The following is a 51,591-nucleotide window of genomic DNA, read 5'->3' on the forward strand; positions in this document are numbered from 1 at the left end:
GGCAGCACTAATAGGCACTTGTTCTCGGCACTTACTGGCACTGATGAGGCTGCACTGATGGGCACTGATTAGCAGCACTGAGAGGTGGCACTTATTGGCAGCACTGATGGGTACTGATAGGTGGCACTGATAGGCAGCACTGATTGGCAGCACTGCTGGGCACTAATAGGCATCACTGATGGCTACTGATAGGCGGCATTGGTGGGCACTGATTGGTGGCACTGGTAGGAAGCACTGATAGGCACTGTTAGATGTCACTGACGGGCACTGATGAGGCAGCACTGGTGGGCACTGATAGGTGGCACTGATGGGCACTGATGGGGCAGCACTGCTGGGCACTGATAGGTACTATTAGGTGACACTGATGGGCACTGATGAGGCGGCACTGGTGGGCACTGATAGGTGGCACTGGTGGGCACTGATTAGGTGGCACTACTGGGCACCACTTATGGACACTAACAGGGGAGAGGGGGAGTTTCACATTCAGCAGTCAGTGAGTCAGTTCAGCAGTCAGCCGCTCAGTGTGTGTGCAGTGGCGTACCTAGAGCATTTGGCACCCGGGGCGGATCCTATATCTGACACCCCCGAACTTTAAAATGTAAAAACACACACAAAAATTTGTAATGTTTTCAAGAATATTTATTGCACAAAATTCACAGCCCCCCATCACAGTGCCCCTTGCAGTCTGCCCCCGTCACTCTAATCACAGTTCCCCCTTTTGCATTCTCTGCCTCCCCTGCACAGTCCTAACTTCAGCATAAATAGATAGCTAATAATATTAGCAATGTGTTTAAGTTTGAGTAAGAGATTGGAGACTTGCTAAAGGAGATATTCAGAGACTGCAAACATGATAGAGGAGATGGTCCGAGACTGCAGACATGATACAGGAGATGCTCAGAGAGTGCAGACATGATACAGGAGATGGTCAGAGACTGCAGACATGATGCAAGAGATGGTCAGAGACTGCAGACATGATACAGTAGATGGTCAGAGACTGAGGACATGATACAGGAGATGGTCAGAGACTGCAGACATGATACAGGAGATGGTCAGAGACTGCAAACATGATACAGGAGATGGTCAGAGACTGCAGACATGATACAGTAGATGGTCAGAGACTGAGGACATGATACAGGAGATGGTCAGAGACTGCAGACATGATACAGGAGATGGCCAGAGACTGAAGATGTGATACAGGAGATGGTCAGAGACTGCAGACATGATACAGTAGATGGTCAGAGACTGCAGACATGATACAGGAGATGGCCAGAGATTGCAGACATGATACAGGAGATGGTCAGAGACTGCAGATGTGATACAGGAGATGGTCAGAGACTGCAGACAAGATACAGTAGATGGTCAGAGACTGGAGACATGATACAGGAGATGGTCAGAGACTGCAGACATAATACAGGAGATGGTCAGAGACTGCAGACATAATACAGGAGACGGTCAGAGACTGCAGACATAATACAGGAGACGGTCAGAGACTGCAGACATGGTACAGGAGATGGTCAGAGACTGCAGACATGATACAAGAGATGGTCAGAGACTGCAGACATGATACAAGAGATGGTCAGAGACTGCAGGCATGATACAGGAGATGGTCAGAGACTGCAGACATGATACAGGAGATGGTCAGAGACTGCAGACGTGATACAGGAGATGGTCAGAGACTGCAGACATGATACAGTAGATGGTCAGAGACTGCAGACATGATACAGTAGATGGTCACAGACTGAGGACATGATACAGTAGATGGACAGAGACTGCAGACATGATACAGTAGATGGTCAGAGACTGAGGACATGATACAGGAGATGGTTAGAGACTGCAGACATGATACAGGAGATGGTCAGAGATTGCAGACGTGATACAGGAGATGGTCAGAGACTGCAAACATGATACAAGAGATGGTCAGAGACTGCAGACGTGATACAGTAGATGGTCAAAGACTGCAGACGTGATACAGGAGATGGTCAAAGACTGCAGACATGATACAGGAGATGGTCAGAGACTGCAGACATAATACAGGATATGGTCAGAGACTGCAGACATGATACAGGAGATGGTCAGAGACTACAGACATAGTACAGGAGATGCTCAGAGACTGAGGACATGATAGAAGAGCACTAGGTGGAGCAGAGAGCACTGGAGGAGGTGAAGGGCACGGTTGGGGGGGACTGGAGAGAATTAAGAGGGGGTTTGGAAAGCATTGTAGCGGGGTTGGAAGGCGCAAGGGGTGGAGAGCACTGGGGGGGCGAGCAGGGAAAACCAGGGGGGTGGAGAGCACTGGGGGGGGGGGGGGGACAGGGAGCACTTGGGGGGCAGGCAGGGAAAACCAGGGGGATGGAGAGCACTGGGGGGGACAGGGAGCATAGGGGTGAGGGAGATGAAAAGCACTGTGGGGAGCTGAAGAGCATCGGGGGGGCTAAAGAACAGGGGGGTCTAGTGCACTGGGGGGGGCTAAGAGCACTGAGGGGGGATTAGGAGCACTGGAGGGGGGGTTAAGAGCACTGGGGGGCCAGCAAAAGAAGTTGTATAGGAGGGGGATGGGGCAGCTGCATATAGAGGAATTGATCTTTCCCTATTCTTCCTGCAGGAGGGAGAGGAGGACAATCAGTTATTCAGCAGCTGCAGGAAGAATAGGGAAAGATGAATTCCTCTATATGCAGCTTCCCCATCCCCATCCCCCTCCTATCCAGCACCCACACTTGGACAATGGGCACTCACCTTCTTCCCACCGAGGCTCCGCCCCCTTCTTCCCACCGAGGCTCCGCCCCCTTTCTTCCCATCACGGCTCTGCCCCCTTCATCCCTTCGCGTCTCCGCCCCCCGCTTGCAGCACGGATTGAAGGAGCTGCCACTGCAGCTGCCTTCACACTGCGATACAGGATCTCTCAGAGCACGCTGGCTGACACCCCCCAGTGCGCCCCCCCCCATTGGTACCCCACTGTGTGTGTGACACTGTCATGTAGCTGCTTGCAGCGGGATCGAGCAGCTGTCAAACACCAGCCAATGATTGGGCTGCTTAAGAAAGGGGCGGAGCCACATAAATGAAGCGGCCGCCCAGACCCCATCCCATTGGTTGGTGTTTGATAGCTGTTCGGTCCCGCCCACCCCTGACATCACACCTGAGTTTTGACAGCTGGTCTTTCCCCCTGCAAGCAGTAACATTACCTGACAGTGTCACACACACTGAGCGGCTCTGGCAAGCCTCACTGTCTGCTGGAGCCAACAGCACAACCACCTCTCCACCGAGTATCTCACTAACCTCAGTACCAAAGATGGAGATCTCGGGAGACAGCCAGCCCTACACTAACAGACACAGGGTAATTAGGGTGTGCCCAGGCACACCCGGCACACCCCGTGCGCACGCCTATGACTGTACCTACATTTAAGTCCTATTATAGGCTTACCTGTAGATACAAGATAAAAAATGGAGTTTACTACTGCCAGATCAGTTGGAAAATGGGTAAATAGAAGAAGTTGATACATGGATGCAGAGGGAACTGACAGTTAAGGGGAGAAGAAGCAAAGTTGCATAGGTCAGGAAGCAGTCTGGGGGAGAGGAGTGAGAAGCCCAGCTACATAAAGCACACAACTGCACTGGAACAAGATAAAAGGCAGCTATGGAACCAGTGTAACAGTGAATTCTTCACCCCATGGGAATGCAGCTGATTAACTGTAACTGTGTGAGGGAGACAAAGCAATGGGGGAGAGATGAAAAAAAATATACAGGCTGGGACAAGGAGTATAGGAAAAACTGCAGGGAGACAAACAACGTTACAGAGATAACAAACTCAGGAGCAGAGCTAACATTAGAGCCAGTGCTGGTAGGGGGGGGGCACATAGGGAGGGGGATTAGTGAGGGACAACTCTCTTTCTTAGCAGATAAAAGCTGGCAGCAGGAAGAGGGGGAGAGATCAGCTTTCACCTGCTGGAGGAAGATTTCTGTAAATGTCGTTCATCACAAATCCCCCTCCCTGTTTGGGCCCCCCTGTGTGCTCGGGCCCCCTACAAGAGGACTGGTTGTCCCCCCCTATGAGCGGCCCTGTGTCTATGGACACACACAGCCTGTCTTGGGAGCGAGCCTGCATGTCTGTGCACACAGCAAGCAACTGGCTATGAGAGCAGAATAGGAGGAGCCAAGATTGCCGGCAGGGGACCCCAGAAGTGGAGGCTCAGGGCCACTCTGTGTAATAGCATTGCACAGAGCTGGTGAGAATAACATGTGCTATATTGTTTAAAAAATGATGGTCTTTAGAAACGCTTTAAAGTAGAATTTCTGGCAAAATAGGACTACTCTTAAAAAAGCTCCCTCCTGTGACACAAAGATCCAAATACTTACCTATTTTCAGGCCACTCCAATCCGGTCATGTGACCACCAACTCTCAGCCAGTGGCAGGGAAGAGGAGGGATTGCTGACAACAGATGGGCCATAGGAGCCTATGGGTTACATCCCCTTTCCCAGGTACTCTGCCCTCTCCTCTGCAGCTGCCACCGGCTGACACAAGGGAGATCACAGGCTGGAGGGAGAAGAGCTCTGAAGACCTCCCAGGACCGACAGACAGGTGCAGCTAGCCAGGGACAGCTGCATCTGCCTGCAAACAGATCCTCTGGAAGGAGCAGTTCAGTGACCTGTCCTCACCCAGCTAAGAGAATGGGACCTGGCCACTGCTGGCATGGAAGGTACTCTGTCTGTGTCACACACACCTTCCCACAGACAGGGCTAGGGGTTCCTCTCATTTCCCACCTCCCTCTCCTCCTAATCTGACCTTCTAGTAATGCAGAGATCATGGCTTTGAGGTGAGCAACCAGTTTGTATGGTGGTGGAACACGGAGCGCTTCTATTATTTGGCGCACAGTATCACAGCAGTGATTTCATATACTGATTGGACTTTAATTTACATTGTTTGTGAACTATCAGATTTGTTGCATATTATAATTGTATTAGATGTGTATAGCACTTTTTTAATATTTTGGTGTTTGTATTCAGTACAAGAGACTTTTTTTTGTTGCGCTGTTTTTTTTATATATGGTATTAATAGGTGTTGTGACTAGATTTAATTAGTATCAGCTGGCAGCATTATTATTTTTATTTCATATATTTGAGAACAGGATTTGTGTGCATATTGTGGTTGTGCTAATTGATTTTAGTACTCTAGTACAGTGACAGTGCATATTTTTAGCACTGATCACTGTATTGGTGTCACTGGTTCCCAAAAAGTGTCAATAGTGTCCAACTGTCCGCTGCAATATCGCAGTCCCGCTATAAGTCACTGATCACAGCCATTACTAGTATAAAAAAATAAATAAATAAAAATTCCAGTATATATATGCACCATAGTTTGTAGACGCTATAACTTTTGTGCAAACCAATCAATATACACTTATTAGGATTTTTTTTTTATCAAAAATATTTTCTATTTTTTTATTGGATATGTTTTATAGCAGAAAGTAAAAAATATTTATTTTTTTCAAAATTGTCGGTTTTTTTTTTTTTTTATGGTTTTAACAAATAAAAAAAACTTTGGTGATCAAATACCACCAAAATACAGCTCAATTTGTGAGGAAAAAATGTGATAAATTTTATTTGGGTACAGTGTCGCACGACCGCGCAATTGTCAGTTAAAGTAACGCAGTGCCGAGGGTTAATTAGTTCTGGTTACGTGTGATCCCTCAGGGTGGATCCATATGGGAATCCCTTACTAAATTCTTTAGGTTTAATAATTTGTCTGCTTCAGCTTTAACTGTGTGCGATGCTATGAAGGCCTCTCTGAGGGGCATATTGCTTAAAGAAATTAGTGTTTATAAAAGGTCTATAGCAGGTTGGGAGAGTTTTCTGTCCTCTGAAGTTCATAGAACTGAGGCACAATATATTTCATCTCCTTTCCCACAGAATCTAGCATCCTGGAAGGACGCCCAATTGGTTTATAGACACACATCACTAGAGAAAGCAGAGAATAGGCAATTTTTTACAAACTGCCAGTACTTCGCTGATGGCGAAAACACAGGCCACTTGCTAGCGGTGATTGCAGGTTCCCAAAATCCCCCGCACTATGTCTCATCCATTGTCTCCGCCTCTGGTGCTTCTATTGATGACCTCCAGGGTATTCTGAATGTATTCCAGTATTTCCATGGTGATCTCTATAGTAGTAAAGCACACTATGCCCCATCGCATTGATCTGAATTCTTAGACTCCAGAAATTTGCCCTGTCTCACCCAAGAGGAAAGGAAGATACTGAACATTGAACATCAAGACATTGGGAAACGTAGTAGTGCTGTGGCCCAATCCCCTAACGGTAAAACGCCAGGCCTGGATGGCCTACCAGTTGAAATTTATAAGGCTTATGGGGAAGTCTTGATCCCGGAGGTATTTAAATTTAAGCTTTAAAAGCAGCGTAAGAACTGCCTAAACTCCCTAGTCTATAAATATAGCTAGTATCGTTGTTCTGAAACCAGGGAAGGACAGGCTTTACCCTGATTCATACCGGCCAATTTCACTGCTGAATTCAGACATTAAAGTTCTGGCAAAGATGCTGGCGCTCAGGCTTAGCAAGGTCATGGGGAAATTGGTGCATCCTGATCAATCAGGATTTATACCCACCAGATCCACGGCCAATAATATTTGCAGGCTTTACCTCAACCCACAACTTCCTGAAAACATGGAGGATAGGACCATCCTCTCTTTGGAGGCTGCAAAAGCTTTTGATAGCGTGGAGTGGCCCTATTTATGGGAGGTGCTGAAATTATTTGGCCTGGGTAGCCACTTCATCGACTGGATTAAATTGTTATATGCTCCAAGGGCTGTTATGCATATGAACAGGTCCCTACTCAGGCTCATTTCCTCTATATAGAGGGACTCGCCAGGGGTGCCCTCTTTCCCCACCCCTCTTCGCACTGGCAATTGAGCCGCTGGCAGCGGCCATTTGTCAGTGTGTCTTTTTTCGGGATTTCGAAGGAGAGAGAGAGGGAAGATAAGATATCTCTATACACTAATGATGCGTTGTATCTGGGGGACACTACAGGCTCTCTATCATCCCTAATAGGAACATTTGGCTCCATCTCAGGTTTTGTCATAAATCTGTTCTCCTGCCGCTAGATGCCCAGCAATTGCTGCTCCCGCACTGTGTACAGCAGATTAAAGTAGTGGATTCATTTAAATACTTAGGGGTTTGGGTTCACCATAGAGTGGAAGATTATCTTCGTTATAACTTACAACCCCCTCCTTGATATGTTTCAAATTAAAGTTAAGGCTTGGACTAAATTACCTCTCTCAGTGGTGGGGAGAACAAACCTAATTAAAATGATTTGGGCTTCTCAGCTAATATACATTATGCACAACTCCCTGATATGGATTCCACGTATATGGTTTAAATGGATAGATTTATTTTTTGTAATCTCATCTGGAAAGGTGGCAACCCCAGAATTCTTATGTCCATATTGCAATTGCCCAAGGATAGCGGAGGTCTTGCTGCTCCTCATGCAAGACTATATTTCCTTGCTGCGCAACTTCAGCATTTTGCAGGGTGGGGAGTTCGAGATATGAGTCATGACTGACCCTAATCAAGCTATGCTGCTCTCCCAAGATGCTATATACCATCTCCTGGCTCAATTGGAGGTGGGCGGGTGGGCAGGCTCAGGGACCCCTCACAACATCCCACATTAACATTGTTAGAAAAAGTATGGAATGATATGAAACAAAGTATGGGGTATGAGGGTGTATCTCACTGTACTCCTATATGGGAAGGCAGACCTTTTGTGGAATTGGATAAACTTCATGGTCATTGGTATTATCAAGGGGTGCAATTCCTCTATCAACTGTTTATGTAGGATCAAGTACGATCTTTTCAGGATATACAACAGGAGTTTGCAATCTCCCCTCGCAGATTCCTTCAGGATCTTCAGCTACGCCTTGCCCTTGCAGCGCAGGCCAAATTGTCTAATTTGAATTTGATCCACATTCCCTTAACAGTGGCGTCACTATGGTGGGGCCAGAGGGGGCCATGCCCCCCCCCAAAATTACAGTGTGCCCCCCCAAATAAAAGGATCAGATGCTTTTAATTCTATCCCGCTCTCTGGCCACCGCCGGGCAGCCAGGTCACTGATAGCTGAAGTTTGGGATCTCTCTCAGGCTTAGCAGGTCACTTCTGTGTGTAGAGGGGAGGAGCCTCGGACCCAGGGAGCTAATCAGCTGCGGCTAGCGACCCTTAATGAACACTCTAGCTACTAGCACAGATAGGAAGGGTCTTATTTCCTCACTCTATAGTTCGATGCTAATGAAACTGCTGTCCAATCTTTGCATTCCAGGCAGGATAGGGTGGGAAAAGGATCTTGAGGAAATTGAGGAAGACACTTGGCAGGCAGTCCTAGAGCAAGTCTGATTGGTATCACTCTCACCATCACAACATCTATCTCAATTATTTTTGATACATAGGGCATACAGAACACCAATGAAGCTCCATCAGTGAAAAAGTAGGGAGAGTCCGGATTGCCCTAGATGCTGTACTTCCCCTGCGGATCTTTTACATATGTTTTGCCGTTGCCCTAAGCTAGTCCGTTACTGGCAACGCATTATTGATACTATCAACAAGTTCTTTCAAGTAAAACTGAACAATGATCCCCTTACCTGTGTGCCAGGATTTTTAGATGAAGAATACATACCTCAAATTAGAACCCCTTTAGCCAGAATGCTATTCTTAGCATGTACTGTAAATGTATTGCTTCCAAATGGTTAATTCTCCTTCCCCCAACGTTCGAGGACTGGCGTACACAGGTTAATTCAGCCCTTCTCAAAGAACAATATATTTTACAACAAAGAGGTACTCTCCACAAATTTGACAAGATGTGGGATCCATGGATATAGACCCCAGGGCTAGCTCTTGTTACCCTTAGTGTTATTACCGATTTTTCAGTGTTAATCCTATATAACTAAACCAAATTGTTTATGGTTCTTTGGTTCAACTTTCCTTTTGGCCATAATGCTAGGGTTTAAAGGTATTAATGGAATCAGGTGCTGCAGAAAAGCACAGTAGGATGGTCTGGATTGAGTTTTGCCTACTTTTGTTTTAAGCCACTTTAGTGGTTTTATTCCCCCCCCCCATTTTTTTTTCTCTTCCCTTTGAAATTACAAGCTATTCATGATCTGTGCAATCTTATCTTTAATGTGAAAATACAATATTGATAAGCTACTGGTATTTCGCTTGTGTGTGCTGTTCATGAAAGGTTAGTAGCGGAAGAGTATACCAACTACTCAATGTTCCTTTATTACCATTATCTCTTTTATTTACTGTATATTTTTATTTTGGTTTTATGTTTTTGTCAAAATTAACAAAATGCCAGTAAATAAACATTTGATTAAAAAAAAAAAAAAAGTAACGCAGTGCCATACTGCAAAAAAAGGCCTGGTCATGAAGAGGGTAAATCTTTAAGAGGTCAAGTAGTTAGAGCTCCAGAATGGCAAACCATGAATTGGAATGTGGGGAGCATAATCCTTGCACCCCAAATGCAGAATCTGGTTCCTGCAACCTCTAGCACTTAGTGCACATCTCTACAGTTGACTATTTTTTTTACAATAAATTCCAGAGAGGCAGAGACATTTGTGGTGTAGAGGGCCGAGGTGTGCCAGCAACCCCAGGATTTTTATTTTTTTAGTAAACACCACATTTAAAATAAAGTACAACTAATGAAGAGTATGTTAAAAGTATGCAGTGCTGCTGTTTACTATACATAATATTTATAATACCCACAAGTGCTCTTCGGGTACTGACTTATACTGGTAGCTCCAGCTCTTATATAGTGAAGTAATTGTGTTGTTTACTCTCCTCTTCATTCATTCACAATACACCTTGACATTCTGTAATGCCATGGGGAGACCCCATTATTCATCAATCAATTGCAGCATTGGAAGAAGAGAGTGCTATGTGTAATAATATCCTACATAAATTAAACCATCTTTTTATCACTTGATGTGGATGGGGGATTCACTCCCGCTGAGCTACTGTGCAGTGTTAATTTTGTCGACTAAAACGTTTTCGTCGACTAAAATACGACTAAAACAATTCAGATTACTAAAATACGACTAAAACTAAAATGGCATTTTAGTCTTAAGACTAAAATACGACTAAAACTAAAATGGCATTTTAGTCAAAAGACTATAACTAAAACTAAATTGAAATTTGCTGCCAAAATTAACACTGGTGCATGCTCAAAGCTTAATACCATAAATAATAACAGATTAGATTTTTCACTCCAGGACCAGCAGTAGTATATAATGAGTTTGGAAATTGTAGAGAAATGCTTAAATAATGCATTACAAATTACAATTAAACTCCACCCATTCGATAGATGACTAAAATGAGTTTTAGTCGACTAAAATGTAGGACGTTTTAGTCGACTAAAATGTACTGGAGTTTTAGTCGACTAAATACGACTAAAACTAAAACACTTGCGGAAGACTAAAATGGGACTAAAACTAAAATGCCATTTTAGTCCTAAGACTAAGACTAAATTGAAATTTGCTGCCAAAATTAACACTGCTACTGTGTTCGGATAGCGGGAAGACTTCTCCACTGTCAGAACATACTGATCAGTGCTGCAGGCTATAGCCTACGGCATTGATTGAGCAGCATTTATCCAACAGGTTGGTTGTACAAAATTTGATCGGTAAATTGACTTCTGTACAATCAGGGTGCCATACATGGTATGGGATTTATCCGGTCCCTGCTGAACGGGCTGAATTTCGATCCATGTATGGCTGACTTAAGCTCCTTCACACTGTACTCAAAGCTTACATAGGGCTGTGGACTCTCCTCTCCCCATAACACAAGACCAACTACCAGGGCTGCCACATATACTGAGTGATTTAGTGCTCTATACCCAAAATACCCAGTGTATTTACCTTTCTTGATTTTGGCTAATTGCTGCAGTAACAGACAATGTAAGATGAACACATGCTGCAGGAAAGGGGAGCATTAAAGCAAACCTTTTGCTTTACCCTCCTAATGATAACAGTATTTTTTTTTAAACATAAAAAACTTACAATACACTGTTCCAAATTATTACACACAGTAAGTTTCAAAACACTTTATAGGTTGTAAAGAACTGAAAATTGTCATTTGTTGTGTTTGCAGCATATTTACTGAAATCAAGAGCTATTTCAACCAAACTTATAACAACATTTTAACAGGTAACGTTACATTTTAACATAGGACCCCTTATTTGATAGCAGCTTCACAAGTCTTGTATCCATTGAACTTGTGAGTTTTTGGACAGTTTCTGCTTAAATGTGTTTGCAAAATGTCAGAATAGCATCCCAGAGCTGCTGTTTGGATGTAAACTGCCTCCCACCCTCATATATCTTTTGCTTGAGGATGCTCCAAAGGTTCTCGATAGGATTGAGGTCAGGGGAGGATGGAGGCCACACCATGACTTCCTCTCCTTTTATCCCCATAGCAGCCATTGATGCCTAGGTATTCTTTGCAGCATGAGATGGTGCATTGTCATGCATGAAGATGATTTTATTATGGAAAGCATAGTTCTTCCTTCGGTACCAGGGAAGAGAGTGGTCAGTCAGAAACTCCACATACTTTGCAGAGGTCATCTTTACACCTTCGGGGACCCTAAAGGGACCGACCAGCTCTCTTCCCATGATTCCGGCCCAAAACATGACTCCACCACTGCCTTGCTGATGTCGCAGCCTTGTTGGAACAGAATGACCGTCTACCAACCATCTACTACTCCATCCATCTGGACCGACCAGGGTTGCACGACACTCATCAGTGAACAGGACTGTTTGAAAATTAGTCTTCATGTATTTTTCTGCCCAATGCAGCCGTTTCTGCTTGTGAGCATTGGTTAGTGGTGGCCGAATAGAAGGTATATGCACAGTTGCAAGACTCTGGAGGACTTTACACCTTGATGTCCGTGGGACTCCAAAGGCACCAGCAGCTTCAAATATCTGTTTGCTACTATGTAATGGTATTTTAGCAGCTGCTCTCTTGATCCAATGCATGGATCTGGCAGAAATCTTCCTCAATGTGCCTTTATCTGCACAAACCAGTCTGTGCTCTGAATCAACCACAAATCACTTAATAGTGCGATGATCGCGCTTACATTTTCATGAAAGGTCTATTGTTTTCATACCTCGTCCAAGGCATTGAACTATTTCACTCTTTTTGGCAGCAGAGAGATCCTTTTTCTTCCCCATATTGCATGAAAATGGTGCTCTGCTTAACCACTTTAAGACCGGAAGGATTTGCCCCCTGCCCTGTTCCACCCTCTGCAATATGGCGCAGAATGCTGCGGAACCCAAGCCTCGCTATCCAGCAGGAAGGAGACATCCCCTTCTGTTCATAGCAGACAACACTGCACAGAAACAAATAGAGGGCGTTATCCTCCATCGAGCAACAGACAGAGATAGTTGGTATATATGTCTGCCCGTGGAGAACACATATGCCCGCCCATGGAGACACTGACAGCCACAGTTTGTCTATGAAAGTGCCCATGAAGAAACAGACATGGAAAATAGAACTAATATTCATATAAGGAATTATTTCATAACCATAAACAGGGTTTTCTATATTTTTCAACAACTGACATATTGGCTTTCAATACCCCAATGCATGACATTTACTACTTATGTTTAGCAGAATATAAGTTCCTCCTTCTCTCGCTTGGGTCCTGAAGAAGCCACGCTTAGAGCAAAACGCGTGGACCTAGGGAGGCTTCTTTCATTCCCTACAAATCTCCGGCTGGGGTTGCTTCATGACACCCTCTTTTTTGGGGTGTGCACCAGGATTGGCCCCCGTTTGAGGTTATATGTCTAATACTTGTCTTGTGCAATGCTGTCAAAGTGGTTTTATTGTAATATGTATTTTTTATGTCATGTGACATAGCTTTAATGTTTTCTAAATACATTTTTTGAAACCTTTAACAAGTGTAATATGGTCTCACTAGCAAGTAAAGTCCTCCTAATACAGGATGGGGTCCGGTTTTCTTTTTTCTTAAAAAGTGTAAAGTAAATCTAAAAACATTTTTTTTTCACTCTGGAAAGGAACTCCAGGGATCAGTACCTCGGTTATTACCTCTACTATTCATTGCTAAATCTGCTTTGTGGGATAAAGCCAGAATAGTGGCTTAGTGGTCAGTACTTCTGCTTTGCAGTACTAGGGTCATGTCAGGGTTAGGCTGGCCATACACTGCAACAAAAGAATTTTGCATGATTCCCCCATCAACACAGACATTGCTGACAAGGGAATCTCTCCTGCCGAGCAATTGTCTGCTCCCGGTGGGGGCAGCAGTTTCCGCCGGGAGAAGACAGTGATTATCACTAGTGGCTATATCAGCCGCATGCAATAATTGCAAGAGGATCCGGAAGGCAGGTTGTACCCAAGTTGATTGATCAACTTGATACATTCAGCCTGCCCATTAACGGCTCAGATTTGAACAGTGTATGGCTGGCCTACGGTATGAATCCCAACCAGGAAACTACCTGCATGAAGTTTGCGTCGGTTCCTCCAAAACTCCCAAGACATGCTGGTAGGTTAATTGGATCCTGTCTAAAATTGACCCTAGCGCATGTATATACACTATAATAACAAAAGTATTGGGACACCTGCCTTTACATGCACATGAACTTTAATGGCATCCCAGTCTTAGTCCATAGGGTTCAATATTGAGTTGGCCCACCCTTTGCAGCTTTAACAGCTTCAACTATACTGGGAAGGCTGTCCACAAGGTTTAGAAGTGTGTCTATTGGAATGTTTGACCATTCTTCCAGAAGAGCATTTGTGAGGTCAGGCACTGATGTGGACGAGAAGGCCTGGCTCGCAGTCTACGCTCTATTTCATCTCAAAGGTGTTCTATTGGATTGAGGTCAGGACTGTGCAGGCCAGTCAAATTCCTCCACTCCAAACTTGCTCATCCATGTCTTTATGGACCCTACTTTGTGCACAGGTCCAAATCATTTGGTGGAAGAGGGATAATGTTGTGGGGTTGTTTTTCAGGGGTTGAGCTTGGCCCCTTAGTTCCAGTGAATGGAACTCTTAAGGTGTCAGCATACCAAGACATTTTGGACAATGTCATGCTCCCAACTTTGTGTGAACAATTTGGGGATGGCCCTTCTTGTTCCAACATGACTGCACACCAGTGCACAAAGCAAAGTCCAAAAAGACATGGATGAGCGAGTTTGGGGTGGAGGAACTTGACTGGCCTGCACAGAGTCCTGATCTCAACCCGATAGAACACCTTTGGGATGAGTTTGAGCAGTGACTGCGAGCCAGGCCTTCTTGTCCACATCAGTGCCTGACCTCACAAATGCGCTTCTAGAAGAATGGTCACTCACAAATGCGCTTCTAGAAGAATGGTCAAACATTCCTATAGACACACTCCTAAACCTTGTGGACAGCCTTCCCAGAAGAGTTAAAGCTGTTATAGCTGCAAAGGGTGGGCCAACTCAATATTGAACCCTACAGACTTATGCCCCATACACACGTGCAGATTATCTGAAGACTTTTGTCTTCAGATTTACCTTTTCTATGTAGTGCAAGGGCCTGCTGGATTGCATACAAATTGAAAGTGTTTAGGTTTGACCTCATATTATATGGTTTTGGTAAGTCTGCAGACAAAAGTCTTCAGATAATCTGCACGTGTGTAGGGGGCATAAGACTGGGATGCCACTAAAGTTCATGTGTGTGTAAAGGCAAGCGCCCCAATAATTTTGGTAATATAGTGTATGTGAGTTAGGGGTCTTTATGTTTAAACTCCTTGAGGGAATCGACTGATGTGAGTTTGAAGTATATAAGGTACTGTGTAAATTGTTGGTGTTCTACACTGTATATACCTGTAACAAATAATAAATATAAGGGCACATTCTTTGTATCAAGATTTGTATTTAAACAAATTCATAAACAGCAGAAATCATGCAGAAAAAAAAAAGCTATCCTGTTAAGCCAAGGAACATTATTATGACATTAGGAAATAAAATGCGACGCAGGAGTGATTTGGGTTCCTTTGTGATCTGCTGGATTAGCTGCTGACTCATAGTTACAGATGGTCACTTCGTGGCGATGAGCCTGCAATATAAACAAAAGATATTTGTAATTCAAACATGTTTTATCTATCCAATATATTATGATAGTCAATCCACAAAGCTAATGTACCAGGATTAGGAATCTTATTTAAAAAAAAAAAGTAGCTGTTCTTTTCATCCAGTCTAATGAGAATGAATATTACAGTCATGCTACCCCTGTACAGGTTTACTGGGAGCCTTGTGCCTGGCAGATTGGAGAACGGTTATTTACCTAATTCTTTTTTTAAAAAATGGCACTGTATAAAACAGCCACCAGGTGGCCATTGAGCCTGCAATTCGCTGTGTACACAGAAACCGTGCACCAAGCCAATCTGACTATTGACCTATTATAGTGATCACATTATTTTTACATGGCTGATCGCCCCCCTTCCTCCAACAGAGTAAGTTGTGAATGTGGAATGAACGATTCTGCAGCAGAAGCTGCAGATCCATTTATTTATTTCCACTGACTGTGAGAACATTTTTTTTTTTTTTTAAACCCCTTCACATCCTACACTTCTCATCACCATCTGTCTCTGTATGTGACCTATATAATGCAGCTCAAACATTCAATTTTTTCCCTTCAACGAGCGGTTCGAACATAAAAAAAGTGACCCAATTCCCCCATCTGCACATTGGAGGTTGATGGGGAAATGCTCCCACTGAGCTGTTGTATTCTGCATCCAGAATACAATGTTCAGTGCTGCAGTCATTAGCCCGTAGCACTGATCGAGCAGGGAAAAAACAATAGGGTGGTTGATGTCGATCGATAGATTGGCTATGGACATTTCATCAACTCCATTCCTCCAAAGGAATTCAAAAAGGGTTTCCAGCACTAAAGTAAAAATGTATTTTGAGGCAGCCCGTGTGTGGTAATGTGCAATTTCAATGGTTTAATATGAAGCCTAATCTATTCCAGGATTTACCCAAAAGTTTTGGTAAATACATGCAATTTTTTTACCTCTGTCCATTCTCCTTTTAAGCCAATGTAGAAAATCTTTGTGTTTTCAGCCCCAAAATTCTTAGAGATATGGATAGACAAATGAGATACACTGGAAAACCGGGATATTCTAAAACAAAACCAAAAAACACAGGAACATTACCATTGATATGCTAAAGAATAATATAATGGTAGAAGAAAACAAGAAAACTAACTAATTTGATTGTCTAGGTGCCTGTCACATTATCAATGATGTCACCCAAGTGACCCCACTTTTTGGTTTACTTCTAAGGGATCCAGAGATGTCGTTCAGCTGTAGGGAAGCAACAGAATCAAAAATGTCTCAGCCAGCATTGTTTTTTCTTCTTTCCATGTGTCAGGGTGAGAGTAAGCGCTGACATTAGCGTGAAAGGCCTTACCGTTTATGTTCCTGTCATATCTGTGATGTGATTTTAATGCTTCAATAAAGATACCAAGGAGTGCAGCAATATTCCGGATTTCAGTTTTAGAAGCCCTTTGGACCCAGTGCCTGAATTTAGCCTTAAAGTGTATTTCTCATCCACATAGCATAAGTTAATGGTTGTAAACCTCAGACACAAAATATGAACAAAGCATATCCCTCTATAATGTGTACTCAGTCCATAGCACCAAATATCATTTCGGTCCTCTGTCTCATTTCTCTGCTATCAGTATGAATGACTTCTGACTAATTTTCCAGACACCAAAAGAATAATGGTGACAAGGGACGGACCTCCAGCTGATTGACAGCCTCAGCTCTTTTCCTGTGTAAGGGGGGGGCGCGTCTTTTCCCTCCAATCAGGTCTCCGAGCTCTCCTCACTGATGCAACTTCAGCTCTCTGCCTCCTGTTTTTCAGAGCTTACATATCCTGTGTAAATTCTGCACTTTTAATGGATGTAGGGGAAAAACAACTATAGATAAACAGGTACAACTTATGTAGGAGCATTTGTTTCATCTCTTTGTATCACCTGAGGCCAGTCACTTATATATATATATATATATATATATATATATATGAGAGTTTACAACCAATTTAAATAAATATTTTTAAAATAGCAGCTTACCTCTTTTTATGTAGATTTCTCCTTCTGTGAAGTGTCAAGAAGGAGCTTGTTCCAAAATTGCCCCTATAGTTTACTGATCAACAAATAATTCTGAACAATGCAAGCTGCCTATGAAGTCATGTGTATTATCCTAATTTAATAGAAACAACCAAAACGGTGAGAAATTTAAAATAAATTATTTTTAGGTATGCTGTGTGGATGTGAACATAAAAAACATTTAGTGGTGGTTTCTCAAATCACTGCAAATCACTGCAAAGGTGCGATTGAATGCTGTGGACAGTTACAGTGCACAGTTACTTGCATGCTGTAGACTGTTATATTGCAGAGCTGTTTATCACATTTGATGTATTCAGTATATCAGAATGTAAAAAGTGTTGTATAACAGATTTATATATATTGGGCTGTTATGTTATACACCGCTTTGTGTCCCATATAGTACATATACATTTGATGTTGTGCAACGCTGCTCGTCTTATATTATAAATCACAATTTACATACAGAAAGATATATAGTCCGATCAAAGCCACGTTTTGCTGAATCCTAACTTTTGGTGCTAGCCCTTAAAAAAAGAGCCCAATGTAATGCATGCATGAAAAAGTGAAAAAAAAGTCTTATTTGTGAAAAAGAGTGGATATGAAAAACAAATGGAAAGCACTAAAAACAAAAAAAAAAACAACACAAAGTGGTCATAAATTGAGTTAATATTTTTTTTTTTTTTTTTAAGGCTCCGTTCACATGTAGGCATTTTGGGGCGTTTTTGGGGAGTTTTTCTGCTCTAGGATCAGCTCTCAAAACGCCCAACAAGACAAATCCTATTCATTTCAATGGCCCCTGTTCATATCTGAGCGTTTTGACGCTGTGAGCAAAACGCCCAACGCTCAAAAAAGTACATGAGCTTCTTTTTGGGCAGATTACAGGCGTTTTTCATTGGTCTCTATTTAATCTAAAAACGCCCGCACAAAAAACGCCTGTAAATTGCGGTAAAAACGTGCGAAAACGCTACACTCAGGTGTGAATGTAGCCTAAGTATTCACCACAAGCTTTAGGCCTCACGCACACTGGAAGTTATGAAAATGTCATTAGAAAGCTGTAACTGTAGAAGGAGTTTTTCAGCTTTTTTGCAGTAGCATTTTTCAGCTTTTTTTTAGCTGTAGCAATTTTTTTTTTTAGCAACACTATACTCCCACAAAAAGCTTATGGCTCAAAAACATTGATAGATGCTGAATAGCCATGTTTTTTTTTTCGGTGTTTTTAAGCTTTTTCTAATCAGTTAGAGCGTTTTTACAGCTAAAAAACTCCTCTCAAAAGCCACTACTACTGGGTTTTTTTTTTCCAGCCAGAAAACGCTCCTGCCATAAACTGCTGATAAAAGCCTATGTGTGCATGGACACATAGGATAACATTTTTGGGGAGTTTACTGGCTGCAGAAAAAAAATAAAATAAAAATGTCTAATGCCAAAAACAGCAGCTGTAAAAACGTCCAGTGTGCACGAGTCCTTAAAGTGGAATGATTTTTACAATGTTGGAAATATTCAAAAAATTTAAATTATTAAACAAACATACCAATGTTGTTTTCTGCAGTGTCTTAATTTACATTCTGCCTACTAACCTATACACAATGTATCCTGCATCCTAGGCATGCCTCTGGTGACAACTGTCACACTGCTTAGGTTAGCTCTCAACCAATTGTCAAACCCTCAGATGGTTGGTGTCATAGCTGCTCAACTGAGCAGGACCATGGCAACTGCAGACCAGAAGAGAGCTGAAAATGGCACAGTCTATCAGATGTAAAACTAGAAGAGGTTTGGTTCCACCTCAACATAAATTAGGACAGATGATGCTTTCTTAAAGTGGTTGTAAACCCTTCCATATACCCAGTGAAGTGTCTGGCTTCAGGTGATACACATCCTCCTACATAAGTTGTATCTGTCTATCTGCAGTCTTCTCTTCTACAATTATTGATTGGGACAATTACACGCTATAGAGGGATATGCTTTGTTCATATTTCCTGTCTGAGGTTTAAAAACACTTTAGGAGGACAAGGCCTAGTGTGTGTACACTAACTGGTTAGAAGACAACCTCTATATCCAATGATTTCTAAGACTCCAATCCTCAGACTATGAGGTAAAAGCCCTCTACACTTCTTTCACTGTAGTAACTAGCGTTGATCATGTTTTCCCAAACAGCAATCAGCTGTTTGCATTGAGCCGGTACGCAAAATCAATAGCTATTATCATTACAAATCTTTTATTTTTACAGCATGATGCACCACTAGTCTTGCAAAACCACAGGAAGAAAGGAGAGAGCGGCGCCAGCTTAGTATAGTACAAGTTTATTTAACACTGTTAAAATTGGTGACTCACTGTCCGAGGTTGGGTGAGACCGGTACACAAAGACTGTTAGGGTCATCCATCTTCCTCTTCCAGGATAGTGGTCATAGGAGAAGGTGGTGAGGTTCCAGAGGTATAGCCGAGCCGCTGTGGGGCTGCTAGTTGTCACTGGCCGCGGCGGAGCATGCACAACAGGGCTCCGGCTGCCGACTTCTGATCCCTGATGACATCACTTCCTGGCAGGAGAAAAATAGGGGTTGCACGCGTTCAGAGCATCCGTGCTCCTTCGTCAGGCGTGGAAGTGATGTCATCAGGGATCAGAAGTCGGCAGCCGGAGCCCTGTTGTGCATGCTCCGCCGCGGCCAGTGACAACTAGCAGCCCCACAGCGGCTCGGCTATACCTCTGGAACCTCACCACCTTCTCCTATGACCACTATCCTGGAAGAGGAAGATGGATGACCCTAACAGTCTTTGTGTACCGGTCTCACCCAACCTCGGACAGTGAGTCACCAATTTTAACAGTGTTAAATAAACTTGTACTATACTAAGCTGGCGCCGCTCTCTCCTTTCTTGCATCTCTCAGGGCTTCTCCACGCTTCAGCCGGCTGCCGCGGACTATAGCTTCCCTACAGTACCAAACTTTGTTACCCCCCACGCAGCCCCATAACCCCCCCCCCCCCCCCTCCCATCCACCCACATTCCTTGTACCACCTTGGGATATTAGAAGAGCGCCATGACACCCCCCACTTTCAAAACCACAGGAAGCAATATTTTCTGAAGTGGGGTTAGGTCACACAAAAAAGCCAATTTCTAAAGTGGTAGTAGGCTTGCAGCTGCTTCCTGGCACACTGCAAATGGATATTGGATGGGTGTAAACGTGGTGCTAGTCATTTAGAAAACCCTTTCAAGGCTAATGCATATATGTGATTTACATATTGTAAATACCTACTTTGTCTGATACTCCAGATCACCAGTGGTATCAATGTTTAGGTTAAAGACTTGGTCTGCTTCCCTTCTTGTGTCATCAAAGCTCATTTGAGGAACGTTCTTAAACCTAGGGGAAATCATATGAATAAGTATTTACACACACTTGCCTCAAATTCTGAGTTTTAAACTATATAAAAAGGAAAACAGATTTTCTATCAGCAGCTTGACAGGCCCACAGAAGGGCTTCCTATTGAAGTGAATGGAAGCTGCTGTGTGAAAAAAGGTACAGCATAAAAGGAGGGTACCCTTTTGGCGATATGCCAAGAAGGAGCAAACATGGGTCAGGAAAGGTCATGGATTAGAATTAGGGGCATAATAGGTCATTATAGTGACCTCCGTATCCTGAATAACGCTTTGGAGCAGAAGATATCTACCATTTGGGTCTGCTATCTGCTTAGTGCAACTAAAAGGGACTGATTTGCGAAAGGCTATGAGGACTCCCCTCTGCTTTGTCGGGTCGTTAGCTAAGAGCACTCGAGGGTACTGGGCATCAAAATACCTAGGACAAGAGGAAGAAGAAATAGGAGTTTCCTGTACGCATGCTATATCAATCTGCTGTTTTTTTTTTTTTTAATAAGATATTTAAAAACCTTCACTCTCTTTTGGGGCGAGTTCATACCTTAGATGTTTAGAGACAACCAGTTTAGCGTCATGATGGGAAAAAAGATAAAAGCGTAATAGTGTCTCCTGATGCAGACCTTGTGGACTCAGGCTCGGTTCACATTTATGCGATGCGGGAAGGCTGCGAATTCGCAGCCTGTTCCCGCATCGCACACGCACCCCCGGCAGTTCACACTGCCATATGCGATACGCTGGGGGTGTCAATGTAATCTTAACGACACCCCCAGTTTGATCGCATATCGCAGTGCGATCGTGCAGTTCGCACAGGAGCGGATCGCACAAGTGTGAACCGCTGTGCGATCCGATCCTGATGCGGCTGCAAAAATGCCTCCTGTGCGTGTTTGCTCCGGGCGCGATGCGAATTTAGCCATACAAACTGTATGGCTAAACTCGCACCGCACAGCTGATCGCATGTAATGTCGGAGCAGTGCGCTCCGATATTACATGCGAACCCGGCACTCACACATATGTGAACCGGGGCTCAAAGGGGGGGGGGAGGGGTGGAAGAATAAGGTAAAATTGTAAAGGAGGAAGAAGCTGATGAAAAAGGAGGAGCCAAGAGAAAAAGTATAAGAAGGCCGAGAAAAACTGGTAAAGCAAAAATGCATCTGTAAGTGTGTCAAAAGGCCCACGAGAAGGTCGTGGTTGGCCAGGACCATAGTCCTGCGCAAGTTCCGACCTTTTGGGGGAGTAGTGATCCACCGGGCTATCTTAAACAATTTCAATAACCAGAAAAAAAATTGAGCACTAAGCATAATATATTATAAAAAAGGCACAAACATAATAAAAGAGGACGTATAAAGCTCCCGTAGCAAGACTGGGTTGTACCCATCCCAGGCCCCAAAACCAGGGGAGCCCAGGGTGGGGAACCAATAACAACAACCTGACAACCCGAAAGGGTGATAATGGTGTTAATGGAAATAGTGCAACACTGAAAAGTAGATAATTTGGCTCATGTGTCGCCCATCGTGGCCAAGGGTAACCAGATCATGGTTCAAAGTCTAAATAAAAGAACAAAGAATAAAGGACTATATATTTGGAAGCAAGTCCCATAAGCAATAAGAAGACAACCTGGATGGAAAATAGGTTATTTTTGGTTTATTTTATGATATATATTTTTTTCCCTATTTTAATTATATATATATATATATATATAGATAGAGATAGAGATATATAGAGATAGAGATATATAGAGATAGAGATATATAGAGATAGAGATATATAGAGATAGAGATATATAGAGATAGAGATATATAGAGATAGAGATATATAGAGATAGAGATATATAGAGATAGAGATATATAGAGATAGAGATAGATAGAGATAGATAGAGATAGAGATAGAGATAGAGATATATAGAGATAGAGATAGAGATATATAGAGATAGAGATAGAGATATATAGAGATAGAGATAGAGATAGAGATATATAGAGATAGAGATAGAGATATATAGAGATAGAGATAGAGATATATAGAGATAGAGATATATAGAGATAGAGATATATAGAGATAGAGATATACAGAGATAGAGATATATAGAGATAGAGATATATAGAGATAGAGATATATAGAGATATATAGAGATAGAGATAGAGATATATAGAGATAGAGATAGAGATATATAGAGATAGAGAGAGATGATATACCTATCTTACACTTGTAGTGAGAGAACTTAAGTAGACCAGTAGCCACAATGAGCAACAAAGGGCACAACGAGTTGAAAAAGTATAACATTATGCAGTCAGCGCACCAAATGTGGGTCACCCTTATCCAGGCCCGCCATCTCTCAAATTGGGCAGCCTAGGGTGGCCAACCCACATGCACTATTGCGACCTGCATGTAAATTCAAAGCATTTTATGTATTTTCATCTAAAGTATAACAATAACCTAGGAAGAACACCAACATTGTGGCACAGGACTGCCACATGGTAACTGGAAGGAGACAGGATATGTGCCGTCTAATAGCGCCAACACCGATAACAAATGGTAGGAAGCCCAGGTCCATGTAGAAATGTATGACCCAGTCCTAGGGAACTAGGTCCCTCAGCCTATAGGGAAATCCTGGAAGTGTTGGGCTTGAAGGTAGCGGAGGGCCTGGGAGCCTTGCTGAGATGTTTGAGACGATTTCCGGAGGGGTGGAGACGACCTACGATGGGATTTTGAGGTGGAAGGTGGAAGATCCAGTTGCAATTCCTGGAAGTGGCGTTGCAGGTCAGGCATTGTGGAGGCTTGGAACTGGCGGCCTTGGAAGGAAAAGTTTAAAGGGGAACCCCCATCTGTACTCGATACCATGGGTTTGCAGGATCTGCAAGTATGGTTTCAAAGTTTGCCGTTTGGCAATCATGATCGAGAAAGATCTGTGACAATTGGAGAGAGACCATTCTCTAGCTGCTTGCAAAAGACTTGCTTTAGTGCTGCAATAGTGACATTTTATAATGACATCCCTATGAGCGCCGTGCATGGGTTTAGGTGCAAAGAATCTGGGAATGCAGTCAAATTCCAGGCGCTCAAGTGGATTCTCCGGTGCTAATTCCTTGAAGAAGGATGTAGCAGTGCCTTACAAATCAGTTATGGCCTCTGGGATCCTGCGGATTCGGAAGGTATCCCTTTGGGCCCTGTTTTCAGCAACCTGCAGTTTATCACGTAAGCTTTCAGCTCAGCGTTGAGCTTATCCACCTCATCCTCATGGCCCTCCAGAACTGTGGTGGCTAAATCCATCCTTTGTTCTATTTGATTTGTGCGGTGGCCTAGCTCTTTAAGGCCCCTCATGAGATCTGAAGAAAGCTTGCAGGAGGCCGTGGATATTTTATCCCTCACTATGGAACGGAATTTAGAAAGCAATGTCTCAGGGTCAGTTGATACAGGGCTTACCAGGTCCGTGGGGGAACTGTTGCAGGCTGTCTGTCGGGGAGGCTGGTCCTCCTGCCGAGAGCCGCATGGAGTCACCAGGAGGTTCAGGCTCCATCTTGCTTTCCCATAGCAGGGGAGGCTTTTGGCTGCAATAAGCGCTTCTGCCTATATTTAGGCGTGCAGTGCATGCCCATGGGTGCCTAGCAGTCTGCGGTCGTGGGAGCTTGAGCTGTCGTGCCGGGGTTAAATCAGTGATCCATTAGTCGGGTTGTTAGGGTCCGGTGGTGCAGAGTCTAGGCAGCCATCTCACACGATCGCGCACATGCGCCCCTATATCTTTTCATGTGACAACACTGAAGAAATTACACTTTGCTACATTGTAAAGTAGTGAGTGTACAGCTTGTATAACAGTGTAAATTTGCGGTCCCCTCAAAATAACTCAACACACAGCCATTAATGTCTAAACCACTGGCAACAAAAGAGAGTACATCCCTAAGTGAAAATGTCCAAATTGGGCCCAACATGTCAATATTTTGTGTGGCCACCATTATTTTCCAATACTGCCTTAACCCTCTTCGGCAAGGAGTTCACCAGAGCTTCACAGGTTGCCACTGGAGTCCTCTTCCACTCCTCCATGACGACATCACGGAGCTGGTGGATGTTAGAGACCTTGCGCTCCTCCACCTTTCAGGATGTCCCACAGATGCTCAATAGGTTTTAGGTCTGGAGACATGCTTGGCCAGTCCATCACCTTTATCCTGAGCTTCTTTAGCAAGGCAGTGGTCGTCTTGGAGGTGTGTTTGGGGTTGTAGTCATGTCGGAATACTGCCCTGCGGCCCAGTCACCGAAGGGAGGGGATCATGCTCTGCTGCAGTATGCCACAGTACATGCTGGCATTAATGGTTCCCTTAATGAACTATAGCTCCCCAGTGGCGGCAGCACTCATACAGCCCCAGACCATGACACTCCCACCACCATGCTTGACTGTAGGCAAGACATACTTGTCTTTGTACTCCTCACCTGGTTGCCGCGACACACGCTTGACACCATCTGAACCAAATAAGTTTATCTTGGTCTCCTCAGACCACAGGACATGGTTCCAGTAATCCATGTCCTTAGTCTGCTTGTCTTCAGCAAACTGTTTGTGGGCTTTCTTGTGCATCATCTTTTAGAAGAGGCTTCCTTCTGGGACAACAGCCATGCAGACCAATTTGATGTAGTGTGCAGCGTATGGTCTGAGCACTGACAGGCTGAACCCCCACCCCTTCAACCTCTGCAGCAATGCTGGCAGCACTCATACGTCTATTTCAAAAAGACAACCTCTTGTTACGACGCAGAGCATATGCACTCAACTGCTTTGGTTGACCATAGCGAGGCCTGTTCGGAATGGAAACTGTCCTGTTTATGTAGAGCAACAATTCTTTTTTTCAGATCCTCACAGTGTTCTTTGCCATGAGGTGCCATGTTGAACTTACAGTGACCAGTATGAGTGAGAGCGATAACACCAAATTTAACACATTCACACCTGAGACAGTGTAACACTAATGAGTCACATGACACCAGGGAGGGAAAATGGCTAATTGGGCCCAATTTGGACGTTTTCACTTAGGTGTGTACTCACTTTTGCTTCCAGCAGTTTAGACATGAATGGCTGTGAGTTATTTTTAGGGGACAGCAAATTTATACTGTTACACAAGCTAAACACTCACTATTTTACATTGTAGCAAAGTGTAATTTCTTCAGTGTTGTCACATGAAAAGATATAATAAAATATTTACAAAAACGTGAGATACTGTATTTGTTCAGGATTGTGGTTGTTGCTCACATTTATGGATGACAACAGTTTTTATTTTGCTTTTTTTTTTTTATAAATTCCATATTTATTGAAAAAGGTATAGGCATACAATACATTTAAGAGCAATGGTATTTGTCCAAACACATTAGATAAACAGAAATGTAAAACAATAGTGCAGCGCTAAGTGAACCAAGCAAAAAATTATCAAAGTGTAAAAAGTCCATGCAGGAGGGGCCCGTGCAGATGGAAGTGCACAAAAAGATGATTCTTTTTACACTGATAATTTTTTGTTTGGTTCACTTAGCGCTGCACTATTAGGTTTTACATTTCAGACTGTTTGGTTATTTTAGATTAACTAGGGAGTGTCAGCAGCTCCAAATCAGTGTTCCTAGGTGTGCGCGCCAGTATTGTTTTAATGTGTTTACATTAGATAAACAGATAACAAATCATGAAGCAAAAACAAACCTTAGGACATATGATCTCACAGTGATAAACAATATACGAGAAGTCAAAAGAGATCTGCGGGGCATCAGCCCCTCGGAAAGGTCTCAGTCCCCACCGGCTTCTATCAAATGGCCGGCATACGGAGATAGAGAGGAACAATCCGGGTGGCCTGACCCTCCCGCAGTCGTCGAGAAGTAACTAGCGTACGTATGCCCGGGGGGGGGGGGGGGGGGGTGGAGGAAATTTTCCAGAAGTAGGGTAGAACTGCAGAGCATTGGAGGGGGAAAGGTAAGAGAGGAAAAAAAAAAAGAAAAGATAGGGGGGGGGGGGGGTGAGAGAAGGGTAGAAAGGGGGGGGGGGGCGGGAGAGATGGAGATGGCCAACTGGTCTACCGGTATCAATCTAGGCGATCAAATCTTTGTATTCTGCGGGAAAACTGAACTCATGCCAGTAGTACCATCGTTTGAGGAACTTCTCTCTAGTGCCCCTTTAAGCCGCCACAATAGTCCATTTCGTTGATATTTGCTACTTTTCGCAACCACATTGCTACCGTGGGGGGTTGCGACTGTTTCCAGAGAAGAGGAATACAGCTCTTGGCCGCCGTGAATAGGAGCGGCAGGATCGATTTCCGGTAGGAGGATCGCGGAAAGCTATTGTGGTGGAGGAGGAAGAGAGCAGGACTCAAAGTAAGGGTATGGTCTGTGAATTTTTAGCCCAGAAGGGCTGCAGGCGGCTACAGGACCAGAAGATGTGGAGAAGGGATCCCACCTCCTCCCCGCAGCGCCAGCAGAGATCAGAACATGAGGGGAACATCTTGTGTAAGTTTAACCTAGCCGGGGTGTAATACCACCTGGTCAAGAACTTGTATCCAGCCTCCTGATATTTGGAGCATGTGGAAGTCTTATAAGTGAAGAAGAAAATACGATTAACCTGGTGGTACGACAAGGAAAGCCCCAGGTCCCGTTACCAGCGAGTTAGGTAAAGGGGTCTAAAGGAAGGTTCAGGTCCCGTCAGAAGACGATAAAGCAAGGATATGGTATGGCGCAATGGGGAAGCCGACGTACATAGGTCTTCGAAAGGAGTGAGTCTAGCAAATGAGGCCGCAGGTGGCAAGGATTGCAGGAAGTGAGCCAGCTGTTTCTTTTGCCAGAACGACAAAGCGGCAAAGGAGCTGCCTGAGAAGAGAGTCTGGCGAGAAACCCATTGTCCTCGGACGATAAAGTGTCTGCCTGATGGAGACCTCTGGCCTTCAGGGTGCGAAAACCTGGGTCTGTCAAGCCCGGGGTGAAGTCTTGGTTCTCAATCACCGGGAACAAAGGAGAAGGTTTTATTTTGCTTCTTTACTGCTACCCTGTTAAGTAGCAAGGTTGCAGTCTTACTCATAAGGACTGTTGTCATAAGTTTCTATAAATAAAAATGTATAACTTATTTTATACATGCATACACAAGCAGCCTGTACCAGATGAGAGAAATCTAGAGAAAGAAAATATATGTTGTTGCTATGGTACTCACAATCTCATCTCTGAAGGGTGAGCATCACTGTCCTCCCCGATGATTATAATACCTTTCAATTTTACATTCCCTGTGAACCTAACAAGAATATCCGCAGTTAGGAACAAGCGGGAAACCAAGGAAGGCACACAAGGTGAAAAGCAATAAATCATACTTACGGAATGTTGAAAAGTAATTCCTCATCAGCATCGCTTTCTACAAACTGAAGAGAGAAGAGACAAACTATGAAGGCAGCTGTCACAGGAAGTGACACTAAAAAGAAGCTAAAATCAAAAAACAAACACGCCATATATGCTTCAAGCTTCAATTTGCAATCGTTTCAATTCTTTTAGAATTCTGTGTACATTTAGAGCCGGTGTAACGTGAGAATTACCTACCCCGTGAGAAAAACCTACCCTCGTCACTTTCGGCCAGGAACAGCTGAGCAGCGCAGCAGTGCGCATGCTCACAGCCCCGGATACCTAATGAAAGTGCTGAGGACCTGACTAGTGCGCATGCGCACTAGTAGGAAATTATCACGGTGTCCGTGAAAAAAACCTACCCACGCCACGCTTACATTAAAACAAGTGTGCTGCAATACAAGTCATCTCCGCTCCTGTCCCGGTCACTCCCCTGATCTTGGCTAGTAAATATAAAAGCGGGTCTCGGCTCCGTGATTTATGTTCTCATACACCCCCCGCGGCTTTTAGATTTACTAGCCGAGATGAGGGAAGTGACAGGGACAGGAGTGGAGATCACTCGTATTGCAGCACAGCTGTTTTAATGTAAACGCCAAATGACATACAGTGCCGTGCAACCGGAAGTGACGAGGGTAGGTTTTTCTCACGGGTAGGTAATTCTCATGGAACACCGGTTCACATACAGGCGACCCGACTTGCCGGGGCGACCTGTGAAGTCGCGGTGCACAGCGCGCACCGCGACCTCGGAGAGACCTGCACGGACTTCATATCATTGAAGTCAATGCAGGTTGCTCCAGGTCGCCCCAAAGAAGCTCAGGACCCTTTTTCTAAGTCACAGCGACTTGTGTCGCTCCTATTAGAGCGGGTCCTGTGCTAATCTATGGCAGGCGACCCACGGCGACTTGTCAGGCGACCAGGTCGCCTGACAAGTCGCCCCAGTGTGAACCGGCTCTTAGTCCCTTACCTTGGAATCATTCCAGAGATCTCCATAACTTTCCTGTGTCTACAATTTATACTGCTCTCTTATTATCTCCCACTGTAAGTCACACATTCAGATGCACTGAGCGCAAACAGTGTAAGCAATGTCATGAGCCTGAGGGAAAGATCATGCACCTAGCAAACCTTTAGTCAAGCATATTCTCACTTGCTGGCCACTGGATGGTGCAGACTTTAGCTGTGTTAATCAGTTGCTTGAATACAGTTTCAGAAGCAAGTGTGAGAATGGAATCAGGCAATGGATGGGCAGACTGCATAACTACACTGTGCAGCATCCAGCTCCCTTCCTGGAACATACACATTTAATGGGTGCCCAGGGTTGTGTTCTTTCACTTTTGTAATCATCAGAAAATTGATGTATCATTTCCCCTGCTGACTGGTTTGAACAGCCAAAAAAATGCAGATGCAGGAATAGACTGAGGATAGAATGTTGATACAGCATTAAGTCAGTGATCAATGCTCTTTAGTAATCCTTAATTTATTAAATGTGACTTTAGTACTTCTCTCTGGACAAAAGATACAAATTGATAGGAAGAAGGGGGAGTTATGTCCGGAATACACGATAAGAAAATCGGCCGAAAATTTCCATTCAGCGAAGGATCGGCCGATATTCTACTCGTTAATGCCCAGCCATCAGTGACCGATATCGATATTGTAAACGAAAAATCCCGTTTGAAAAAAACGAAAAATTCTGTTGTCTCGTTTGCGAACGAACGATATTCTATACGTTGGTGTTAAGGTCGTTCATTTAAAATCTGTAGAACATCATCACGCATGCAGCGATATTCGGCCTGTGTATGTTGGCAACGTTTTCGACAGAGGAACACTTTTTCATAAGTCGGTGGTCGATTGATCGGGCGATATTCGGCCCGTGCATTCCAGCCATTAGTCCATGTAGAAGTAGGAAGAATGCTCAAGGTGGGCATCACCTTTGTGGTAATATGAACAATCACTATAAGAAGCAGACAATATTTGCTTGGGAGCTCTGAAAAAATGCCATACTCTTTATGCTATGCAGCTACATAATGCAGCATTTTTGGATGGATCACAAGTGTATGGCTATTGCTTTACAAATCTTTAGCCAGGTATTTTACTGTCTGTTTGAAGTTGCATCCCAAAGAATATCGCAAGATGGCAAAAAAAAAAAAAACATCACAAAACAGGGCAGTGTGGTCACCAAGCATTCTGGGTGGTCACATGTTTAAGACAGTTGAAAATGTTTTTGTGGATACAAGCAAGCCACCAAAGTAGGTCAGAATAAATTTATGGCTTATTCTTAGATCCATAGTTGAGACATTTTATCTTCTGGTCATAGGACCACATAGGAACGTTTTGTGTCAGCACTGTTCTACAGTCTTAGGCCACCCATAGTTGGGTGAAAAGAACAAAAAGGGAAGGGATTCCCCCCATCCACACAAGCAAGGTGGACAGAGTAATCCTCCCCACTGGGCTACTGTATTCTGACAATGGAGACTCCTCCACTGTAGAATAGATTGATCAGCGCTGCAGCTGATTGAATGCAGCCACTGATCGAATGAGAATTTTCTAACATTTCTGTTTGACAGGAGGTGTTACAGATCAACTTTTGTCGAACAGGAATGGCCATAGTTGGATCAAAATTCAGCCAGTCGCTGCTGAACCAGCCACATTTTGATTAATCTACGACCAGCTTAACCACTTCAGCTTGGAAGGTTTACCCCCCCCCCCTTTATGACCAGGCCATTTTTTGCGAAATGGCACTGTTAGTTTTGCTGACAATTGCGCGGTCCTGAGACGCTGTACCCAAATAAAATGTATGTCCTTTTTTCCCCCACAAATATAGCTTTCTTTTGGTGGTATTTGATCACCTCTGCAGTTTTTTTTTTTTTTAGAAAAAAAAATAAGAAGACAATTTTGAAAAAAAAAAAAATCAATATTTTTTTACTTTCTGCTGAAAAACATGACTATGGGATTTATTTATTCATTTTCAATTATTTTACTAGCAATGGCGGCGATCAGCGACTTATAGCAGGCCTGCTATTTTGCGACAGACAAATTGGACATGTGACACTTTTTTGGGGAACCAGTGACACCAATACAGTGATCAGTGTTAAAAAATATACACTGTCACTGTACTAATGACACTGGCAAGGAAGGGGTTAACATCTAGGGCAATCTAGGCATTAAATGTGTGGCCAACATGTGTTACTATGTACTGTATGTGCTGCTTTTACTAAGGAATGTGCTGTTTTTAATTCCTGCTTTGCAGGAAGAGAAAACAAATTGGCACATTGCTCCGGTCAGAAGAAAGGCCTGTGTTTGTTTACCTAGGCAAAGCTCTCTTCGGTAATGTCTGGAGCTGATTGTCAAGTGTCGCGACCAATAAGCGGCCAACAGCCACTGATTGGTTGGTACTGCAGCCAACCACAGCACAGCCGGGCGGTGGCGGCACTCTACACTGACGTGCAGATCACATATTAGGTACGTGATCCGGGGCAGAGCGCCCATACTGCCGCAGTATATGTGCAATGGGAAGTCATAAAATGTTTAACCACATCTTGACCGGAAGGTTTTACCCCTTTATGACCAGGCCATTTTTTGTGATACAGCACTGTGTTACTTTAACTGACGGTCGTGCGATGCTGTACCAAAATAAAATTGATGTCCTTTTTTTCCCCCACAAATAGAGCTTTCTTTTGGTGGTATTTTATCACTTGTGCGGTTTTTATTTCTTGCACTATAAACAAAAAAAAAAAAAATAGCGACGATTCTGAAAACAATATTTTTTACTTTCTGCTACATAACATTCCCAATAAAAAACAATTGAAAAATCTATTTTTTTCCCCATCATTTTAGGCCAATTTGTATTCTGCTACATATTTTTGGTTAAAAAAAAATCCCAATAACTGTATATTGATTGGTTTGCGCAAAAGGTATTGGGTCTACAAACTAGGGGAAATATTTATGCCATTTTTATTTTTTACTAGTAATGGCGGCGATCTGCGATTTTTAGCGGGACTGCGACATTGCAGCGGACAGATCGGACACCCGACTGACATTTTGGGGGGGACCAGTGACATTACTACAGTAATCAGTGCTTAAAATATGCACTGTTACTGTACTAATGACACTGGCAGGGAAGGGGTTAACACCAGGGGAGATCAAAGGGTTAAATGTGTCCCTAGGGGGTGCTTTGTAACTGTGGGGGGAGGGGGGTGTATTTACTGAATGAACACAGGGACCTGTGTCCCTAAATAAGAGAAGCCCAGGATCCTGGTGTTCATTACTAACAGAACAGCGGTCTGCTGTGTTTACAACGGCATACTGGCGTTCTGTCTCCACAGGGAGCGATTGCGGGTGCCCAGTGGCAATCGCGGCCGCCGAACCCGCTGATTGGCCCTCCCTAGGCAAATGGATGCGCGCACACCCACTCAAGGTTCTGCAAAGCGAGGTACCATTATGTCGTTTCGTGGGACAGAGCCAACCTCCCGCAGTACTGCTGGCGGTCGGCAAGTGGTTAAAGTAGAGCTGAACCCCCCTTTTTTCTTCACTTCCCCCCTTCTCTTTGTCTCTCTTGTTTCCCCTCCACTTTTGCCTCTCTTTCCTCCACATCTGCTGTTTCCAGATGTTCCCCGCGTTTGTCTTAAGTAGTTCGTCCCAACCCCCCCTCCTATTCTCCACTGCTCCCACATTCCCTCATTCACCGGGGAGTCGATTGCTAACACTACCAGATGGTCATCCCATGGACTCGGACACAGTTAGATCCCCTTGGGGGTGTTCGTCCCTGGGACGACTCATCTTCACATAATACTTTGAAGCCCCCCCCCCACTGCACCCTTCCCTTATCTTCAGGTAGTTGAGATAGGGAATTCCCCCCCCCCCCCTCCTAGTTACGTTCCCCCTTTTTTTTTTTCTCTTCTTCTTTTTCCCCCCCTCTCCTCTACGCCTCACTAACAAGTGCTCCTTCCCTACGTGGAAGCCTTCGTAGATTTACCTCCCACTCATCTTGTCCGTTCAAGCTTGGGCATGTGCCCGTGATACATCCGCACTCTTATGTAATGTACATATGACAGCCTTACTGTTTCAAGTTAAGCTCTACTTGCTTGTTTTAATGACATAGGAATTTGAGTTCATTATACGATGCTCTCTGTTGTATGCAGTTGTCTCATTTTGTATCACCTGGCCTTGTTATTTCGCTACCTGATGATACTGTTCTGTTTATATTTCTCTCAATAAAACGTTTATACAAAAAAAAAAAAAAAAAAAAAAAGTAGAGCTGAAGACAAAATCTTGTTTTCCCCATTATGGATAGAGTGAGGGAATGTTAAAACCCCAGTCATTTTTTTTTTTTTCCTTTTGGCCATCTGTGTCCTATAGGGGAGATTTCCCTTCCCACAGCCAAAACAGGAGGTGAAAGAAAATCCCTCTAAAATGAGGGAATCCCAGGGTGTCACAAGAACTAGTGTCCCACTCCCCATTGGAAGATTTCTCCTCTATTACTGTCTATTCTACTTTCACTTTTGGTGATAACAGTAAACGTGACAAATAGAGAAGATGAATCTCATAAACGGGGCACAGACAGCAATAAAAACTAACAAGTTTTTTAATCCCGCTCCACTCTATCCAAAACATAAAAAGGTATTTCTTAAATTACACTTTAAATTGCACAATGAATTTCACACTTATGCGACTTGGAAGCAGGTTTCCCTGCATCCAATTGGCATGACAGGAGAATGTGAGCGGCTCTCAATGGAGCCGGTTCACACACCTCCAAGGCAGCCGCGGTCTACAATTGGAAAGGGTTTTGTGCATCTTTGGTTCTGATTCAGGTGCAAATTCAGCCAAAAATTTGCACCTGAATCGGTGAACAGGGACACACCGGACTCCCTGCTGTGAGCCGCAGCATGTGTGAATCCAGCCTAAAGGTTTCCCCTTTAAATTCAATGCCTATGTGGAATGGGTCTCTGCTGATACAACAAAGATTTGCAATGAGCAGCTCACCTAAACAATGAGCAGATAAACAAGTTGAACCCTCAATTACTGCCATTTAGGAGGACAAACTCGCTCCGTTTAACAGATGCCCTTAGACACTTCCTGGTTTAGGCAGCAGCAAAAGTTGGAAACTGTTTCAAGCAGCCAATCAGTGCCCGTCACACACAGATTCCCAGACCCTAACTTATAGAGAGTCAGCCGGCTACTGGTAGGATCCAAGTCTAGTTTAACGATAAGTATTTGAAGGTTCTCAGTAACAGATTTAGGTACAATGGGAGTAGTGTTATCTTTGCTTTAGTCAACTTTAAAGCGGTTGTATCCCCAAAAAAACAAACCCTGCAGGACAGTGGCATAATGTGCTAGTATGCATAGAATACTAGCACATTATGATATACTTACCTTAGAACGAAGTACTAGACTGCTGACATGTTCCCTCAGCGTCTCTTCCAGGTTAGACGGCTACGGTGCTGTGAGTGGCCGGAGCCGCGATGACGTCACTCCTGCACATGTGCGTGGGAGTTCACTTTCCGGCAAGGAGCTCTGAAGGTCCGGCAAGATACGCCGGACCTTCAGAGCGCATGCGCCACTGGGGTAAGCGGCTGCCTACCGGTAAGCCTTATTATAGGCGCACCTGTAGGTAAAAGTTAAAAAGTAACCGCATTAAAGCTGAAGTTTAGTCTTCTCCGTTGGAATATAGCACCAAACACATAAGTTGTGCATTCAATTACCTGCAGGAGGCTGCTTCAAATAAGTCTTTTGTTAAGCACCTCCTTCAGAGTTGCCGAATAGCATCCTCAGCAGCTACATCCAGTGCTATGAAGAGGTTAGGCTTAGTGTGCTATAAAGGGAGATTTTTGTGTAAGAACCCACCCCCCCTCCCCCCTATCCATCCTGACAGGCTTTTTCTTTTATCCTTTACTTGGTGGAGCCAGCTATACTCCCCTACGTTTCCTAACCAGGTCCCTTGACATTGCTGCTAATCCATCCCTGCAATGCTGTCAGTCCTCTTTTGGTTCCTGAGAGGAAACCCCCCTCCTTCCCCCCTTCAAGACAACCATCAGGAAGTGTAGACATCTTGCATGGAGTGACATGGACATGTGAAGAAGCAGAAGTAAACAGAAGGAGAAGACTCAGGGCTGGATCAGCATATGACTGTGGGCTTAAAACAGGACTAAAGGTATTAATACTCACCTGTCCAATGGTCCCTTGCCAACATATTTTTCTGAGTGCCTGTCTTTGACCTCTTCATTGGCCAGCGCAGGACAACGTCATTCCTGCGCATTCGCAGGAAACAGTCAATTCGGCAGGTCCTCTAGCTACTATATGATTTTAAAGTGGTTCTAAAGCCATAACATTTTTCACCCTAATGCAATACCTGCATCAACCTTTGAAGTAAAAGGTCTTGCACCACCCCAAAAAAAAGAGCCTGTAAGCGAACCGGGGACAGTGGTATGTTGGAAGGAAGAACCTTAGCAAGGGGTAAGAATGAAACTTGATCTTGTAGCCGGACCGTATGACCTCATCGACTCACTTGTCTTCTACCAGGGAAGTCCACGGGTCCGGGAACCAGCGAAGACGTTCCCCCCACTGCAGATACGGGTGGGGGCGCAGATTCATGCTGAAGGGGCTTTGTGCGCGGGTCTGGAGAAGCCGCTCTTGACTTGCCAGAGCAAGTTCGCTTGGATCCTCCAGAGGAGGCCCCGAAGGGCTTCGATCCCTTGTCAGTCGACCCTGAGGGACATAAAAAACTTCTTATGAGCCGAGAAGGGGGGCCCATGTCTAGGACGAGGGTCCTTGCCTTCAGTAACCTGCGGAAGAAAGGTACTCTTCCCCCATATGAGACCTTTATTGATGTCATCCAGGGTAGCACCAAACAGGCGATCTCCTTGAAAGGGAAGATAAGTCAAGGCCTTTTTAAAAGTCTGGTCCGCAGACCAGCATTTGAGCCAAAAGACATGCCACAGGACCACTGCCGAAACAGAGAGCCGAGCCACTAGGGGAGCCGCATCCAAAGAGGCATGACAGATAAACTTCAGCCCCTGGACCAGCTGGTCCGCCAGCTCAGCAAAGGCAGGGAGGTGCTACTCCCCCTCCAGGTCACAGCGCAAAAGCCTATCCCATTCGGTCAGAGTCTGTGACACCAGGGCAATGGTAAACCGGTAAACAGCTCTGGCAGCACCACCCGGTTGCCAGCCACAAAGCACCAATCGATCCTCAGGAGAGAGGGAGAGGACCCCACCAAACTCATCACCTCACATAAGCTAGGAACCTTAGCCACCAGTAGAATCTGCACTGCACAAGCAGCGATCAGGAAATTAAAGGATACAAGAGTCAGCACCAGGGGATGAGGAGGGGCTCCCACCGCCAAAAATACCGCCCAGAAGGCTCCATAGACATGGCCGCCGCTGTTTTCTATGGCAAACCACTTCAAAATGGCCTACAGATTACACAAACATGGCCACCATACATTGCAGCAAAAGCTACAACAAAATGGCGGCCCTGTGCGGCACCAAGGAGGAATCCCTAGGCCTCAAGGACAGGCCCAGGCAGGACAGTATAAGCCCCCACCAGTTACAACCCCCATAGCAAGCATAGCACCCTGCTACCACCCTAGGAAGTGGACCAGACCACCCACATAGCCCCAGCATAAGTGGAGGGGTGGATAGGATATAGGGACAGATGAGGGGGGTGCCTGACGTAAAGGAGGGGAACCTGGGGGTCAGACCGTCCCATGAAGGTGCCCATGCCCACCCCAAAACTCTCCAGGGGGAGAGGGGGGACAGCTACTCACCAAACCAGGAACCAGGCATGCACCACTTCAGACAGAACCCCTCGCCATTGAAATAGAGAAATGCTGCGACTCGGGCTGAGACCTGGTGTGACCTTGCGAGGCATTTAACTATCAGGCCAGCCCCTGCCTGGTGGGGCTATGTTGCGGCCGACCTATTGTGGAGTCGACAGTTGATTGTAGATCTCACAGGAAAAAAAACAGAAGAATAAATCTATCTAAAAAGAAGAAAAATTGCCAGGACCAGAGATCCCAGCAAGGAATTAGGGCCTTACTCCCGACTAGGCAGAAAAAACGGAGTACGTATAACAGAGAGAGGGAGTATACCCCCCTGGGACTGCCCATAGGCGTAGCCAAACTTTTTTTCTGCCTAGTGTCCTACTCCTGTAGGGGACGGTATAACCCAATGGTTAAGAAGATCAGGAGCCGTGTCCATCAATGAACAAAATAGAAATCTAATTTCTTCATCAATTTAGGCCAATATGTATTCTGCTACATATTTTGGGGTAAAAAAAAAAAAAATCCCAATAAGTGTCTATTGATTGGTTTGTGCAAAGGTTATAATGTCTACAAACAATGGAATTGATTGAATTTTTGTTTTTTTTTCTAGTAATGGCGGCGATCAGCGACTTATAGCTGGACTGTGATATTGCGGAAGACAAATCAGACCCTAAATGACACTTTTTGGTAGGGATGCACCGAAATTTCGGCCACCGAAATTATCGGCCGAAAATGAGCCTCTCTCATTTCGGCCGATAATGGGTTAACGGTGCCGAAATTAATATGGCCGCCGTGAGGAAGGAGGAGGGCGCGGCGCAGCGCAGCGCAGGGCAGGTTTTAAAAGTCCCGCCTCTGGCCGGCCGCCCGCCTCTCAATGACGTCCCTGTTACTAGGATCTCTGCATTAGTGAATGAACATACCAGGCAGGAGGGCGGGCGAGCGGCCGCTAATACATAGTACTATGTGATCCTTCCTGTCAGCTCAGCGGGACTATGACTATGTGTGAATGAGATCTGATCTGACCTGACACCGGGCGGGGGGGCGGGTTGGAGCGGCCGCTATTAGCTGTAACTATGTGAGCCTTTCACTTCCTTGTCAGCGGAGATACATGCCTGACAAGGAAGTGAAGCGCTTGCATAGTTACAGCTAATAGCGGCCGCTCCAACCCGCCCCCCCGCCCGGTGTCAGGTCAGATCAGATCTCATTCACACATAGTCATAGTCCCGCTGAGCTGACAGGAAGGATCACATAGTACTATGTATTAGCGGCCGCCCGGACTGTCAGGGAATTGAAGAGAAGTGAACGGCTCATAGTGACAGCTATTAGAGGCCGCTCGCCCGCCCGGTGTGTCAGTTCATTCATGTACAGATCCTAGTAGTAGTGACATCACCGGGAGGCGGGCGGCCGGCCAGAGGCGGGACTTTTGAATAATGGACACAGTGACCGGAGGAGCTGAGTGAGTTGGAGAGGGACGCTGAGGCTGAGAGAGGAGGGGGGAGGGGGGGGGTGATAGCTGAGGCAGCTTACCATTGGTATTTGTATTAATTATGCAGCATGAGGGGGTTAATGTATTGTCACTGCTGCATTAGTGACCGACCAGTGGCAGTTAATTAACCCCTTTGTGCTGCATTAGTGCAACCAGTATCAGTGCAACCAGTGTTAATTAACACTGATACTGGTTGCACTAATGCAGCAGTGACAATACATTAACCCCCTCATGCTGCATAATACAAATACCATTGGTAATTAAATTAACCTCTTGCCAACCCGTCACAGTACATATACTGTGACAGGGTGGCAGCGACAGGTGTACGTTGCTGCCTGTTTTTTGGTGTATGCCCCTCTTCTATCTATTTTAATTTTTTTTTGGGGAAAGTCATTTTCGGTTTTCGGCCAATGGCATCCTGCATTTTCGGTTTCGGCCCAAAATTTTCATTTCGGTGCATCCCTACTTTTTGGGGACCAGTGGCACCAATACAGTGATCAGAGCTAAAAAAATTGCAATGTCACTGTACTAATGACACTGGCTGGAAAGAGGTTAACATCAGGGGCAAAGTGTTAAATATGTTCCTAGGGAGTGCTTAATAACTGTGGGAAGGCAGAAATCTGTGTTCCTGCTTAGCAGAAACACAAGATCACTACCTTCCCTTGTCACGGAATGGCAATCTGCCTAGTTTACATTGGCAGACCGCCGTTCTGCTTCTCTCTTGAATGATCGCCGGTTGCTGGCAGACATTGAGTCCGCCTGACCCACTGATTGGCTCCAGCTGTGTCCATTCACAATGGGAGCAGGTTGCCGGTGTTCTGCCGAAAACGAAGACAACGTTACTTTTGGTGAGTGTACACCAGGAATAATTGGAGATTTCGACCAAATGTTGTTTTCACGGAACATTGGCAGCTTTTACACTCCGGTACATGCTATAATGAGTGGACTAACAATGTCCACTCATTATAGCATGTACAGGAGTCTATACGCTGCCGCTGTTCTATCAGATTCTGCAACCGGAAGTGACGTGCGGACGAGAACAACTTACTGTGCATGCGCCATGCATTCCAACATGGCCGCTGTGCGTTCCCATAGGTTTTATAATGTAAAAGAACACGAAGCAGAGGCGGACACTTCTTACACCCACGCAAGTCTTCAATTTTACATTTATTTTAGCGGTAAATTCACCCTATATACTGAATAACAGTATTACATTTATATTATTATTGTAAAATAATAAATATAACAAGAAACCTGCATGTAGAAGGTGGCGACGGCCATTTTGGTACACCCCGCACTGCTCAGCGACAAACTGACTATATAGTGAAATAGACTATTTCATTTGGTCACGGTAAAATAGTCTATTTCAGTATATAAGGCGTGTTTACTGCTTAAATAAATGTAAAATTCAAGACTTGCGTGGGTGCAAGAAGACGTCCGCCGCTACTTTGTGTTCTGCCACATTAGATAACCTATTGGAACGCATGGGGCATGCGCAGTAAGTTGTTCCCGTCTGAACGTCACTTCCGGTTGCAGAATCTGATAGAACACCTCCTGTTCTGTGAAAACACCAAGTTGTCAAAACCTCCAATTATTCATGATGTACAGTCACTGAAAATGACGCGATTGTAGTTCTCGGCAGAACACCGGTGGGACCAGCTGATTGGCTCCCGCCGTGATTGGAGTTGTCGGCAGAACACCGGTGGGACCAGCTGATTGGCGTTGTCGGCAGAACACCGGTGGGACCAGCTGATTGGCTCCCGCTGTGATTGGAGTTGTCGGCAGAACACCGGTGGGACCCGCTGATTGGCTCCCGCTGTGATTGGAGTTGTCGGCAGAACACCGGTGGGACCCGCTGATTGGCTCCCGCTGTGATTGGAGTTGTCGGCAGAACACCGGTGGGACCAGCTGATTGGCTCCCGCTGTGATTGGAGTTGTCGGCAGAACACCGGTGGGACCAGCTGATTGGCTCCCGCTGTGATTGGAGTTGTCGGCAGAACACCGGTGGGACCTGCTGATTGGCTCCCGCTGTGATTGGAGTTGTCGGCAGAACACCGGTGGGACCTGCTGATTGGCTCCCGCTGTGATTGGAGTTGTCGGCAGAACACCGGTGGGACCAGCTGATTGGCTCCCGCTGTGATTGGAGTTGTCGGCAGAACACCGGTGGGACCAGCTGATTGGCTCCCGCTGTGATTGGAGTTGTCGGCAGAACACCGGTGGGACCTGCTGATTGGCTCCCGCTGTGATTGGAGTTGTCGGCAGAACACCGGTGGGACCTGCTGATTGGCTCCCGCTGTGATTGGAGTTGTCGGCAGAACACCGGTGGGACCAGTTGATTGGCTCCCGCTGTGATTGGAGTTGTTGGCAGAACACCGGTGGGACCTGCTGATTGGCTCCCGCTGTAATTCGAGTTGTTAGCAGAACGCCGGTGGGACCTGCTGATTGGCTCCCGCTGTGATTGGAGTTGTCGGCAGAACACCGGTGGGACCAGCTGATTGGCTCCCGCTGTGATTGGAGTTGTTGGCAGAACACCGGTGGGACCAGCTGATTGGCTCCCGCTGTGATTGGAGTTGTCGACAGAACGCCGGTGGGACCCGCTGATTGGCTCCCGCTGTGATTGGAGTTGTTGGCAGAACACCGGTGGGACCAGCTGATTGGCTCCCGCTGTGATTGGAGTTGTCGACAGAACACCGGTGGGACCAGCTGATTGGCTCCCGCTGTGATTGGAGTTGTCGACAGAACACCGGCGGGACCAGCTGATTGGCTCCCGCTGTGATTGGAGTTGTTGGCAAAACACCGGTGGGACCAGCTGATTGGCTCCCGCTGTGATTGGAGTTGTCGGCAGAACACCGGTGGGACCAGCTGATTGGCTCCCGCTGTGATTGGAGTTGTCGGCAGAACACCGGTGGGACCTGCTGATTGGCTCCCGCTGTGATTGGAGTTTGTCGGCAGAACACCGGTGGGACCCGCAGATTGGCTCCCGTTGTGATTGGAGCGGGTGGCCGGCGGCGTGCGTGCGCACCCCAGACCTGGAAGTGCAGAATCACGTACAGGTATGTGATTCTGTGCACAGGTGTCGCCACCCGCAGTAAATGTACATGGGGCAGTCGGCAAGAGGTTAATAACAGTCAGTGCACAGGAAGTTATCAGCTCACAGGTTTTTTGGCAGGATCAACATGTATTTTTGTTTGCTTTTATCTAACAGATAAAAAGAAAACAAATTTGAATGGTATAATAAATGGGAGCAAATCTAAAATGTTTGCTTTTGGGATTAGACAAGAACTACCATCAGGCCTTTCCAATACACTTCCCTAGCTCACCCATCAGACATGCAGGCAGGTGTGTGTGTGTGTGACATTACCCGGCTCCGGTCCTCCCGCTCCTCCCAGGCCCTGAACACAGTCTTGCCGCTTCCTTCTTCACGCTCATTCAGACATCGCAGTTTTTCCAGGTCAATCTTCTGATAAAGCCCATACTCCAAACCACGTTCCGGGCCGTCAGATCGCTCGGCGCTGCAAGAGCAGTCTGCGCCATGACTGTGCCCGTGTGACATAGCTGACACTCTGCTAACTGACACGCCGCCATCTTGGTACGCCTAATACATAATAGAAGTACCCAAAACGTCGCCATGTTGCTACTCGCAAGAAGGGATGTATAACCTGATCGCAATGAGAACGGTTAGCCAGTAGGTGGCGGTGTTCCGTCACGTGTTTCCAGTTTTGTACAACTAGCCAGTTGAGCTTTTAGGTGTTCTATCTATGGTGCGGGAGGACTGACTGGACAGCTAAATGTGACGTAAAGAGACATGGAAGCATCTCTCTCAGGCCTTGTTGTATGGTTGAAGTGCTGTTTCAAGCAAAAAAAAAAAAAAGGATATAAGACATTCTGACACGAATTTACAGCATGCTTGCTGCAATTTCATGATTCAAAATGTTTAAAGCCAGACCAACGATTTAAATTATTTTAAGAGACCATGCAATGGTTGCTCCCCTACTTCAATTTTGATAGAAGCACTAATTTAACTTCAAGCGGAGTTCCACACGAAATTTATACTTACCTCCATCTTCTCGCTCCCGGTCACCTGAAAAACAAATGGATAATCGCAATTTTTTTTTTTTTCACTTACCTTTTAGAGAAAATATACTCACCTTACTTCCTTCTTCCTCCCCTCGGCGGCCACGGCGATTCGTCACTTCCTGGCTTTTGCAATGATTCCTGGGAGCTGAACGTCATCGCTACCAGGAATCATTGCGCCTGCACCGGCCCCGACGTCAGTTCCGGGGCGCGCGCGTCATTCCCTTCTAAACAGCTTCTGGGCATGCCCAGAAGCTGTGGAGGGATGACGCGCACGACCCGGAAGTGACGTCGGGGCCGGTGCAGTGCATCGTGGGACCGAAGAAGGAGGAAGAGGACCGAAGAGGACGCGGAAGAGGATCGCGCTGGCTTCAAGCTGCCCACACCCGAGATGGCAGCGCTGGAGAAGACAATTTCAAGGTAAGTATTTCTCCTGAAAGGTAAGTGCAACCCGGGACAGATCAGAGGCTAGCCATTGTGGAATGTGCTAGCCCTGACTGTCCCGGGGGTATTTTTATAAAAAAATGTATAACTAGGGTGGAACTCCGCTTTCAGAAGGTTTTACCCCCCTTCCCGACCAGGCCATTTTTTGCGAAACGGCACTGCGTTGCTTTAACTGACAACTATGCAATTGTGTGACGCTGTACCCAAAAACAACCGGTGTCCTTTTTTCCCCACAAATAGAGATTTCTTTTGGTGGTATTTGATCACTTCTGTGGTTTTATTTTTTTTTGCGCTAAAAATCAAAAAAGACTGACAATTTTGAGAAAAAAAAAATGTTTGTTTTACTTTCTGCTATAAAACACATCCAATACAAAAAGTAAAAAATCTAATTTCTTCATCAATGTAGGCCAATATGTATTTTGCTACATGTTTTTGGTAAAAAAAAAAATACCAATAAGTGTATATTGATTGATTTGCGCAAAAGTTATAGCGTCTACAAACTCTGGGAAAGATTTATGGACTTTTAATGTTTTTTGTTTTTACTAGTAATGACGGCGATCAGTGATTTTTAGCGGCAGTGCGACATTGGGGCGGACAAATCTGACACTGGGTAACACTTTTTGGGGACCAGTGACACCAATACAGTGATCAGTGCTAAAAAGAAAAAATGCACTGTCACCGTACTAATGACACTGTCAGGGAAGGTGTTAACATTAGGGGTGATCAAGGGGTTAAGTGTGCTCCTAGGGAGTGCTTTCTAAATGTGGGGGGGGGGGATGCTGTGACTGGAGGAAAACTGAGATCCGAGTTTCTGCTTAGCAGAAACACAATATCTCCATTTTCCTCCCTAACAGAACAGCTGTCTGCCTTGTTTACATAGGCAGACCACCGCTCTGCCTCACCTCTGAACGATCGGCGGGTGTGGCGGCCACCCGCTGATTTGCTCCCACTTTGTCCAATCACAGCGGGAGCTGGGCTCCGGCGGTGCGCATGCGCACCCCAGAGTTGAAGATCTGAATCATGTACAGGTATGTGATTTTTAAAGGCCACCCTATCACAGTATAACTACATGGGGCAGTCCTTAACCGTTTGCTGACCACCCACAGTATATTTACTGCGGCAGTCATCCCCTCCTGGGCAAAGCGACGTAGTACTAAGTCGCTCGCCCAGAAGCCTGCAGGGGGCGAACGCGCGCCCCCGGAGGCACACTCCCGCCCCCGCTCGTTCACGGGCATCCCCGCGCGAGTGACCGGCGGCTCCGATGTCCACCGGCCACTCGCGATCTCCCGCTGGAGAGGGAGAAAGGCAGGCGGCTGATGTAAACAAAGCCGTCTGTCATTCTCCCTGGTATAACTGCAGAGATCATACGATCCTACTATGCATCCGCCGATGCCATCACATCAACTTTATAAAATTTTGTAAAGGTATGAACCGACGACCAGGTAGCCGCCTTGCAAACCTTGACCACTGACGCCTGATGGCGGAAGGCCCAGGAAGCACTAAGCGCCCGAGTGGAGTGCGCCTAAACAGGGAACGGAGGATTCCGACCCTTAATAGAATAAGCCTGTACCACCGTCTGTCTGATCCATTTGGAGATAGTCGCGGCAGATGCAGGCAACCCCTTTTTGGGGCTATCCGTGATCACAAAAAGTGAATCCGTTTTACGAAACGAGTCCGTAGTTTTCAGGTATACCCCGATTGCCCAAACCACATCCAAGGAATGTAACGCAAACTCCCGAGGATGACTGGGCTTAGGACATAGGGAAGGCAATACAATATCCTCATTCAGATGAAACTCTGAAACCACCTTAGGAAGGAAGGATGGATTCGGACGAAGAACAACCTTATCCCTATGAACCACCAGATATGGGGAACGACAAGATAATGCGGCCAGTTCTGACACCCTGCGTGCAGAAGTAATGGCCACCAAGAAGGCCACCTTCTGGGATAAAGTAAGCAAGGGAATCTCCCTGATATTTTCAAAGGGAGGTTTCTGCAGAACCGACAACACCAAATTAAGATCCCAGGGCGGTAAGGGTGCGCGCACTGGCGGAGCCAAGTGCCGCACCCCCTGGATGAAATTCCGCACCAAGGAATGGGTAGCCAAAGGTTTCTGAAAGAAAATTGCGAACGCTGAAACCTGACCCTTGATAGTACTCAAGGCCAGCTTCTGCTCAACTCCTTGTTGCAGAAAAGCCAAGATTCGGGTCACCGAATAGGCCCGTGGAGGAAATCCAAAGGATTCACACCACGCCATGTGCGATGATAAGACTTTTCTAGAAGTCGCTTTCCTTGCTTTAATTAAAGTAGGAATAACTGAAGTTGACAATCCCTTGTCCTTCAGCACCTGAATCTCAATAGCCAGGCCGTTAAAGCCAGCGATTGTAAAGCAGGATGGAAGATCGGTCCCTGAGACCGCAGATCCTCCCTGAGAGGAAGTCTCTAGGGAGCGTCCGCGACCAGCTTGACGAAGTCGGCGTACTCGGGTTGACGAGGTCAACTCCGGAACTACCAGGATAACTGGAATTCCTTCCACCTCTATCCTGCGAAGAAGCTTCAGCAGCAACTTGAGAGGAGGGAAGACATACAGTAGCTGATACTGTCTCCACGGGGCGACCAGCGCGTCTGCTGTGTTCGTTCGCGGATCTCGGGAGTGGGTTACAAAACTCTGCGCCTTCCTGTTGAGCCGAGCTGCCAACAGATCCACCTCCAGGGTGCCCCAATGAAGGCACCGCTGGTGAAATATCTCTGGATAAAAAGGCCATATCCCCTGATCCAGAATCCAGACATTATCTGTCTGCCGATTTTCCACCCCCGGAGTGCATACTGCGGGGAGAGCCGGAACAAACCGTTTCGCCCCATGAAGAATGCTGGCCACCTCTATGGCCGCCAGGGCACTCTTGGTGCCCCCTTGGTGATTGACATAAGCCACGGCCTTGTCCAACTGAATCCAAACCGGGTTGCCCTGAAGCTACTCGGTCCAGTAAATCAGACAAAGTCTGATCGCTCTCAGTTCCAATACATTTATCGGTAACCTGGATTCTGTCGGAAGAAATGACTTCCCCTGGCTGAGCATCGGAGACTGAGGCCACCAGACCAGAGACTCTCTGGTCCGCTCGCTCACCCTGGTGGGAACTAGGAATGATCTTTTGCAAAAGTGAAGAAAACGTTCTGCTCAAGGAGCGGGAACTGCCGCTCCCTGTTGCATCAAGTCTTACTGCTCCCCGCAAAGCTTTTAAGCGATCCGGGGATAGTCGAATGTTGGAAGGGAAGAATCGCACCGGTAGAAGTGATCGAAACTTGCTTGATTTTGTATCCCGACCGCATGACCTCGCAAACTCCTTTGTCCGGGATTCTGGAAAGCCATGGATCCGGAAACCGGTGAAGACGTCCCCCCACCCCAAAGATGGGTGGGGGCGCACCTTCAGGCTGTCTTATCTTCAGGTTTGGCTGAGTCGGGCTTTTGTTTTCCCGACCAGCGCCCTCTGAAACCCCCTGAAGGGGCTTTGGAGGACTTCCCCTTATCGCCCGCCCCAGCGGAGCGAACAAACTTCTTATGAGCGGAAAAGGAACGTCCTCGCCTGTTACGAGGTCCTTTACCTTTAGCTGTCTGTGGTAAAAAAGTGCTCTTACCCCCAGTGAGATCCTTTATAATCTCATCCAAGTTGGCCCCAAACAGGCGATCCCCCTGAAAGGGAAGATTAGCCAAAGTCTTTTTGGAACCTTGATCAGTCGACCAGCACTTTAACCATAACACGCGTCTGAGGACCACTGCTGAAACAGATGCACGCCCTAGCAAGGGAGTGGCGTCCAGGGCGGCGTCACAGATGAACTGTAGCCCTTGTACAATCTGCTCCAGCAAATCTGATACTGCCGGGGGGATACTTCTCCCCTTTATGTCACGGCGTAACATTTTGGTCCATTCTGTCAATGTTTGTGAAACTAAACCAATGGCAATCACTGGCCTAAATGTTGACCCTATCAGGGAAAAAATGGAGCGGGATTCGGCTTCCACTTTTCGATCCACCGGATCCCTAAAGGACGGAGCGTCCTCCAACGGGATAACAGTGGCTTTATTTAGTCTGGAAATTGGTGGGTCCACCACTGGTGCTACCGTCCATTTCTTAAGGAGGGATTCCTCAAACAGATAGTGCCTAGCAATGCGTTTGGAAATAGCAGGGGTTTCTTTTTGGATGATCCCATTCTTCCTTAATTAGGTTACCAAAACATTTGGGCAAGGGAAAAACCTTCGCCATTTTGGTAGGCTTGCTGGTACCAAAGGGAATTTCAGTGTCATCTACCTCTGCCGGTGTAACCTCAAGACTTAAGGTTTCCCGGACAGACATGACTAGTGCGTTCACTAACGCTTCTTCTTGCGCTATGGCGGTGTAAGGTTCTGGCACTCTCAGTGCCTCCTATCACATCATTTCCGGGTGCGTTCCATCTACCTAGATAGATGAAGCACATATAGGTGTGTTTCCCTTTAAGAGTGCTGACATCATCATGAGGCGCCGGACTGAACAGCTATTTAAATCAGCAGCTTTCACTCACATGTGTTCGTTCAACCTGCTTTGTGCCTTGATGCTAACCTGTCTTGAAGCTCTCATGCTTGCAAGCATACCTCGCTGACGGAACCACGCTGCGCTGATCCCTGTATCCCGCTACCGGATCATCCGCTCTTGACGAACCTCTCCTCTGCTACATTGCTACTAGTGATAAGTACCCCACAGGGGAAACCTCTATAACCTTTATACTAAAGCTTACACTATCTAGCTCTGCATACTAAGGACTATTGTTACATCTGCATTATCTAAGATTGCTAGCTTTTGAGCCTACTACCATCTGCTCTTGCACTGGGTTGGTCTCTCCTGTATGTTCACCTGCTACTCTATCATCTGCTACCATACATGATTGCTAACCTATCTGCATCCCATCTGCTACTATCTTACTTTCAAGAACATTTCCTTTCAAGTGTCTGTCATCTACCATCTCTACCCAACCTGTCTCTTCAGCCTATCATCACTGTGTTACTATATACATAAGTCACTCTAGGAACATCTTATTGAGTGTGTGTATTTACTTGCTGAATTGAGATCATCCACACATGATGAGTCTTTGGGAGTTGGGATTGGTGTCTCAGCGTTTCTCTACATGACTACTGAAGTGGAATATTTCTGCAGCTGTAAATCCACATCATACATAAAACGCAGGAGCGTTACAGATTGAACGAACCAGATAAAATGGATTCAGCAGAAATGACCACTCAGGTGACACAGTTAACACAACAAGTAACTGCGTTAATACACGCACTTACTGAATTAAAAGAAGACAATCAGGCTCTGACGCAGCAGATGGCCAGACTGACACAGCCTACTGCTGCTCAACCCCCAGAACCTCTTGTCCTTCTACCAGACAGGTTTGATGGTTCCCGTTACTCTTTTCTTTTTTTTCGTATGGATTGTGAGCTCCTATTTATCCTTAAGCCTAGGACCTATCATAATGACTTTATTAAAGTGCATGCTGCCATTAATTTGCTTTCTGGCAAAATGAAAACGTGGGCATACGAGAAACTGCAAGAAAAAAGTCTGATCCTAGACAATTGGGAATCATTTGCAATTGCGATGCACTCCCAGTGTCTCCCCTCCCAAAAATCTACTCCTAAACCTGCTCCAGGTAACCGCAAACCCCGGCTACCTAGGGAAAAACGGAACCCAAATGAATATGATTATCCTGCCTGGTCATGGTCCAAGCCTGCCTTAAACAGTTAGCCTTGTCACTCTGACACATCTCATTTGAACCCTGATCCTACAGAGATGGATGAGGAGCCTATGGAGATTGGTGCCGTACATACTTAGTTGTCCTTACAAAAAAAAAAAGATCACAGGAGAATCTGTGGCCTTTGTTTTTATTGTGGAGAAGGGGGACATTTCATTACATCCTGCCCAACCAGACCCCATAGGCCTAAGGCTCTCCCAATGGAGGCCAGGCGAATCCGAACGGTCTTCCCTGAAAAACAGCCTGGAAATTACCAAGGCTGTTGCCAGCCCTGTCCCCGTTCTATATCAGAAAAGGACACCCAGAAATTGGCAGATGTTGGTATAGATACTCCTATTTTTGCAAGCACATTTTTAGCTTCCAATGAAAACATTGAGATTCTTGCACCTGACTGCGTACGTGCTTCTAATGGCACGGTGGTATGTAGGAAGGATCTGAGGATGTTTGAAGAAGCATTGGTTGCTAGGACTACTAGGACTACTTCGGATGGTTATGCGTCCGATTCTAGTGAGGGGTTCATGTAGCAGACACCCTAACAACAAGTCCTATCCGATTCTCGCATCGGTTACCAACCTGATCCGATTTTCATATCGGCAACAAGTGATCCGATTCTCACATCGGTTACCAACCTGATCCGATTCTCGTATCGACAACAAGTCCTATCCGATTCTTAGATCGGTTACCAACCTGATCCGATTCTCATATCGGCAACAAGTGATCCGATTCTCACATCGGTTACCAACCTGATCCGATTCTCATATCGGCAACAAGTGATCCGATTCTCACATCGGTTTCCAACCTGATCCGATTCTCATATCGGCAACAAGTGATCCGATTCTCACATCGGTTACCAACCTGATCCGATTCTCATATCGGCAACAAGTGATCCGATTCTCACATCGGTTACCAACCTGATCCGATTTTCATATCGGCAACAAGTGATCCGATTCTCACATCGGTTACCAACCTGATCCGATTCTCATATCGGCAACAAGTGATCCGATTCTCAGATCGGTTACCAACCTGATCCGATTCTCGCATCGGCAACCAATCTTATCCGATTCTCGCATCGGTTACCAACCTGATCCGATTCTCATATCGGCAACAAGTGATCCGATTCTCACATCGGTTACCAACCTGATCCGATTTTCATATCGGCAACAAGTGATCCGATTCTCGCATCGGTTACCAACCTGATCCGATTCTCATATCGGCAACAAGTGATCCGATTCTCACATCGGTTACCAACCTGATCCGATTCTCGTTTCGGCAACAAGTAATCCGATTCTCACATCAGTTACCAACCTGATCCGATTCTCACATCGGTTACCAACCTGATCCGATTCTCATATCGGCAACAAGTGATCCGATTCTCACATCGGCAACCAGTTTTTTTTTTTTTTTCCGATTCTCATATCGGCAACCAGTTTGGTTTTTCCCGATTCTCAGATCGGCAACCAATCTTATCCGATTCTCGCATCGGCAACCAGTTTTTTTCCGATTTTCACATCGGCAACCAGTCTTATCCGATTCTCGTATCGGCAACCAGTCTTATCCGATTCTCGTATCGGCAACCAGTCTTATCCGATTCTCGTATCGGCAACCAGTCTTATCTGATTCTCGTATCGGCAACCAGTATTATCCGATTCTCGTATCGGCAACCAGTGTTATCCGATTCTCGTATCGGCAACCAGTCTTTTCCGATTCTCACATCGGCAACCAGCTTTTTCCGATTCTTGTATCGACAACCAGCCTTAGAGGCCTTCCGGAGCCGGCCTTACGGGGGGGGGGGGGTACTGTAAGGTTCTGGCACTCTCAGTGCCTCCTATCACATCATTTCCGGGTGCGTTCCATCTACCTAGATAGATGAAGCACATATAGGTGTGTTTCCCTTTAAGAGTGCTGACATCATCATGAGGCGCCGGACTGAACAGCTATTTAAATCAGCAGCTTTCACTCACATGTGTTCGTTCAACCTGCTTTGTGCCTTGATGCTAACCTGTCTTGAAGCTCTCATGCTTGCAAGCATACCTCGCTGACGGAACCACGCTGCGCTGATCCCTGTATCCCGCTACCGGATCATCCGCTCTTGACGAACCTCTCCTCTGCTACATTGCTACTAGTGATAAGTACCCCACAGGGGAAACCTCTATAACCTTTATACTAAAGCTTACACTATCTAGCTCTGCATACTAAGGACTATAGTTACATCTGCATTATCTAAGATTGCTAGCTTTTGAGCCTACTACCATCTGCTCTTGCACTGGGTTGGTCTCTCCTGTATGTTCACCTGCTACTCTATCATCTGCTACCATACATGATTGCTAACCTATCTGCATCCCATCTGCTACTATCTTACTTTCAAGAACATTTCCTTTCAAGTGTCTGTCATCTACCATCTCTACCCAACCTGTCTCTTCAGCCTATCATCACTGTGTTACTATATACATAAGTCACTCTAGGAACATCTTATTGAGTGTGTGTATTTACTTGCTGAATTGAGATCATCCACACATGATGAGTCTTTGGGAGTTGGGATTGGTGTCTCAGCGTTTCTCTACATGACTACTGAAGTGGAATATTTCTGCAGCTGTAAATCCACATCATACATAAAACGCAGGAGCGTTACAGGCGGAGGCAGAAACGTCCTCCTCACTGTCTGAGGAGACCGTACCTGAGACAGCAGTCCCAGAAGAGGGACCTGTAGCTGCAGTGACCAGCTCAGAATCCGTATCTGAAGTATCAGATGAAATAGGGGTAGGCGGGGGTCGCTTCCTTGACCTCCGTCCCTGACAGGCTACCTCCACCCGGGATACCAAAGACTCCAAAACTGCTGATAATGCATCAATCACAAGTGGGGTACTGGAGGGTCCTGCGGCCACCTCGAGGGGATCAGGTGGGGATACATGTGTGGCAGGGTCCATGATTATACAAGACACTTGCCAACAAACAAAAAAATAATTTCAAGAAAAAACTTTACACGCCTTCCGGCGCCTCCCAACTACTCCTTGAGGTGTTTGGTCATCTCAAACATGGCCGCCCCCATGCTGGAGACACGAGGCTACGCCAAGATGGCGGCCCCGCGCGACCTGCGGGAAAATGGCGGCGGCCTGTGGAGGATGGCAGCGGCTTGTGGCAAGATAGCAGCGGCCTGCGGGAGGTAGTCATCGGCCTGTGCGGCCTGCGGGAGGTGTACGGCCTGTGGGAGGATGGCGGCCTGCGGGAGGATGGCGGCCTGCGGAT

The 51,591-nt window shown here is 45.7% G+C and overlaps 1 protein-coding gene across 1 annotated transcript; it reads right to left on the minus strand.

Moving 5' to 3' along the window:
* Nucleotides 1-14,728: 14,728 nt before the first annotated feature.
* PITHD1 (PITH domain containing 1) lies at nucleotides 14,729-41,642 on the minus strand. The gene is made up of 6 exons (XM_082247735.1): nucleotides 41,417-41,642; nucleotides 27,794-27,837; nucleotides 27,636-27,713; nucleotides 20,376-20,480; nucleotides 16,034-16,142; nucleotides 14,729-15,076 (listed from the first exon to the last, which is right to left on the minus strand). Exons 1-6 carry the CDS (start codon nucleotides 41,606-41,608, stop codon nucleotides 14,975-14,977), a joined length of 630 nt encoding a protein of 209 aa, XP_082103861.1. The 5' UTR covers nucleotides 41,609-41,642; the 3' UTR covers nucleotides 14,729-14,974.
* Nucleotides 41,643-51,591: the final 9,949 nt, after the last annotated feature.

This window comes from Pelophylax lessonae (assembly GCF_965119305.1).
Source record: "Pelophylax lessonae genome assembly, chromosome: 2".
Lineage (NCBI taxonomy): Eukaryota > Metazoa > Chordata > Amphibia > Anura > Ranidae > Pelophylax > Pelophylax lessonae.

Bases quoted from the DNA above. Each gene is read 5' to 3' on its own strand.
- PITHD1 (XM_082247735.1), bottom strand. From the start codon at position 41,608: ATGTCACACGGGCACAGTCATGGCGCAGACTGCTCTTGCAGCGCCGAG. The intron at 27,838-41,416 runs GTAATGTCACAC...TTCTCTCTTCAG, and splicing joins AGCGGGAGGACCGGAGCCGG to TTTGTAGAAAGCGATGCTGA. The intron at 16,143-20,375 runs GTAGGTATTTAC...GTTTTGTTTTAG, and splicing joins GATCTGGAGTATCAGACAAA to AATATCCCGGTTTTCCAGTG.